Below are 70774 nucleotides of genomic sequence, written 5' to 3'. Positions count from 1 at the left end.
TATCTTCTGCCTTATTTACTGGAACCTCTTGCTTGGAGCTCAGAGTTGTCCTGTAACAAGTTCAAATGCTCTGAGCCTGCCAGGCTCTGAGGAAGCCCAGGGCACATGCAGAAGCCACGTGAAGGTACTCCTGATCAGTTTGTACTATTTTTCCAGATCTCCCAGCCCAGGGGATAGATTTGTGAGTGAAAATGCCTGTATTGATGCCAGCCCCAGCTGTTGAGTCTCCCCAGTTGAAGTCTCAGACAACAGGAAGGAGTGACAAGCCTTCCCTGCTGTGCCCATTATTATGAATCTGTGAGCATATGAAAATGGTTAAGACACCAACTTGGGGGATAATTTGTCCCACAGCAATACTAATTTTAACTGTAGCTCACTCCAATGCCTCCCAAATATTATCTTCACACCTGAAAGTACCAGAAAATCTGAAAGTACAGTTTATGTTTTCTTATCTTCTGTAAAGTCACCGTAACACTGAATTAGGATATGCTGGACCATTGCTCCTAGGGGAAAATACAGGGCTAGGTTCCTGTGAGCCTTAGGTCCTAACATTTTTGTCAGCTAATCAATACATAACCTTGTTTTGTGTGTTTCTGTTTAAGGACCTCTTATTCAATAGGTACTGTACTTATTTAATAGATTCATTAACATTGAAGTCACAGACAACACTGTAACACATGTCTGCATGAAGCTTATCTATCTCATGTATTTTCTCCTTAGGGCACATCACCATCTTCCTGGGCTTAGGTACACTAGACAGTGCACTGTGCTTGGGGCCATTTTAAACAGTGAATCACCAACACAAAGCACAAAAATATGTAAACCATGGCACTAAATAGACCACAAAAAGAACATTTCTTTATAGTATGAGAGGAGAAACAAGAAGGTGGAGTGTCAGCCTGACCCACCTCAGGTGGGAATGTGTGTGTCCCATGACTCAAATTTTTCTTCAGTCTGCACATGTGTGGGAATGACTGGGAAAGCACTGGGGAGTATCCGTTTGTGGGTTACAAATACATTTCATAGAGTAGGCAAATTCTAAATACGGAATCTTCAAATAATAAGGATTGACTGTATCAGTAAGTTTGGGGCTTGAAGTCCTGATTAATAATTGGAGGAAGTGAGGCACTGAGCAGGTAAAGCATGTCCCAGGAGCCTTGCGCTTCTCATTTGTAAAGTGTGGGTGTCAGTGCCTGCCACGTTGGGTTTGCAGAGGAAAGGGGTAGTAACAATAACAACAACTATTATTCACGGAGGGCTACATGCTGAACATTATACATACCTGATACCATTGACTCTCAACAATTCTGTGAGATGGAGCCTATCATTAGGCCCACTTTACAGATGAGGAAACTCAGACCCAGCCAGGTTAAGGGACTTTGCCCAAGATCTTACAAACCAGAATACACAAAGCTGGGTCTCAAAGCCATTGCTGTCTGAATCCCATGCCCATTTTCTTCCCCACCTTGCTCCAGACTGTTCATGAGCCCGTGTTGGTAAGATCCTGACAAAGAGCAGGCCCATAGAAAGTGGGCACTTTGCTGATTATTCTAAACTGGTATCTGGGACTTTGGAGCAGTTCTGCAAAGGGACTGTGGAGGCAGGGCCCTGGGACAGGGTTGGGGCCAGAGTAGGAACCACTGGGGAAGGAGTGAGCCTGGGTGGTAGGAAGGCAGGGAGGGAGCTAGGAAGATCTTGAGTCAGACCCCATGGTCCCCTCCCACAGAGGGTTAAAGCAGCCCAGCCTCCTTCCGGCTGAGCGGAAATCAGATTCTGAGAGCTGAGCAGGGCTCCAGAGGGATGTTTTTCTTCTCCATTTGTCTGCCGTGGCTGGCCCATAAAATCCACCGGAACTCCATGCTGAACTGAGGAATTCCTGCTGAACAGGGACATGGAGAATGCAGGCAGTGGGGAGCCCTTATCAGGGCAGAGACCACCCCCATCCTCAGGGTCCCACCTCTGGGTCAGGTGATCCCCCACAGGATTCCTTGGATTGGGGCATGTACAAGGAAGAAGTGACCCCCCACCGAAGTGAACTTGGTGGGTGAGGAGCGAGAGCAGACAGAGAAGGGCAGGCTGTGCCAGGACAATAGGGGCTGATTCAGGTCCTATGCTGGGTGGCATTGGGCAAGTCCCTGCCTGTTTCCTCATCTTAGCACCCAGGGAGGCTGAGCGAGATGGCCACCATCTGTAATTTCCTAGTCAGAGTTGACAGTTTGAGGTTGCTTTTATCTAGCAGGCACCTTGCATGCATTTCCTCTCCTGAAGGCAGTGTAGTTATTATCACTCCGATAATACAACAAACCAAGGCTCAGAGAGGTGGCCTGCCCAATGTCTCCCACTAGATGGGGCAGGGCAGGATTCAAACCCAGACAGTGCCAAAACCCACCTCTCACGCATTCACTCTTCTGCTCCCAGTGGGAATGTTCCTAATTCTCCTTATCTTGGGATGCCCTCTCCTATTTCTCTTGGCTGACCCCTTCACTCTTTAAGACTCAGTTCATGTATGACCTCCTCCAGGAAGCCTGCCTTGACTAGCCAAGCTGGGTGGGGGCTTTTCTTTGGCTGCGCACACTCCTGGGAGGTGACTGTTTTGGTCACTTTGGCCCTGGGCTCTGAGAGACCAGGCCCCTTCTAATTCCTCCCTGTGTCTCCTGCTCCAGCCCACAAACATATGTTCCAATTTACCTCAAAGATCCTAAGTGCTGTGGCAGTTTTAGAACATGGCCCCATTGGCAGGTAGAGTCTATGTCCTTTCCACCTGAGTCTGGGTGGGCTCGTGACTGCTTCAACTAATAGCGCATGGCAGAGGTAACTGTATGTGGCTTCTAAGGCTGGGTCATAAGAGGTGATGCAGCTTCATCTTGTTCCCTGGAGCACCTGTTCCTGGAGCCCTGAGCTGTCCCATAACAAGTCCACATGTTCTGAGACCGCCCTACTGCGAGGAAGCCCAGGCCTTGTGGAGGGGCCATGTGTAGGTGCCCCTGCTGGCAGTCCTAGTCTTCAAGTCATCCCAGCCCAGAGGCCTCCAGATTCCAGCCCTCAGGTGTTGGCTCATATCCTGCCTTCGAGTCTTCCCAACTGAGGCTCAAGATACCATGGTGAGACAAGCCTTCCTTTCCACGCCTGGTCTGAGTTCATGAGCATAGTAAATAGTTGTTGCATCAAGCCACTGAATTTTGGGACAGTTTGGTATGTAGCAATAGTAACTGGAACAGGGCTACCACCCTGGGCAAGTTTCCTTCAGTTCTTGCCAGGATTATTACAACAGTCTCCTCACTGGGCTCCCTGGCTACTCTGTTCCTCCTCTGCAATGTGTTTTTGACATGGCAGCCAGAGAAGTCCTATGATACACAAATCAGACCTTGTCTCTCTTCTGTTTAGCATCCTCCCTTGGCTCCCAGCTCACTCAGGGCAAAAATCAAAACCTTACAATGACCCACAGGTCCTATGATACACCCCCTCTCCCACTCTATCACCCCTCTGCCTATTTCTACCCTCTCCCCTCCCTGACACCTCTCTAGCCACACCGGTCTCTTTGCTACTCCTCAAACACCAGACACTCTGCCTCAGGACCCTTGCATTTGCCATGGACAGTGCTCCACTGCCTGGAAAATTCTTCTTTGCAGTGTTGTCTCATTCACTCCCTCATCTTGTTCATGTCCCTTCTCATTAAGAAGGTTCATGTCATGATGTCACCTTCTTAAAGAGCCCTGCCCCATTTAATACCTTCCCTAATCCCAAACCACTTGTCTGGCTCTATTTTTTTTTTTTTGCCATGGTTCTTAAAATCACCTAACATGCTGTATATTTAGTGTGTTTGCTGTTTACTGCCTCTTCCACACTCTGGAATATCAACACTACAGGGCAGGGATCACTGTTTATTCTTGAATGTATGCCCAGTGTCTAAAATAGTACATGACACTCAGTGGTGGTTTGCTGAATGAATGAATGAGCTGCAGAAGCCCAGACTGAGGAAGCAAAGGAGGGTCAAGAAAGGACAGGAGTGGAGAGGCTGGGTTGAGCCAGTGTGGCCAGGGCTGGAGGACATTCCTTGGAAGTGACAGCTTGCTGCCCCTCTGGGGAGACCTGAGGTTGGGAGATCACAAGGGCAAGGTTTTGAAGATGCAAATGATGCAAATGTGGGGCGACTCCCAAGGCCTCTCTCCTTCCTGGTCTGGTGTGTCTCTGGCCCTGCCAGTAAACAGGATTTCAGGGCAACTGCCTGGGAATCCTGACTGGTGCCCCAGAGGCCCTGACTTGCTTCTTCCGCGCTATAAATCGGGACCCTTCCAGCTGTGACATCCTGGATGCTGCTGGGGGAGGTGAGGCGGGGCAGATTTGTTGCAAAGAGCTGTGTGTAGCCTTGAGCAGGGCACAGCACCTCAAGTTTCTTGTTCGCAAAATGGGAATGTTAGGAGCACGGACCTCAAGATGCAACTGTGAAGTTGAATGAGACAATGACATAAAAGTCCTTGGTAAATGGAGGTGCTCCATGGACCCAGTAGGGTAGAGGGGAGCAGGGAACCAGTCCCAGCTCTGCCACTGAGCTCAGTCTCTTCACCTGCAAAATGGCATTAATGTGAGTTGCTAACTTCCAAGTGTTGTTGAGAGATTCAAAATGCAAAGGAAATTCTTCGTGCTCAATAAACATGCAATAGTTGCTTTCCATTATTAGCAGTAATTATTCTAATAATGGCAGAGGATAAATGTTATTGAGAAGCCATCTGGAAGCCTAGGAGCCATTGTACACACGCCTGAGGGGACCACAGACACATCGTGGCACAGCTTCATCCCTGCGCCTTGTGTGTACATTTCAGCCTGGTTGTAGAGATGATCCCCCACGCACAAGGCCGCCTCTGCTCACCACCCCCAGCAAGGTTATACCTGTGAGCACACTGCTTCCTGAAAATGTGCCATAAGAGTAAATATCTAGCCTGCGAATGGGGTGTGGGGAATTCAAATCCCCTCCGCCCCCAGCTGTGAAATCTTAGAATTAGTTGCTCTGTGCCTTGGTTTCCTCCTCTGAGAAAGGCAAATAATAATAATACTGACCTCTTAACAATCGCCACGAGGACTGAGTGAGCTAACACATGCCCAGGGCCTGGCACTCTATCTGGCACTTAGCAAGCAGCAAGCACAGCATTTGGAATAGTGTTATTATCTCCATTCCTCCCATGGGCAAACTGAGGCTTGCCAGGAGAAAGAACTTTGTCAAAGTGATCACTTGTGTTTATTGGCCCTGAGTTGGGATCAGTTTTGTTATACCATCAGAAACTCTAACCAGTGAACTCATTGCTTGTGAGATATCCCTTTTTTTGCCTTCATGATTTTTTTACTTAAGTGGGAGTCCATTGCCAATAACTTTAGAAAAATGGATAAGAGAAAAACTTGACATTGAGAAAACCTCATCTTTGAACTTCTTTCCAGAAAGCTGGGGAAACACTTAGTCCCGATGTTAAAAGGCCTCTGCCTTGTGCTCATGATCCAGAGAGGAGACAAACAATGAACAAGTACACCACTTGATATACCACAGGTTGGGGAAGAAATGTTATAAAGAAACCAAAGCAGGGTAAGAAGAGCCTGAGGCAGGCGGGATGGTATTTAATTTGAGGCACAGATGGAGTAGAGACGAGCTGTGGAGACACGTAGGGAAAGAGCATTTTAGGCAGAGGGAACATTAAGTGCAAATTCCCCAAGATGGTGATGAGCCTGGTGGGTTTGAACTCCTGCCAGGAGCCCAAGGTTGGGCATAGAAGGGGAAGGCAGAGCAAGCAAGGTGAGAGAGGTCATGGGGTCAGATGCGTGGGTTTTCAGAGCCATTGCAAGAATGTTTTATTCTGAGTAATGTGGGAGATTGTTAGAGGCTTCTCAGCAGAGGAGGGACAGGACCTGACCTAGGGTTTTAGGGGCTCCATCTGACTGTATGTGCAGAATGACTATGGGACCAGGGCAGAAACTGGGAGCCCAAGGAGGAGGGTGGTTTGTTACCAGGGTGGTGTGGGTAGAGGTGGTAAGATGTGCTTAGGTTCTGGATCTGTTAGGAAGGGATGGAACTCAGGGAATAGAGGAGGGCTGGCAAAATTGCAAATACACATACCCTTTGACCTGGCCTATCTGTCTCTGGGACTTCATCCTACATTTATCCTTGTACATGTGTGAAATGACCTATGTGCAAGATGCTTATTGCTGTGCAAAGGAGGAACTGAACAGGCTGGGTGAAGCCACATGTGGGTGGGGATATGGAGCACTGGGGCTTAGGTGCTGGAGCTGCCATCTGGGAGTTAAATATATACTGGAGTGTGTAAAAAATGACCACCAATTCTTTGACATTCCTCCCATTGAGAGGTGAGGTCTATGCACCTGCTCTCTGAATCTGGGCTGACCTGTGACTACTTTGGCCAATAACTATGACAGAAGTGATGTTATGACAGTTTCTAGGCCCAGATCTTAAAAGACTAGCAGCTCTTCTACTTCCTTTTCTTGGAACGACTGCTTGGGGAGAAGCCAGATGCCATGAAAGAAGTCCAAGCACCTTGAGACTGCCATGCTGTAAGGAAGTCCAGCTAGCCACAGAGAGGCGTCCTCTAGGATGACCCCCATGTGAGAGAGAAAGAGACAGAAAGAGAAAAAGAGAGGGAGAGAGAGAGAGAGAGACCAGGTACATCCATGCTGTAGACATGAGTGAAGAAACCAGCCATCTTGGAAGGGAACCTCCAGCATCAGCTGTCTCAGCAGGCACCACATGGTTCAGAGATGAGTCACCCAGCCAAGCCCTTCCTGAAGTCAGGAACCAAACAAATGTTTCTTTAAGCCTCTAAGTTGAAGGTGATTTGTTATGGCGCAGAAGATACTCAGAATATACATATCCCATGACAAAACTGTGCTTCTATTTGTCCAGATTAAATTCTCATTCCAGCCCAGACAAGGACATGGCAGTGCTGCTGTGGTAGCAGAGACTTTGAGACCACCAAGCTGCCTGTTACTGGGGTGGTAAAGAGGAAATCATGGTGTTTGAAAACCAAAGAGTCCTAGTCAGCAGTTAGAAACCATGGGTCAAGTCACAATCCAGACTGATATTAAATAGGGAATGAGCACTAGAGTAAAAATAAATTAAAAATGCATATACAGAAAGGAACAATACATATACAAGTATATTCCACAAGAAGACTTACACATCAAGGAACTCACATGGAATCCATAAGAATGGGTCTATGGAGGTGCAGAAAATGGGAAAAGGAAATAGGATAGAAGGGAATAAAGAGAAAAATAAAACAAAAGTTGGGGGGGGTACTATGCAGGCATCAACAATGATAATCTGCCATGGACTGAGGTGTGTTTTTTAAAAACTCAACTTTACGTTTGAAGAAAGTAATAATAAAGGTAAACAAAATGAATGTCTATAATTAGGGGGTTGGTTGAATAAATTACAGTGCACCCACATGATGGAGAATGATAAAGTCATGAAAAAGAAGGGGGAAGCTTACTATGTACCAATATGTGAAAATCTCCAAAGTATATTGATAAGGGGTAAAAAAGGATGTAGAACGGTGCGTATAATAGGCTTCCATTTGGCTGGGGATAATAAAAGTGTCTGCATTTGCATATATATTTATAAACAAGGGCTATATCTGTGGAAGAATATCCCAGAGACCAAAACAAGTGGATGCTTCTGGGGACAAGAGCCAGGTATTAGGGGACAGGAGCAGATGGGAGATTTCGGAAGAGTAGGCACTCAGGAGCTGTGTTTGAAGAAGGAATTGCCAACACTGGGACCATCTCCTCCAGGCCAGGTGTGTGCCAGGTGCTGGGCTTGGAGGGGAAGCAGAGCCCACCCTGCCCTGCTCAAGGTCCTGACCCTGCCTATGACATAACTTCGGCCAACAAGACCCTTCATGGTTCGGCCACTGCCCACCCCTGCACCCTCACTGGCTGCCTCCCCGGCCTCCACCCACCACTCACTCATCGCTGCTCTCCTTCCCCACACATCCCCCAAGAGCCCTGTGCTTTTAAACAAAGAAATACAGAGGCTAATCCAATGACACCCCGTGCTCTCACCACCCAATTTAAGAAAACTATTCAAACACAATTGAGGATGTAGTAGTTTTAATATACATCCAAAAATTCTTTGACACTCTTTCCTTCAAAAGGTGGCACCTAATTCCCTCCACCTTTGAGTGGGCGGGCTTAGTGACTCTTCTTGATGAAGGGAATGTGATAGAAGTGATGTGTGAGGCTAGATCATAAAAAAGGATACAGCTTCTGTCCAGATGTCTGTCTATCTGTCTGTCAGTGCTTTTGGAACCCAGTCACCATGCTGTGATGGAATCCAGGTCACAGGGAGAGGCCCATGGGGAGAGGAACTGAGTCCCTCTCCTACACGCCACCACACCCCTGCTCCTAGCCAACAACCGGCACCAATTTGCCAGCTATGCACATGAGCTCCTTTGGCAGAAGATTCTCCAGCCCAAGTCAAGCCTTCCGATGATTGTAGCTCCAGGTGACAAATGAATGTTACCTCCTGAGGACCAGAACCACCCAGCTAAGCCACTCCCAAAGTCCTGACCCTTAAAAACCATGAGATATAATAAATGACTATTGCTTCAAAACACCATGTTGTGTGGTTAGTTGTTAGAACAGGTAGCTAACACAGAAGGTTCTTGGTATCCCTTCCCAGTAATAGTGCTTCTCTATACACCAAAGAAATCTTGATATTTGTTATTTCCATAAATGTTTTAATTCTTACTATACATGCAGAAATCTTTACATAATATGTAGGACCATATTTCATTCTCAAAAGTGTACAGAAATGTCCATGATCTAATACATATGTTTTTTACTTGTAATATGTATCCTATTTCACTTGCTTTTTATCTTCCACAGCCTGCTTTGGAGATCCGTCTGTGCTAAGGCAGGCAGCTGCAGCTCCTTTTCACTGCTGTATGGTATTCTATTAGTTTAATATACTAAATTAACATTTTAGTAGGCATATGGAGTGTCTAAGTGCTTGGCATATGTGGTCAAATTTCATTGTCATAACCCCTGTGACAGCACCTGGAATTACATATGCCTATTAAATGGTAGCTATGCCAATGGCCTATATCTATCTATACTTGACTTTGTTTCAAAATAATTTCAGACTTAGAGAAAGTTTGCAAGAATGTTACAAAGAATTCCTGAATACCCTTCACCCAGATTCCTCAAATGCTTTACCCCCTTTGCTTTAATTATCATTCTATCTCTGAATACATTTTTGTCTGAACTGTTAGGAGTAAATTGTAGACATAATGCCTCCTTACGTCTAAATTATTCCACGTATATTTTCTGGAAACAAGAAACATTCTCATATACAACCATAACACAGATACAAAAATCAGAACATTAACATTGATAGAACACAATTGTCTACATTATGGACTTATTGAAATGTTGCCGATTGTTCCAATAATGTCCCTTATAGCAAACAAACTAAACTTTTTTTTTCCTGATCCAGTATCCAGTCCAGGATGCCTGTTGCATTTCTTTTGTATGTCTCTTCAGTCTCCTTTAATCTGGAACAGTTCCTCAATTTTTCTTTGACTTTTATGACCTTGACATTTTTTGAGGTGTAGAGGCCAGTTGCTTTGTAAACTGTCTTTCTCTCTTTGGATTTTCCTGATATTTCATTATGATTAGATTCAGAACAGGCTCTTTTGGCAACAGTACCACAGAATAGCTGAGTTCTTCTCAGTTCATCCTCTCAGGGAGCACCTGTAGTTGGTTTTCCCCATTTCTAGTAACACCCAATCTAATAACCTGATTGATATGGGGTCTGCCTGTTTTCTCCACTATAAAGTTACTATTTTTCTCTTTGTAATTAATAAATATCTGTGATGAGATACACTGAAACTATATAAGTATCTGCTTCTCTTCATACTTTGTATGCACATACTTCCTAGCAGGATGATATATTTTGTATTAAATGTAATTATTATTTGAGCAGTGAATATGTGAGCATGGACCAATAATTCAATAGTACAATAGAGTGGAAGGCAAGTCTCCCTTTTAAACCCTCCCCAGCCACTGAGGTCCTCCTCCAGAGCCATCTTTATTCCTGCTTTCTTGTGTCCTTCCAGATGGTTCTATGCACAGGCAGGCTAATACACAGATGTATCCTCTTTTAGAGTTATATGTACACAGAAAGGAGCTGAGTATACACATTGCTCTGTATCTTGCTCCATTTCACTTAACATTTTGGAGACTGTTTTCTATTTGCATATAAAGGGAGATCTCTTGCTGAATTTAGAACCTTGTGTCCACCTGAGGTGTATTCCCTTCATGTTCACAAATAAGGAAATTGAGGCCCAGAGTGGGGAAGGGACAGGTCCCCAAAGTTAGAAAGCAAAGCAGACCTGGAAACTAGTCTGGGACCCCTGTACAAGGGAGTCAACAGGTCTCACCATTGGGGAACCAGGCCTTCCAGGGCCCTGCCCCAGTGAAATGCCAGACCCAGGCTCATGTCCCTTTCCCAGCATGGCTTCTCCCCACTGCCCCCGACCCCCAGTGTCCCCTTCCTAGCTCTCGTTAGGGACTTCCCCCCAGCTCCCTGCTGGGCCAGACCTTGGGAGCCCCATTGATCCTCTGACAGCCCAAGACAGATCGTTAGGGAGTGTGTATTCAGGTGCAGGCCGAGCACATGGAGGCCAGATGAGAACGGGTTGGGGGGGCCAGGGGCCCTCTTGGGTGGGGGTAGAGGACCGAGGAAGGCAAGGAGAGAGGAGCCCACAGACACCTGCTTCCCCTCCCCCTCCCTCACCATTTCCCCTTCTTGGGGCTTCTGCTCACCCGGCCTCCTCTCCTGGTGGGGTGGGAGCAGAGATCACCCCTGCCTGCCCCTCCATCCCTGGCCTGGGAGGCCTTAAGGTGTAATAGAGAAGCTGGGATAGAGAGCACCTTGCTTGATCGGGACGCAGCAGCCCACCCCTCCTGTGAGAGTCAGGTAGCCCGGGGGTCCTCCTGAACCTTGGCTTTCCTGGGGCAATGAAGAGGGAACAGGCTCCACAGGGGTCCAGCAGGCAGCGAGGCTTGGCCAGTCAATGTCTCCACAGTCCTTTATTGGCCTCTTAAAACTTCCACTGCTCTGTCCCTCTCTGGTGCCATCTTCCCGGACACCCCCCAACCCTCCCCCCACCTCTGGGAGAACATGGCAGCTGGGTTTGGGCTTGTTGACTTGAAGGGGCTCCTGGAAGGAGCCTGGGGTTGCTGAGCCAGGCACTGGAAGGTGCCCGGGGCAACCACAGCGACTCTGGCTCTGAGCCTCGGGGTATGGGTGCGCACTCCCTCACTGGGTGGCCTTGGAGCTCACCCTGCAGGTTTTCCTTTGTCCTTTGCAGAAATCTGCCCTCCTGTGGCTTCCACAAGGCAGTGGGATCCCCAAAATGGAGGTGGTGAGGGGCTCAGGGGAAATGTGGGGGCTCATGGGGGAGACAGATTGGGGTGGAAGTAGGCTCAGAGAGGTAGGCAGGGGAGTGAGGCTCAGTGAGGGAGGAGGGGGTTCAAAGGAGACATGAGCAAAGAGGGAGGAACAAGGGTTCAGTGAAACAGGGAGCTGCTGAGCTGACAGGGTCTCAGAGAGGCTGGGGGCACAGAGAGGAAGCTGGCAGAATGGAGGGAAGAAGGGCTCAGGTGGGGGATTGTAGACTCCGAGAGGACAATGTGGGACAGGGACAGAGGGGAAGGTGCACACAGTCTACTGGGGCTCAGGCAGGCAGAGGCTGTGCCTGTGGGGGGCGGCCCTGAACAAAGCCCCAGGGAGCAGCCTGGGCCCCTCAGCTCCTTCCCAGCTGACAGCCCCTGAGCTAATTATCACTAATGAGCAGCTGGGCCCAGTTTCCTAGGATTTGCATTCACAGCGGGAATGAGCGCAGGAGCACCTCCCGGGCTGGCAGCCAGTGCTAGCCTTCCAGGGGGCGGCAATTCAGGGAGTCAGGTAAGGGCTCAGGGAAGGCTTCCCTGGCCTTGTTCTGCCTTCTCCGCAGATTAGGAGATTGTTGGAGGGCAATGGTGACTGGAGGCAAGGGTCGGCATCAATTATCTGTCCTAGGCCAGGGCCAGGGATGTGGATTTTGGGGAGGAGACAGGGGTTGTCATGAATCCTGGGATATAAGGCTTAGAGCTCCTTAGATGGTGTGGTTAGCTGCCCATTGCAGAGAAGAGGGAATAGGCCAGAGAGGGGTAGTGTGTTGCTCAGGGTCACACAGTATGACAGAAACTTTGACAGTCACACACTGTCCAGGGCACTTTACTAAATCCTCACTACCGACCCCATGAGGTGACTTTCTGTTATTAACCCCATTTTACAGATGAGGAGATGGAGGCACAGAGCAGTCACACAGCCAGGAAGCCCCACAGCTGGGATTTGAACCCAGTCGTCCCGCTGGTGCCTGCAGGGCTGGTAGGGCTGAGGGGCTGGCAGACCTGGGCTTCCCCTGGCCATGGGGGCTGACAGTGCCTCTCTCCCCCTCATTCCCCTCTCCGTGGGGAGGCCAGTATGTTTGGTGCCCCAGCAGGGTTGGGAGGTGAGACTTAAGTATAAATAAATAAACAGGGAGCAGATGGTGGGAGGGGGGTTGCAGAGAGGGGCAGGCCCAGTGCCTCCTGCTTCTCCCTGGGAAAACAGTATTGGGCTGGAGCAAATGGATTCCAGACTCAGGGCCTAGGAGTCCCCTGCCCAGGCCTGTTCTCCCGACTGCTGGTCTGGGACCTAGCTCAGCCCTTGGGAGAAACGGTGGCCTGGGACTCTGAGTCCTAGACTCTGCCAATCTCTCATTTCCCTCTCTTCTTCCTGTGTGGCCTTGAGCAAGTCACTTTCCCTCTCTGTAAATCTATTTCCCCGTTTGTCAAATGAGTGGAAAGAGAATGAGGAGGAGGAGACGGTCAAGTTTCTGTTCAAGTGCCACCTCTTCAGGGAAGTTTTCTTGATTGCTCTAGGCAGACTTTGTTAGAGCAACAGCCTAGAGTATTAAGGAGAATATGGATATTTGTGTCTTTCATTTATTACACCTCATTCAACAGATATTTGCTTAGAGAGTGCTTGGCACAGTGCCACTCTCAAGGCTGACAAAGTTCCCAGAATGCAGAATTCTTTGTAGCTGCAGCAGCTGGTCCAGGGTAGCTATTAATAAACACCTGTCATGTGAAAGAATGAATGAGTGAGTGCATGGATGAGAGGGGAGATGAAGAGCTGCCATGTTTCCCAAATGTGCAAACTGCATCACAGGGTGGGGGTGGAAGTGGATAAAGGATGATGGGAGTGAACAGCAACAGGTATTAAATAACAAATCCACAGTGAGAAAGTCACTGTTTTTGCAGTACCTCCCAGTCCTTCCAGTAGGCCAAGGAGAAAGTCTCCAAGGATATGGTTACACTTGTGTCATACCTGTGGATCAGTTGCTGCCTTTCTTTCTCTTTCTTTAACCTGGAGGAAGCTGGCCTTTGGCCCAGAGCTTCTGCAGTCAAAGGTATCCCACTAGAATTTGAAAATATTGTTTTGTTTCCATTTTATTCATTTTGATCAGTTACTTTATGTGATAAGGGATCCTGATTTTTCATTTATGTTTGGATATTGCTAGTGGGAGTGCAAACTGGTGCTGGAGAAACTCTGGAGGAGGGTTTGGCACTTTCTGGTAAAGTGATTGTCTGGGACCAGGGTGGCAATGGGGACCTGACAGGAAAGGGGTACAAGGGAACTTATAGCAGTGTTGGTAATGTGTCTTGATTGAGGTAGGGGTTAAGTGGGAGAGAATGTTTGTCAAAATGTGTTACACTTTAAATGGATGCATTTTGTTGTACGTAAATTATGCCTCAATAAAGCTGTCTAAGAACATAGTTAAATTTAAGTCATCTCCCAAGGCCAACTTAAGATATTATGTACATAAGATACATGTACTTAAGATATTAAGTACAGTTGCCCTGTGTGTGTAGCCAAGGTCACGAAGGTTGTCCATCACACAGTAAACTGGGAAACACAGATACAATGAATAAATAGATAGATAGGAGATGGAATGAATGAATGAATGAATGGGTAAATGAGTAAGTGAATGAATATCTACCCCATCTATAGTTACGAATCCATTCTACACAGCCCCAACCTATCAGGAGGTCCTGATCAGGGGTTGTCCTATCTCAACTTGCAAAGCTCCTCTGGTAAGGCACTTACTACTTCATGACATAGCCCTTTCCATGGTTTGAACATTAGGACTGTGTGAAGGACGTTTCCTCATGTAAGTCAATCTTCCTGGTGACCCCGGCCCTTTGTGATTCTGCTGATGCACTTGCTCCCCTAGACCCAAATGCCTCTCTCCTAGTCTGCTCTTCTCAGGGCTCTTAGTCCCAGATGCTTGGCTACTATGCCCACCAGGTTCCACTTGCACAGAGCTACCATCATGGTGGGGCAGCAGGACAAAGAATAAGTACTCAGACAAATAAACAAAACAATTACAGACTACAAAGGGAAAAACAGGGTGAGAACAGTGGGGAGCCCCGGGGCTGGTGAAGAAGCAGGGGAGCCTCTCTAAGCTGAGTCCTGAAGGGTATGAAGGAGCCAGAAGGACCAGAGGAAGGGCATTCCGGGTAGAAAGCAAGAGCAAGTGCAGAGGCTCAGAAAGCATGGGAACTCAGGCAGCCAGCCTGGCTGGAGGAGGTTAGCAGGGGAAGCGGCAGGCCATTCAGGGCAGTGATGGTGAGGAGCCTGGAAATGGTTTCTGAATTCCATCCACTTTTACGCAAGGGGTGATGTGATATGACTTACACTCAGTGAATAGTTACTGAATTAAAATTAACTGAAGGCCCTTCTAGTCTGAAGAGTTCAGCACTTCCAAAGTGATAGTGATATGCCTTCAAGAGACAGAGTTGTATGGCGGTCAAGTGAGTGGCCTTCAGTCTGGGCCTGACCAGGCTTGAATCTTGGCTCCACCTCACCCCTCCTGTGTGACTATGGGGGACCTCATCTCTCCAAGCTTCAGTTTCCTCATCTGCAAAGTGGAGTAATAAATGTGCCCACCTCATGGGATTGTTGTGAGGATTAAATGACTTCATATTTGGGAAGCAGTTAAGTAACATCATGAGTGCTTTCTGTTTGTTAAGTAACAAGAAAAGATGAGGATGCAGAGAGCGAGATGATGAATCCTTTCCCAGTCTCTCCCAGTCGTGACTCGTACAAGGATGGAGTTCTGGGGTGGTTGTGGTGGCTATCTCAAACACTTCCTACAAAGGAGAAAAGTGTTGGCCATATCTGGAGGGTGTTAGTAACAGTGTTATGTTTACAGTGTTTATATTGACAGCTTCATTTATTAATGTCACATGCTACTGATTTTCCATTTAATCTGGCTATCAAATTTCCTTAAAATTAAAAAAAATTTAAGTAAAACAAAAGCAAATAGATATAATGATTCAAATACAATGGTCCCTGAAGGTGATACCAAGCCCTCCTGTCCCAAATAGTGAAGGAAGTCTTGACAGGATTTTAAGAAATATTTTTCTAACCTTACCCCCTCACTGTGCTCTTGGGGAACCACAGGCCCTACTGTGTGTCCTCTGCTTGACTGAGTCTCCCAGGGCACCAGAGGCAGAGTGGGATTCACTCCAAGAACTCTGTCCCCATTCTGGCCTGCAGTGAAGGTTCTGGAAAGGGCTAGTGGATTCTAGGGGTCACCAGTGTCCTCCCTCTGTCTCTCATCCTTCAGGTCCAGTTTCATCTACTGGAAAATTCTGGGGCTCCATCTTCAAGTTACATCCAGATTGTGATCATTTGTCTCCACCCTGGTCTAATCCACTAACCCTCACCTGGGGCCCTGAGGACAGCAGCGGCCCTCCCCTTCACTCCCTTCCCACCCCTGCTTCACCCAGCAGCAGGAGCCAGACCAGGTCCGTCCTCTGCTCAAAGCCCCATGTGGCTCCCAGCTCACCTAAGAAAAAAGCCAAAGTCCTCCCCACCTACAAGGCGCCTCCCAAGCTGACAGCGCCCACCTCTCCCACCTTGTCACCTGCTCAGCCCAGCCCCTGTTTCATCCAGGCTGCCCCCACCATACTGGCTCCTTGTCCTTTCTTGGACACTCCCAGCAGGTTCCCACCTCAGGACTTTTGCATGTGCTTTTCCTTCTGTTTGGAACACGCTTCCTTCTGACATCCACAGGGCTTCTTTCCTCTCTGTTCAAGTCAACGACCCCTCACTAGAGAGTTCCAACCACCTTAACAAAATTGGTATCTCCCATCTCATTCTTTCTCTTTCTCATTCCCCTGCTCTTCTTTCTTAGCACTCATCACTACCTGATACTGCATTTACATTTTACACGTTTCGTGTGTGCATTTCTTGCCTGTCTCCATTGAGTGGACTTCAAGACTGGAGTTTCCATCTGTTTTGTACTCTTGACAGTCCCAGCATCTGGGACAGTGCTTGGTGCACAGTAGGTGTCTGGTATATACTTCCAATTTGTAGAGTGAAGGTCCCGGGAAGTGAGGGAAGGGTGGGGCCAGTCTCTCCCAGCCCTGCCCAGCCCCCTCTGTGACCCCTTGATCCCCTCTCTGGGCATGGCTTCCCTCTCTTCCTGCCCTTACCCCCTCAACTCTCAAAGGCAGGACGTGACATTGAAGCTTGTCTTTCAGGGGGAAGGTTTTCCAGCTGTTGGCAGACCCCCTTCCTATTCCTTCCTCTCCTACAATCCTGCTGGGAGCCACGGCCACAGAGCTGTACCCTCCACGGAAGTCCTTACAGGACAGAGGGCCTCACCAGCAGACCATGCTTGGCATGCAGGCAAGCCAGGGGCCTGCTCCCAGCCTGTGTCCTCATCTGGAAAAAGGTAAGACTAATGAGAGTGCATGGCCCTTGGTGAGACTATTTTACAGACATGGAAACTGAGGCTCAGGGAAATGAATTTGTCTCCAGGACAGCTGGAGCCATGTTTTTTCCTCTGTGAAAGGTGGATAATGACTCCTCCCTCCTCAGCGTGTTGTGAGGATTCAGTGAGTTAAAGAGTCTTTAAGCACTTAGTGGTGTCTGGCACACAGTAGGTGCTCAAGAAATGTTGGCCGCTATTGCTGTTGTTCTGAGAGCTGAACGTACCAATGTCCCTCAGCCAGTAGGTGGCAGATCCAAGGCTCGAGCCCAGGTCTGTCTGAATGTAAAGTGACCCGCCTCACAACCACAAACTAATAACAGTCATGGCAACAATAATGACAGTAATTGTAACACCATCACCACCACAGCGGTATAGTTCCCAGCCCGCGCGGTGGCCCCAAGGGTTAGAGCATGCGGTTATCAGGTGGCAGCACCCGGCCGGCACCCCCCGCCGGGCCCGCTCCGGCTCCCTCCGCAGGGACCGGCTGGTGGCCCGCACAGCCTCCCACGGGGCGCCCCCAACCCCACGCCCGGGGGGCCAAGCGGGAGCCCCCGGGGGACGCGAGCGCGGCTCCCGGGCTCTGGAAGGAGCTGCGCGGCCTGGAAGACATTACACGGCTGTCGGCCGGGGGGCGTCGCTCGGAGTTCCGGAGGGGGTCCCCGCGGCGGACGCGCCGGGTGAGGGGACGGCCCCGCCACAAAGCGCGCTTTGTTCTGCGCTCCCCCCGGCGCTGGAACCAATGGATTGGCGGCAGCTGAGGTCATCTGTCAGGCAGCGCCGGGGGTCAGGCCCGGGGAAGGGGCCGCGGATGGGCCGGCGGATGAGCCGGCGGGGGTCCGTGTGTGCGGGCGATTACCCAGGCTGCGCCGGCTGGGGGCTCCGGGGCAGGTCACGGCGCCTTCTCGGGCCTCAGGGTGCCCATCTGTTTGGCAGGGAAGATAATTTCTGCCCTATCCACCTGTCGGGACTACTGTATCAACTATGGCAGCGGCAACGATGACGACCACGATAATGACGACAGCGGTGATGATGATGCCGGCAGCCTTCTGCAATGAGCGCTCCCTACCTTCCTGCTCTACAGAAGTGCTAGAGTCGGGATTTGAACCCCAAGGCTCGGCGGGAGCCTACAAGCAAATGTGGTTTGTAACGCATGCGTATGGAAGGCAGGCATGGACTCCTTGTAGCCCCCTTTTGGCCCAGGGGAGTCAGGACCTCTCTCTGGTTCCCTGCTTTGACCCTGAATGCCAGACTTGGCCTGCTTTTTGCCAGGGCTGACGGGTAGAGCTGCTGAGACCTGAGCCCAGGGGCCCCTGGAGCCCATCCTCCCAGCCGCCTGATCCAGGACAGAGCAGGGCTGGACTACCCCTCACCCCAAGGGTGTTTTTTGACCAGAGGCACATCAGAGTTTGAACACTTTCCTCTACCCCATAAAACTAGATTCCAGTTATTCATTCATTCACATCCACATCTATGTGTGCCTCAGCATTTCCATCCATACAATGAGATAATCAGGATTCAAAATATTCAGTAAATGGTCCCCTTGGGGGATGAGGCCATCAAGCCCAGTGAGCGAGCCCCAGAAATTGCCAAAAATATTTGTGAGTGTTCTGGGAGAAAGGGCTCATGGCTTTCTTTGGATTCTCAACCATGTTCGACCCAAAAAAGGCTAAGAAGCTCTGGTTGGAGTGCAGGGAAGGAAAGCAGCTCCCCAAACTATGCTGGAGGGAAATGTGCTTGGAACACTCTGGTGAGTGATTTGCTAGTCCTTCAGAAATAGGAAATTGAGCTATGTATGGGCCAGGCAGTCCCACTCCTAGGTGTATACAGTTGAAAAAGCACAGAGAGTAAAGGTGGGTGGTGTTCAACAAAGAACAGCAAATAACTGTAAACCCTAAATGGCCACTAATAGGAGAATAGCTAATACATGGTGACATTCAGACCCTGAAATGCCATGTAGCAATTTAAAGAATGAGTTAGACCTCCACAGAATTTATTCATTCAACAGATATTTATTGAACACCTTCTATGAATCAGGTGCCGTTTCTGGCAATGGGCCTACGGTGATAAACAAGACAGATCAAATCTTGCCTCTAGAACTTATTCTAGTAGGTGAGACAAACATAAACAGACACAGAAAATAATTTCAGGGAGTCTGATAAATGCCCTGAAGGAAATAAACCTGAGTAAGGTGATAATGATGCAGGAGGGGACTGTTTTAGACAGTATGGTCAGGGAAGACCCTTCTGAAGAAGTGACGGGAATGAGGGAGATGCTCAGAAAAAAGCAGACACTAATTGGGGTGGGGCACATTGCAGGAATAATGTGGTCTGAAAAATAATGTAAAAAAGAAAAACGTTCTCCACTTACACGCATGCCCAGTGCTGCAAAGTTAGAGAAAGCTCTGGAAGGGTATACACCAAATTAATTAAGGTAATTGCCCCAAGAGTAGGGAGAGTAAAGGGACAACCAGGACTAGGACTTACGGTGGACTTCATCCTTGACTCTAATATTTTAATATTTAATTATTTAGGATTTGATATCTTAATATTCAAAAGGTGAATATACTCACATACAACTTGTGAAATTAAAAAAATAATTTTATGGTGATGGGGGTCAGTTCCACAGCAATGAGGGGCATAAAGGGCCCCTACACACTGCCTTTCACTAGACCAAGCTCCTGGGTGGCAGTGGTTTGTCTGAGGAGGGAACACACAGTTGGACCGGGGAGCCCAGAAGAAGCATGTGACTCAGCCTGGAAGATCTGGAGGCTTTGTGGAGGGGGCACCACCTTTGCTGAGCTTGAGAACATCTGGTGCAGCACCCCCAGAGCAGACTAGGAGTCAGGCCTGGAGAGGCTGTGATGTGGGCAAGGTCACAGAGCAGGAGTGCATAGGATAAGTACAACTTAAAACTCCAAACTCCCAGCCACGTCTTCTTCTCACCCCTGGACCTCTGGCTTTTCCGGGAAACTGACAGGCTTCCCTCACAGCCAGGCCCCTCCACCCACCCTCTTCCCACACTTGCTGTAGTTGCTAGAGGCCAGGCACACTTGGGCCGACCAAAGCGCAGTGTCACCTGCTGGCTTGAGAGGGAATCACAGTTCTCAGCACCCACCCAGCAGGTTTCCTTCCACCTCAAAACCCAGCTCCTCTGCCTTAAGAATGACCAGACTCGTCCATTCCAAGTCTGTTCTGTACTGCCCCCACCCCCAGTGCGTAGTAGAGCCCCCTAGTGCTACCTGCCTGGGTCTTATCTAAGAAGGAAAAGCCTTTTCAGGAAGGGGCGGCCTGTCTGTCACCCTAGCCCAGTGGGTGCAGGAGGCGATTACTCATGTGAGACAATGGCACAGTTTACAAAGAATGTCCTCGGTTTCCTGACCTTGCTACAAACCTTAGGGGTAGACAGTCCATTTGACAGCTTGGGAAAAGCGCCCAGGGAAGGGCTTATCCAATGCCATAAGGTGAATGGTTATACAAGATAGTCCCAGAACAGTCTCCTGGGACCCAGCCCAATGCAGGTGGAGGGGGTGTCACCATATTTGAAAATAAGTGACAGTATAGATCAGTGGTTCTCACCTTTTGGTCCTTAAATAGCAGCAGTTATTCCCCTAGGACTTTATTGGAAGAGCAAATCCTCAGGCTCTATTCCAGACATACTGTCAGAAACTCTAGGGGTGGGGCCCAGAAATCTGTTTTTAGTGCACCCATTGGAGAGCCTGAATGAACCATCAGTCTAAAGCAATCACCCCCCCCATTTTTATTAAATAAACTTTTATTTGGGAGTAACTTTTGATTTACAGAAAAGCTGCACTGATTGTACAGAGTGTTCCCAGGCTCTGTCTGACCCAGCCTCCCCAACGTCAGGATTTTACATCTTACATGGTCCCTTTGTCCAACTAAGAGACTGGTATTGGTATGTTATGGAGTTAACATATATTAACTAACATCCAGACCTTATGCAGAGTTCCAGTTTTTCCACTAATGTCTTTTTTTTGGTCCCAAAATATCACATTGCATTTAGGACTATATTGCTTTTAAATGCTATTTGTCACCTGAGTCATCTTTCCCTGGGACAGAAAATGAGTGGGAAGGCTGTTGTCTTCACTAATGAGCTCAGAAAACTGAGGCTTGAAAGCACCAAGTGACCAAGTGCCCTGCATAGGGCAGTGAGAGCAAGGCCTGCCTCACTCTGCACCCTGTCCTCACCTCTTCTCTTTCCCTCCAGGACTTTTGGTTTTCAGAAGCCCCCTTGAAATGTCCCATCTGGCCTACCTCCATCCAACCAGGACAGACAATGAGAGATGCCCTTACTAGAGTGGTCCCGGTCCTGGGAGAGATCTACCCCCTGCCCCATCACTTTTTCCCCAAGATTTGAGAGCCAGGACAATGTCTTAGTGACTTCAGCCTGGCAGAGCAAGGCCCTGTGCAAAAGTGAGAAACAGAGGAACACTGTTGTTTGCCTATGCAAAATCATCTGTGATAGATGGAAAATGCCACAGATCCAATGCAGTTTCTCCCATTAAGAGGTCTAGTCTGTTTCCCCACTTTTTGAATCTGGGCCAGCCTGACAATTAGCTCTGACCAATAGAACTTAGCAGAAGTGACACTGTACTAAGTCTGGGCCTAGACCTCAAGAAGTCCTGCAGCTTCCACTCTCACTCTCTTGGAACCCCAAGGCCATGATTAAGCCTGAGTTAACCTGCTGGAGAGGCCACATGGAGAACCAAGTCACCCAGCCAAAAGCCTGCCAACTACCACACAAGTGAGTAAGGCTGTTCTAGACCACCCAGCTCGATTTCAGCTGCCAAACTTTAGGATGGTTTGTTACACAGCAAAGGCTAACTGAGAGACAAGTCCTCATTTCTCTCTTGGTAATGGGATTCCAATTTTACTTCAGGAGGCAATATGCAAGTCCCAGGAGATTGGCATTCAATTGTGCCAATTCTGCCCCCTGCTGTCTTAGGAGTGGAAATGGTAGCTGGTTTAGGCCAAGGAGACCTAAGTGGAAATATGCAGGGGTATAAAACCGGAAACAGGCCTCTGAAAAAGGTTTGACTTTATGATAGAAGTTGACAGGAAGAGCTGGCTGGCCCTTCCTCCTCCCCCACGCCTTTCTTCCTTGAGCACAGCCATGATTCCTGGAGGTATAGCAGCCATTTTGTGACCATGAAGTACAAAGCAGTGAGGAAAACAACAAAAGGATCATAAAGATATTAGCCCTACCTTTGCTGAGTTGCTGAACCCATCAATACCGTTAGTCACCTGTCTCCAAAATCATGCTATGTGGAAAGACAAACTTCTCTTTGTTTAAGCCCATGTAACCTAGGTCTTCCTTTACTTGCAGCTGAGCATATTCCACATAATAGAATATATAAAGATTAAAATGCAGAAGGATCCTTGTCCTTGGGAATCTGGAGCCAGCAGCACGTGGATCTCCAAACCCATCTCCTTTCTCATTTAACCCTCTCAATAATCCGTCTAGAGCAAACACAGGACCCAATTTTCACAGCTTGGGGACTGGGGCTCCCACACTGCTTAGCTGTGAATCCAAGGTCTTGTAGCTACTGAAAAGGGTGCTTAGAGCCAGACCTCCCCCAGGCACAAAAAGAACGCACCCCTGCTACTTCTGAGTGGACTAGCTCACTGGAGGCCAGGTGTGTCTTCTGGGCTGTTGGAAGTGGTGACAGGTGCCAAGGAGGCTGCTACTGTAAGTCTGGTGTGGAAGCGCCCAGGTACACCCTTAGGTCTGAGAGCGTAGACTGGACAAGCTTGGCAGGGATGGTCTCTTGCTGCAGCTGCTGGTAGGCTGCATAGCGGTGGCAGCCCCCAAAGGAGTAGAAGTAGTCACCACCCTGGGCCCCTTTGATCCAGAGGACGTCGATGGGGGGAACGCTGTCTGGATCCTCCTGGAGAGAAGAGGGCACAGGGTGAATAAGCATGGCACAATGGTCGACAGTTTGCAAAGCCAACTTTGTTGACCAGTGTTGAACTCCTACAGGCTGCTCACACCGGCTCAGGCTGCTGAGAGACAACTGTTAAATATTCTCAAGTTCTGTCAGCTGGTTGGCATCGCCTTGGCAGCTTGTAAATCAGCCCTGGTGAGAGTATCTATATCAAGAAAATGGCAGATGCCACAGATCAAGGCTTTTCCCCCCCATGAAGGCCAGGTTGTTAAAGATTTACCAATTTATTATTATACCACATGCATATTTTATACCCGGTACTATTCAAGACCCTGGGAATAAAGTACAGGCATAGCCCTTGCCTCCAAGGGGCTTCAGTCTAGAAGGGCAGGTGGAATGAAGAAGTGAATGTTAGAGTAATAAACGCTATGAAGAGCATAACACAGGTTGACATGACAAGGATGAAGGTCCACAAAGCCTCTCTGAGGTGACAGTGGAGCCAAGACCTGAACATGAAGGGGCCCACACAGGAAGACAGAGAGGTGGGATAGTTCAGAGTAAGAGCCCAACTTCCTCGGCTCAAATCTCAGTGCTGCTAGTTAACTGCTATGTGACCCTGGGAAATCAATCTCTCTGTGCCTCAGTTGTTTCATCTATCAAATGGGAATGAAGATGACAGACCCACCTCATAGAATGTTGGGTTAAATGAGTTAATTTATGTAAAGCACTTTGAACAATGCTTGGCAAATGGAAAGAGCTCAATAACATGTGCTGCGTACTACCTGAGGAAAGAGCATTTCCAGGCAGAAGGAACAGCAAATGCAAAACGCCTGAGGCTAGAACAAGTTCACTATATTGGAGGCATGCCAAGGCGGCCAGAGTGTGATCAGAGTGGACTCAAGGGGTCAAGAGCAGAAGAGGGCAGAAAGGTCAGACGGAGCCAGACTGTGCAGGTTAGTTTCTAAGGGCAGTGGTTAGGCCCTGGAGTGTTTTAAACAGGGGAGGGTGATGTGATCTGATGAACGTTCTAGAAAGTTGTCATGGGAGACTAGGCTTGGTGGGGTGGACAAAGGTGAAAGCAGGGAAGACAGAGGCGAGGCCTCAGCAGGTATTTAGAAGAAGACACTGGCTTGGATGAGGGTGTGGAGAGGTCACGGAGAGGTAGACAGGTTAGGGACACGTTTAGGGGGCAGATCCAAGGGGACTGGCAGGAGAAGTGGATGTGAAGAGAAGAAAGTTTACTTCTTAGTAGTAGATTTAAGTTTCCTTCCTGTAGGGGCCTGAGCAGCCAGGTAGAGAGAGGTCCTCTAAGCAGGGAAACCCTGGGGTGGGGCTACAGCATCCTGGGGAGACCACATTAAGTATGGGCTGCCTAGAGGCCCTCCCCCACTGGCCCACAGGTTCTCTCTTACTATACTGCTTTGATGGACTCATTTACCTATTCCAGAAATGATTACTAAGTAGTAAAGCCCAGTAGTTACAAAGTTGGGGGCTTGGGAACCCAGCAAACCTGAATTTGAACCTTGGTTCCTCTGCAGAGAAGCTGGGGGATCCTGAGCAAGTAGCCTCACCTCTCTGAGCATAGTTCTCATCTATTAAATGGGAATAGACATGCTATGGGGCTGCTGCTGAAGAGTCAAGGAGCTGATGTATGTGAGGCATGGAGCACAGGCTGCCTGAGCGGCTGTGTTGAGTGGCCCTGAGGGCATGATGGTGGGTGGGCAATATAATGGCCTCCAAAGATAACAGCCCCACATCCTAATTCCTGGAGTCTGTGAATATGTTACCTTACATGTCATGCAGTTAAGGCTCTTGAGATGGGGAGATTGTCCTGAGTTACCCAGACAGGCCAAATGCAATCACCAGAGTCCTTAAAAATAGAAAAGAGGTAGAAGAGAAGAAGGTCAGATGTTGCTGGCTTTGAAGATGGAAGAGGCCATGAGACCAGGAATGCAGATGGCCTCTGGAGGTTGGGAAAGGCAAGGAAATGGATTTTCCCCTAGAGCCTCCTGTAAAGAATGTAGCCCTTCTGATACCTTGATTTTAGCCCAGTGAGACCCATTCTGGACTTCTGAACTACAGGACTATAACATAAAAAACTTTTATTGTTTTAAGTCACTGTGTTTCTGGTAATTTGTTATAGTAGCCATAGAAAACTAATACATATGGTAAACACAGGCAGGCTGGGTAGGGTTCTAGTATGGAAGATGGGTGTCTACACAGGACATTAAAACCAGTGGGATCAGAGCTAAGCTGGTGGGCATGCAGGTGGCTGGGGGTCCTCAGGAGGCTCTAACTCAGGGAAGACAGACACTGAGACAAGACCAAGAAGTTAGAGACAACAAAGAAGAGATGGAAGAGTTCTCCCGACAGGGGGAAAAGCCTGTGCAAAGGCCCAGGGGTGGGAGGGAACGTGGCTAGCTCCTCCATGAGCAGCCAGGCACCCCCCTAGTGTTGAGGAAACAGCCAAGATCTGACAAAGTCTGTGCTCTTGAGTTCACATGAGGTAAGGAAGATAAAACAGAAACACAAGTATAACATAACTCAGGTGGACAACATAAGTTCTCATGGAGAAGTGCCTCAGGCTAAGGGGAGGTCTTGAGAGGTCAGAGCTCTGTTAGGAAGGGTCAATGGGGAGGTGCAGCCCTGAATCAAGTGAGGGGGCAGGCACTGTAGCCATCTGCGGAGGCAGTTCCAGGTAGTGGAAACACAACAAACTCTGGGACTGAAAGACATTGTGGGGAGCTGTAGGGGTGTGAGGTGGAGCCTCATGTGGTTATCTTCCAAAAGTCCAGGGCAAGGGGACACGGTAACATGCAACATGCCTAACCTGACACATATTCCCTCCCTCCCCCAAAACTCCTGCTGCCATCACTCCTGCATTCTCGAACATCCTCCTTCAGGGATGAGCTAACCCCTGTCCTCTCCCAGTTCCAGTTCAAACAAGGCCCTGCCAGCAGACATTACATGCCCAGTGCCACCACCACTGACTTTCATGGCCAGAAGTGACAGCACAGCTTATCTGCATTTATTGTGGTGGCCATGCTGCTGGGCACTGGGGCCAGGCTGTGCCACTTTCTAAGTGCCTGACCTTAGTTGCTTAAGTCCTCCGGTGCCTCGGTTTCCTCATCTGTGAAAAAGAAACAGTGGTTGGGGTGAAGAAGCTAAGGCACTTAAAATAGCTCTGGGGCGCTGTGAGTGCTACCTTTGTAAGAGTTAGTAATCGTTACTTCAATTATCTTGTCTAATCCGCTCCTTGCTCAAGAAGGAAACGGGCCCAGGGAAGCCTAGCCACTTGCTCAAGGTCACACAGTATATGCTGAGATCGGCAGAGCCTGGAACGAACGTCTCGCGTGTGCCACTTCCCTCCCCTGGAATCCTCCCCAGGCCGGCCTCCCCAGGCCTCACCCGGATAGTGTCCACAAGGCTCTGCACCTTGGCCGGGTCTAGCACAGACGGCAGCGGCCGGATGAGCACTCTCAGCGGCACGTTGTGTACTGCGGCGATGCAGCCCGAGTGGATGCTGCCGCCCTGCGCGCCGCTGCTTGGCCGGGATCCCTCGGGCGCCCCCCGGCCCGCCCCGGCCAGCGCTCCTCCGGCGCGTAGCCCCATCTCACCGCCGCCGCCGCCGCCGCCGCCGCGGGACGCACCGCCTCTCCGGGCTTTAACCTGGGCTGGGCCGTACCATCCGCGCGGGCGGTTGGGGGTGGTGGAGGGCAGGGCAGGACGGCGTTTCTCCCCTGCCTCCGCAATGGTTCGGTCGATCCCAACCCCGCGCTCAGCGGCACTACTCCGGCTTCGCTCGCTGGGCGCTGCGGGACCGGCGCGGAGCTCCGGCTCTCCGCCGGGGGGCGCCTCTCAGTCTCCCCTCCGCTGTGCGGCTTCCCGGGAGTGGAAGCGCCCGGGCCGGCTGACTCAGGGTGAGTCTGCAGGTCGTGCGGCGGGATGGGCACGGGTGACGCACAATCTGGGGTGACTTAGGCTGCGGGAGGCGGGGGGGTAGGGGTGGGTGGGTGGAACTACCGGACCTGCGGAGCGAGGATGAGTCGGCAAAACCCTCAGTGCTTGGCTGCCCTGACCGTCAGAGCCCTAACCATAATAGCCATGGAAACTATGAATCTTGCTGTGTCAGGCACTGTGCTAGTCACTTTGCATTTACAACAAGTTATTTAAACCTCAGAATAATCCTGCAAGGTAGGTCTGATTATTATTCCCATTTTACAGACAAGGAAACTGAGGCACAGTGAGGTTTATGTGATTTGCCCAAGGTCATGGAGCTAGTAAGGGACTGAATCAAGATTCAAATCCAGGCAGTCACTCCAGAGTACATATACTCTCTACTCTACTCCTGGCTGTCTCTGGCCAGCAAAAGTAACCATTACAGGAAGCTTTCTGGAATTGTGCTGACAGTGCATGGGTACTGCCCTCAAGTTCCACACTGGCCTATCACATTCTCACAGAACCCCTAGATGTAGGTGTGATTATTGAACTACTTGTCTAAGATAAGGCAGCTGAAAATGAAAGGTCATCTGAGCCCAGAGTCCTGGACCACTTAACCACCAACACCTGCTTACAGATGTGGGCACCCAGGCTGCAGGGGGTGGTGGTGATGACTTAGGTCCAGACACATTGACTGCCAGCCCCACTCTCCAACATTCAAAGTCCTCTGTCCCCTTAGGCACCCAGAGTCTTCTGGGGCCAGGGCAGATAGGCAGAGGCTCCTGGTTTAAACTGCAGGTGTTTATCAGCATCTATGACAACATCAGGGCTTTGGCACAGTTTGGCCAGGTTCCAGTTTCCTCTGTCCACTGCCTAGCTGTGTGGTCTCAGGCAAGTTGCTTAGTTTCTGTGAGCCTCAGTGCTCTCTTCTGTAAAATGGGTTGTAGGGAGATTGGGAGGACACTTGGAGATAACGGTTGATGGAGGGCAGGGAGAGGGGTAAATCAGCACTTACATAGGCGGTAACCAAGGAAGGTGACTGGTTTCAGCATGAATACCCAGAGTACTGAGGAGCAGGCCATGTTGAGAGCATCAGGAAATGCTCCCTGGAGGAGAAGCACTCAAACTGGAAAATAGCTTGGCCCTGAAGACAGAGAAGGAAGAAGCAAGTGGTGGTTAAGGGTGTAGGCTCAGGAGTCACTTGAATGGTATGGATTGGAATTCTGACTCCATCACCTACCAAGCTGTGTGACCTGGGGGCCACAGGGGGGTACTCAACTTCTCTTGCCTCAGTTTCTTCTCTGAATTGTCATGGAGAGTAAACAACAACACATTAAGTGCTTAGAAAAGTACCTGGCACATATAAAGTGATGAATAACAGGTAGTATGAAGGACATTCTAGCTTCAGGAGCAGCTTGAGCAAAAGCAGGGAGGTGAGACAGTATCAGACGAGTTGAAGACAGGCCTATCTGGTTTGATTTTCCTCCTCTTCACCCTGGTTGGTACTTGCATGGGGAATACATAGTCACTCTCTCAGCTGGAGAAAACCAGAGAAAGTACCCGCTGTGGGGTAGGGGTGGGGAGGCTGTCATAAGGGCCAGTTAATGACACTTTCTGAACCCTGTGCAAAATGGGGTAATGGGGTAATACTGCCCATCACTCAAAGTTGTCACGAGTGTGAATTGAGAGATGCACATAGTAAGTGCTCTGCGCTTCATATAACACCCTGTTTTGCCACTGAAGATCATTCATGTTGGATTTTTAGTTTTTCAGAAACCTCAGAAGCTGAGGCTGTTATGAATTTGACTTGAGCCTTTCCCTTTCAGCAGTTCCAAAATATAGCCCCCTCTGAGCACCTAAATCATAGTTTGTTTCAGGAAGTAGAACTGACATCCAAACCTCAGCCGCAGAATTATTGAGATTTAGAGAATTTCATCAAAAGGGAAGTTGTCACTTCTAGAACAACTTCCTCATTATAAGAAGTAAGAAGTGGCCGGATAGCAGTTTCTGAAATGGAAAAATGGAAATTTGACCTGAATCTCTCATCATGGTATGCCCAGTGAGGCCCCTGCTCCTGGTATCAAATTCTGTATCTTAAGATAACTATGGTTCAATTCAAAGTGGCTTAAACATTAAGATGATTTGTTTTTTTCACATAATAAGAATCTGGAAGTGTTTTTAAGGTTGGTAAAGAGGTAGTTGTACAATGTCATTGAAGACCTAGGTTCTTTCCATCTTTCTGTACCATCATGTGCTCTGGTTTTTACCCTCGGGCTTGTCCCTCATGATCCCAAGATGGCTGCTGTGGCTACAAGCATTACATCACTGTACAACAACTTTCAGAGGTGGAAATTAGAACATTCCTTTTGTGCCTCATTTTTTAAGAGTGAAGAAACCTTTACCCACCATCTGCTACTCCTCCACCCTCCTGCCCAGAAGCCTTTTACTCACAACTCATTGGCAAGGATTATATCACATGTCTGTGCCTAAACAAGTCCTTGGCAAGGGCAATGGAATAACCATGATTGGTTTTGCTTAACTGGCACTCACCTAGGTACTCAAGAGGGTTTCCCTCCCTTGAAGTTCATGACCCCTAATCTCTGAACAGAGCTGGCAAGGCCCGGTAGCTGCAGCCCAGTTTTCCTGTGTGGAACCTCCTCACCCCACTCTCAGGACTGTGTGGTTGGGAAAGCAGACACCATAGGATCGGGGAGTGGTGGATGGAGGGAGGAGGACCTGCCCAGACCTGCCCAATCAGCTACTCCATTTATATTGGCCTGTTTGTCCCTCACTAATGAGATGGAGACATAAGGCTCTTGTTGGGATTAAGATGAAGTTCCTTGCACTAGGGCTAAATTAAGCCAAGACCTGGGAGCTGCAGAAATTCTGATATTGATACAATGATCCTTTTGTTTTAGTTTGGAGTCTCCCAAAAGTAGACCCTGAGACAAGGGCTTGTGTGGAGGTGGTTTATTTGGGAGATGTTCTGGTTATACCACTGCAGAACAAACCACTCCAAACTTCAATGGCAGAAAATGACCTTTTTTTTTTAATCATCGTGGATTCTGTGGGTCAGAAATTCAGACAGGGCATAGTGGGGACTGCTTGTCTCTTCTCTGCAATGTCTTGGCTATTAGCAGGAGGTGACTCAACAACTACGAGTGACTTGATGGCTGGAGTGGGGATCATCTGAAGGTGACTTCACTTACACATCTGGCAGATTATACTACTTGTTAGCCAGAACACCTACAAGTGGCCTCTCCATGTGGTCTCGGCCTCCTCATAGCATGGTTGGTTTCTAAGAGTTAGTGTCCCAAGAGAACCTGGCAGAGAAGCTTCATGGCCTTTTACAGTCTAGCCTTGGAAGTCACATAACATTTCTGCAATGTTCTATTTGCGGGAGCTGTTGCAAGCCCCGCCCAAGTTCAAGGGAAGAGAACAGAGACTCTGCCTCTTTATGGGAGGAAAGGCAAGGTTCTGCAAGGGCGTGTGAGTGAGAGGTATTGTTGTTACTATCAGTGGAAGACGCATCTACCATAGGAGGTGATCCCAGAAAGTACTGGGGAAGGGAGAAATGCCAGTAAAGGGTATGCTGGTGGGTAGGTTATCCTGGTAGGCAACTGGGCTTCTTTCGCTCCTGCTGGGGACTCTCTGGAGAAGCATCAGGAATCAGAATTGTCCCTCTGAGGAACCGGGGCTGGGTATTTATTCACTGAACCCTGTTATTCATTGGCTGAGGGTTGCCTGAGGTTGTTAAATCTCTGCCATTTCTGCGCCGCTCTGTACTCAAACTGAGCAAGCATCAGAGGACCCAGAAGATGAAGCTAGCTGCCTGCTTATGGTAACCTCAGAGATGGCCTGAGGGACTAAGGGGCAAGACATCAATAAACTCCTTTTCATTCCAAACCAGCCGAAATCCATGTCTGCTGTATGCAGTCAAAGGCCCTGACTACCTGCACTCCCCATCCTTCTCCTGGACTCCCTGCTTCTCTCCTTCTCTTCCCTTTTTGACAAAAAAATCTGGTACATCAGTCACTGTAGTCCTTCAGGAATACCTGTAGTCCTTCAGGTGTACAAAGGGCTTTCTTGACTGTTTGGGAAGACAAAAGGATTCTTGGGCCACAATAGGAATATGAAATTTTACATTTCCCTACTGCTAAAATGTTCTTGTCCATTTCTACAGCTTGGCTTACAGGATTCTCCATGTTGCTTGGTCCCACTCTCTCTTTCTCTTTTCCTCCCATCGCCTCTTTGTCTCCTCTACCAACTTCTAAGTTCCTGTTCTTATTTTAGGCAGGAAGTTTGCCTCTGTGTTCTGCAGCTTTAATGCCCACTGAACATCTCCTTGGGGTCTTGAGGTAGCTTTGCTCAAGCTTAAACTGCTTCTCCTCATAGTTGCAAGATGACTGCCAGAGCCAACTGGGTCAACCTCCTTTGTTCATGTCTTAATCTGCTCAGGCTGCTGTAACAAAATGGGTGGCTTAAACAACATTTATTTCTTACAGTTCTGGGGCTGGAAGTCTTGAGATCAGGGTGCTGGCAAATTTGATATCTGGTGAGGACCCATTTCCTGGTTCACAGACTGTTGTCTTCTTGCTGTATCCTCACATGGTAGAAGGGGCAGAGAACTCTCTGGGGTCTTTTCTTATGAGGGCACTAATTGTGCTCATGAGGGCTCCATCCTCATGACTCAATCACCTCTGAAAACCCCACCTCCTGATCCATCACACTGGGGATTCGGTTTCAATATGTGAATTTTAGGGGGATACAAACATTCAGGCCATAGCAGTTCACACCCAGGAGAAGAGAGAGAAAACCTCTTCCTAAGCACTGATGGCATGAAAGGTTTTCTCTTTAGGCTGACTGGGCTATCTTGAGTCATATGATCTTTCAAGATGAATAATGTTCTACAGAAACATACCATGTGCTGAGCTGCTTAAGCACGGATGCTGGAACCTGTCACCCACTGGGATGGCTTTGATTGGTTTGGAGGAGACTAATCAGCCACACCCCTGGGGTCAGCCTCCTCTGAGCCATCTGGATGGGTTAAGTGATGGGTGGATGTCCGAACAAACGTGAGGTTTGTTAACAAGGAAAAGATGGTGTGAAGGCCTGAGTGTCAGTGTCATATTCCCTTGGCCCACCTTTGACTTCAGCCGAAGTTATGGTGGAGGTTCTGTGCAAGCCAGGACTCACCTCCCACTGCCAGCTTCCTAGCCCAGGCTCCCTGGGTCCTCCATATTTTCCATCCCTGCAGAGGTCTGTCTGCAAGCACATCCCTGAGGTGTTGGGATGTTCACCCATGGAGACAGGAGCTGGTGAGTAAAAGCCAGTCTTCTATTGCCACAGGTGGACAATTGTGAGAGGCGTTCCAGACCATTTGGACCTTTCCAGCCCCTTCTCAGAGACCAGTAGTACCCAGCACTGTTGCAGCTGTGACCTGAGTAATGTAACCTGTCTCATTCTTCTTGCCCACCCCTTCCTGCTTCCTGAGATTACCTCCCAAATAAACTACTTGCACTCAGGTCTCAGACTTTGCTATTGGGGAGCCAAAACTAAGGCAAAGGGGGGAACTTCAGGGGTCATACTCATGAGTTCTGCCTGTTGCTGGGTTAAAATTGCATCTTACTAGATGTATGACCTTGGGCCAGTCACCTGTCTGTGCTTCAGTTTCCTAACCTGAAAAATGGCTATAATAATGGCCCCTAATTCATAGGGTTGTTGGAAGAATGAGAAGAGATGATAAAGTCCTTAGAACAGTGCTTGACATTATAAGTGCTCAATAAATGTGAGCTTTTTTAAATTACATTTTAAATTAATAATAGATCTGGTAAGTTTTTCTGTGTTTGCACTTCCACACTATTCTCAGTGTGTTAGCCAATATTCTTGTTTGCAAGTGAAGAAAGCCAGTGTGAATTAGCTTAATGAAAATGGCAACACTTGGCTACTCACTTGACTGTGGGATGAAGCCAGGTTTCAGGGAAAAGTGGATTCAGAAACTTTTTCTCTGTCTCTCACTTGGCAGAGGGATTACCTCCACATGACAGGAGTGTGGCTGTCAATGGGGATTACGTTTGGCTTTTAGAGAGACTTGATGAGACAGGCTTCAAACACACAGAAGTGTATCCTTTCAGGATGTAGTAGAAAGTAGAAGGATGGGGTAGCTACTCTGTGGTCACTTGGAGCGCAGGCCCTTTCGATCTGCCTACTTTATCATTTTAGAGTAGAGTTCATTCTCAGAGTTACCTTCTAGTTTATGTTTGTTGATGAAGTGCCAGCCTGAAAGAAGGTAGAAAAATGAATATGACCCCCTTTCCTTTTTAAGAGGATGTCTCAGAAGTTCCATATAACGCTTTCCTCATCATTAGTCTTGCATGTTATTAGCTAGAACTTGGTCACTTGGCCACCCCGGGCTGCAAGGGCAATTGGGGTATGTAGTCTTTATCAGTGTGGCTATGTGCTCAGCTAAAATTGGAGTTCTCCTACTAAGGAAGGAGAGAATGAATATTGGTAAGTAGCTAATACCCTGAGCCACAGTTCTCAAGTTACAAGTCTTATGACACAAAGAGAGAGAGAGAGAGGAAATTTCCAAATTCTAGTCAAATGCCCTCATTTGAACTAATCAGCTATGGCCAGAAGGGACAGAAAGTTATTTTTAAAAAAGCACAAACCATTATTATTGATCATGGCTTAAATGTATGTAGTTTATTAAAAAATAATTACTAGCCATCTGCTATTGGCTAGGCACTGTGCTAGCTCTAGGGGAATTAGTGATGAAAAAAAGACACTTCAGTCTCTGTCCATGAAGCTTATAGTCCAGTTGAGGCGATAGATAATGACCAAATAATCACACTGATTAATGGAAGAGTGTATATTGGTAGTATGTGCTGCAAATGAACAGCATGTGGCCCCTGCGGAAGTAACCACCCAGGTGGGAGACGAAGGATGAAAAGGCATTAAGTAGTGAAGAGTGGTGGTGATGGCAGTGCATATGGAATATGTTACCAGAAAATAGCTTATGCAAAGTCCCTGTGGCAGGAGGGCACAAAATTGCTAAAAAGAGGCAGCTGGAATACAGAGCAAAGGGATATATAGTTGCAGATTAAGCTGGAGTGGTGGAAAGAGCCAGACCAGGTAAGGCTTCAAAAGTTACCCTAAGTAATTCCACCCCCAACAACCCCCACCCCCAACACAAAGTGGGAAGTCATTAAGCAGGGAAGAGGGATAGTAGCGACATGATCCGATCTGCTTTTCTAAAAAGATCCCTGTGGCTGCTGTGGAGAGAGGAAGGGAGGTTGGCGGGGTGGGGAGTGGGGGACACAGAATGGATCCAGGAGACCAGTGAGAAAGTTGATCTGGTTGTCCAGGTAAGAGATGATGGTAACTACGGTCTAGGGTGGAGACAGAGAAGATGGAGAGGAAAAATCAATAAAACCTGGTGAACAATTGGATGGTAGGGTTGGGGAGACAGAGGCGGGAGAGAGAATTTCTGGGTTTTGTGGCTGCAAGACTGGATGGGCATTGGTACCATTCATGGAGGTGAGAAACCCTGGTAGAGAACTACATCATGGCTTCAGACTAAGGGTCTATGGTGCTCTTGGGATATCCAAGTGGAGGTGGCCTTCAGGAAGATGTGGACTTGCAGCTCAGGGAGGTCAGAATTGAAAATGTAAATTTGTGAGTCATATACATGTGGGTGGAAATTGAAGCCATGGGTGTAATAAGATTGTTTCATGGGAGGGTAGTGAGAAGAGGAGAGAGTCTGGGAGAGAACCTTGAGGAACACATACATACAAGAAAGTTCCTTGCTTGGGTATAGAAGGTGAGTCTGAAAAGTTACTAGGAGCAGCCAGACAGGTAAGAGGAGAACCAGAGAGATATGCTGTGGAGGTCTTCCTTTGGGAGAATTATGAAAAGCCAACTGGCTCAATATGCCAGTTGAGGTGCTCTGGGCTGCAGGAAACAGAGACCTGATTCAACTAACTTAAACAATAAAGACACTCATGTCATACACCATGAAGTCCAGAGGCAGCATATTGAATGAGTTTCAGGGTGATTTTTTCAGTGGCTCCCTGACATCATCCAGGATGTGGGCTTTTCCATCTCTTTGCCATCCAGGGTGTGGGCTTCATGTTAAGGCTGGTTTCCTTCATTGCCACAAGATGACACCCTTCCATGTGCATGTTTATGGGGAAAAGACTTGGCTTTCTTCTTAAAAGAGAGGAAGAAGCAAAGTTTCCTGCAAGCTTCCAGCAAACCTCTCCTTAAGTCTCACTGTCCAGAATTGAGTCATATACCCATTTCTCAAGCAATGGGGGATGAGATTACTCTTCAACCAGTCAAGATCATCCCTTAAGCTGATGTGCAGTCCCCAAATTGTGTGGTTGCCAATCAAGGAGGGGGTGGGGAAGGATGGAGGACAGACCACTAAAACTGGGCTGGATATAGTCAATGGACACTGAGCATCCATTCCCATCTCCCTCTAGGGTGCCTTCTCAATTGCATGTGGGAGAGTTAAAAACCTCATTTCTCAGACTTCCCTGCAGCAAGGATAATGACAGTTAATTAGGGTCTGCCATTTAGATGCACTTCTGTGGAATTTGGGTGGCAGAAGTGGGCAGCGGCCATTTTCTTTATTGCCTTTTCTCTTGCTACTGGCAAGATGTTTATGGAAGCTCTAAGTTTTGTTCTGATGTCAAGCCACCAGCATAGTGGGAGACAGGAGATAGTTATAGAGGCAGTGGCAGGGGTCTCTTGATCCTTGGGTTGCACTTACAGTGCTGTGTTCTTGAACTCAATAGTTCCAGTGAGCCTCTTGACTCCCTCCTGTCTGGCTGTGGAAGAGCCAGCAGCTTCCCTGGTGGGCCAGTTCTGTGGTGGTCTAGGGATCCTGCTGTGGACTCATCCCTTCAGCACATCCAGCAGTTTTGTCATCAGCCAATGTCCTCCTTTAAGGGGATTTAATACAGAGAACTAGATGTTTATAAAATGCTGATCTAGAGTGGGTTCTGTTCTCTGGACCTGAGGATGCAATTGACGTAATAGCCTGTCAGGAGCAGTATGTAGCCACAGGGGACTGCATGGGTGGCTAGGGATGATGGCAACAGGAGCCTGGGCCTCTCCAAACACCAGTGGAGATTTTGTGGGGGGTTCCCAAATTGCTATCATTGCCAGAAACACATAGGACAGTGCTCAGGACACAGAGATATGTGAAAGGAAAGGCCAACAGGCAAGGGTAAGGATCTAAAAGTAAAGTGCACCGCCTACAAAAGGAGGAAACCTGAAAGGGTTCCCTGGCAAGGGGGTTGATTTGGTTGTCCAACATTTGCCTGAACATTTTTGGTGACAGCTAGCTCACTGGCTGTAGGGGCAGCTCACTGGGACAACTCTGCCTGCTGAGCCAAAATCAACCTTTTTGCATGCATGCTCTTGCTGCATGTGTGACCAACAGGGCAGATCAGAAACCTGGCTAAAGCAACAAGGAATGTGGAGAAAGAATACAGGGGTTGTAAACTGGCTGTCAAGGGACAAATCTGGCTCACAGTTGTATTTAGCAGGTATAGTTAATTTGAATTGCAATTCTTTAAGGTGAGGTACACTCTTTAGGTCTAAGGTGTGACACTCTTAGTCACAGGATCCACCATTCCCTAATGTCTTGGGGTGATTTATGTTATTGCTTTGGTTCTGGAACACTTGTGATTCCACTGTTTGAGGAGTATTTAGGACTGAGGATGCCTGGGACCTTGTGGATGTCAAGGGGCCCCCGGAGCTGTGTGACCTCTAGTGGCAGCTAGAGGCTGGTCAGGCCACAGGGAGGAAAACGGAGTGAAAAAAAATCTGGCTGCCTCTCAGATGCCTTCCCCCTCACCCCCCATCACAAAGTCTAGAGGCACTGGTGAGTGGCCAAAGTCCCTTTAATATCCCTGAATTGCGTTACAAGTAATACTGCTGGAGGTGAGGAAGGGTTGGGGGTCTGGGGCAGGAGATGGGGGAGGAGGAGAGAGGAGGAGCGCCAAGCGCCCATACAAAATACGGCCAAAAGTCTTAGCATGCATGGAAAATTATTGCTGTCGGAAGTTCCTATTTACAGGGTCAACACCCTCCATAATTGCTTCTGCGACCCCTCTCCCTCCCCCCATCCCTGCCGCCACACTTCCCTGGGGGGCCTGGAGCTGAGAAGCCCTAGAGAAGTGCCCCTGCTTCAGGGGCCCCTCCAGTCTCCACCCTTCTTTGTGGCTAGGGGAAAAGGAGGGGGGTCAGAGAGTCCAGGACTCCTGCTCCCCGAGCTGGGCGCCTAGTGATGGGGCAGAGGCTGTGCTTAAAGCAGAGGGGACCAGGGCCTGTGAGCGTGGAGGCGTGTGCTTTGTCCTCACCTGGGCATGCAAACACGCGGTGGGGGAGGTAGTGGCGGCCAACGAGGGGGTGGCTGGCAGCCCTGGCCCCTCAGCCCAGGAGAGTTGCATAGAAGTGGCCGGGAGGCAGAGCTCCTCCCGGGTAGCGGAGCAGGCCGGAGGCCCCAGCGGGGTCCGGGGCTCAGTCGGTCCCTGGAACCTGGGGTCCTTCAAGAAGAGGAATAGGAAACAAATCGAGGAGGCTCCTCCCACCGGTCTCCTTGGAGTGGGAGTGGAAGGTTCAGGAGTGTGGGGACCTGCCCCGGGCCTGGACCTCCTGACATCCTCCCACCCTCCTGCTGAGGGTCAGCATTCTCGTGCAGCCTTCCCCAGACAGTTCAGGCCCTGATGGGGGTGAGGCCACTCCCCACTCCCCAAAAAGGTGTGTGTGGGGGGGTGGGGGGAGTGGGGATAGCGCTTTGTGGCCTTTGCTGTCCCTCTCCTTGCCTGACTCCCTGACCTCCCAGTCCAGCTGGGGAAGCCAGACCATACCTGGGTGAGACCAAGAGATTAAATAGAATAATAAATAGATAAACAAATAAATACACAAATAAATAACTAGGGAGGCCCAGACGGGTGGGAGGAAGGGCATTTGTGAGGTACCCCAGGCCTCCCCCCAACAAATAAAGAGGGGTACCTTTAGTCCTGGGGGTCAGGGAAAGTGCTCAGAGAATCTGGGGGAGGGCAGCTCCAGGTTAGAAGTCCGGCGAGGGGCTGTCCTGGGCGGGCACGCTACATTAGGGGGCAGGGCCTGAGCTGTCCTTCAAGTCTGCCCCTGGCCAGGTGAACTCAAAGGGGTGGGAGCTGCAAGAGGGATGAGAGTTCTGGAGAGAAAGGGGAGTGGGGGTGCATGCAAAGGCCCCGGAGATCCAAAAGGGTGGGAACTGTGTTTGAGTGTGGAGTTGGTGGTGGTGTGTGAATGGCCGGACCTACAGCCGGGATATGTGGGGAAACAAGGACAGACTGGGGACTCCAAGCATGAAGATTAGATCCCTAGGCGAACACACATACGAGGAGACAGCAGAGAGGTCAGAGGAGTAATCTGGGGTCGGAATGTAGTCTGGGGGCTGCAGGGCCTGCGTCCTGGTGTGGATAGGGAAACCAAGGTAGGTGTGAGAGTCAAAGCTGGGCTTGGGCCTTCTTTGTCCAATAGAGGAAAGGTCAGAGAAACTCATCTGAGAAGTGAGACGGAAGGTCTGGAAGAAAGGGAGAGGGACATGATCTAAGTGGGAGAAAATTCCGGCTCTGGGGTCCCGGAGAGGTGCGGACCTGGTGCCTGAGTTGGGAGACTTGAGGGCGTGGAAAGGGGGTCACGGTCCTAATCTTGGTGGCTCAAAGGAGATGTGGGTCAGGGTGCGCTGGGGAAGACAGTGCTGGAAATGAATTGTAGGTTTGGGGGCTGGAGAGAAAAGTTCCGGACTAGGAGAGGTTCCCAACGAAGGGTGTGGGCCGGGAAACGCAGCTGGGGGATGGAGAGGGAGCAGAGGGCAAAGGGGGCGGGCCGGCGCGGCGGGAGTCTCAGCTGGCAGGGCCGGCTGGGGCCGGCGGGGGCGGCTCGGCCCCCTTGACGCAGGCGGCCTCGCAGTGCTTGTGGAGGTAGGACTTAAGCGCGAAGCTCTTGTCGCACTGGCGGCAGCGATAGTGCTTGAAGGCCGAGTGCGTCTGCATGTGCGCGCGCAGGTTGGAGCGGTCGGCGAAGGCCTTGCCGCAATGCGCGCAGCCGAACGGCTTCTCGCCGGTGTGCGAGCGCATGTGGCCCTGCAGCAGCCAGGGCCGCGAGAAGGCCTTGCCGCACACGCCGCACTTGTGGCGCAGGTTGTGCGTAAGCACGTGCATAGCCAGCGCGGGCATGGACACATACGCCTTGCCGCATGTCGGGCACTTGCGCGCCAACTGGCTGTCCAGGCTGCGGTGCGTCTGCTTGTGGCGGCTCAGGTTCGACGACGTGGCGTACGTCTTGCCGCATTCGGCGCAGGCGTGCCGGTGCCCGCCTCCCGCCGGCGCCCCCGCGCGCCCCGCACGTCCCCCAGCGCTCCCGGGGTCCCCCGCGCCCTCCGCGTCGCCACTGCCCCCTCCGCGTCGCCGCCGCGAGCGCCCGTCAGAGATGAAGAAGGCGTCCATGGAGTAACTGTCGGTCACGGCCGCCTCCCCGCGAAAGTAGCGAGCTGACAGGCTTGACTGTGGGCTCTCGGGGTCGCTGTACTCCTCCGGCGCCGCCTGCGGGTACGCGGGCTCGGCCGGCGCCAGCTCCAGGCCCGGCTTCTGGTCCGCATCGTAGCTGCTGGGGGGCAGGCAGTGCGGGGCGTAACCTGGAAGGGGAGAGAAGGTAGCGAGGAGGAATGTGAGGTGTCGAGAAGGATGGCTCCCCCCTCGGGCTGATCACTCCCCCTGTCCATTGGCTTGGCGTCTCCATGGCCGCTCTGGGAAAATGATGCCTGCCTGTAGGCCAGTGGTCGCTGTCACGCACCTCTGCTCTTGGTGTCAGGCTGTTTGGGTCAAATACTTCTTCCATGGGCCACAGTAAAAATTACCCTCAGCGCCCCCTTCCCAGACGGTGCCTCTATTGGCTTCGTGTTCACTGTCTTAAGTGCTCACAACCACACAGTGAAGGTCTTATACCCACTTTACAGATAAACAGAGGCATATAGAATCTAAGCTCACAGCTAGTGAGTGATGGAGCCAGGATCAGATCTTGACAGGCTAACGCCAAAGCTCATGTTCTCTTTTAATCCAACAACATCCTGCATTCCAGGCCTATAACGTCTCTGAATCTGTTTCCTCATCTACAAAATGGATCTTATAATTGGACACCCCCACCCAGGGACTTTGGAAGGACTGAGTAAGGATGAAAAGAAATATGTATTAAGCACTTACTGTGAGCCAGACTCTGCCTTATGGATGTTAACTCATTTAATCATCACAGACTCTACCAAGTAGGTACTGTTATAAACCCCATTGTACATGTAAGGAAATTGAGAAAAGACAGAGAGCACAAAGTAATTGCTATATAAATGTTAACTATTATACTTTTTACTTGCTTGAAAAAGTAACTTCGCTGAAGATTATTTAATTGTCTGCCTCCCATACCAGATGATGAATTTACCAGGGCTGTATTTTTGTGCCCAACATGTGCCTGGCTCGAAAGAGGTGTGTGATGAATAGATGTTGCATAAATAAATCACAGTCCTGTTAGACCCACCACCCAAGGCTGCTGGAGGATTTAAAAGAGGTCAAGTGTGTGGCCTGTAATAGGTGCTTCAGGAAAGGGACTTCCTTATTCTTGCTCCCAAGCCTGCTTTGCCCACTGGTTTAATAAGAAGCCTTCTAGAGTCCCCCTATGAGAATTCACCTCTCCCTCCCTCCTTTCTAGAGTTGTACCAGAAATCCTGTCCACCTTGGGTCTGAGAGAGTGGTTGGTGAGTGGGCCGGGCCTCTCCCAAGGGATTCCACAGTGGCTTCCCAAGGCAGAGGCCACCCCAGTTTGTCTCTGCCTCCCAGAGCTTAGGATGGTCCTAGCACTCTCCCTGAGGAGCTAGAGTCTGGGCTGCCAGGAGAATTTCTGGCAAACAGGCAGAAACTTACATTCCTGTCACTAAATTATCAAGTGTTTCCATTGTCTTTTGATTCTGGAGAACAATTGAGGTTAGGCCCCTTTCCAAGGCTTCACAGCGGTGGAGTGGCAACGCAGGAGATTTGACCCTCCCCTTCTGACCCTGAGACTTGTCCGGGTTTCTAACCCTCAGTCTTCCCCACTCAAGTGAGCTGGTGGAAGAGGACTTGTAAGCAGGGAAATGGATTTGGAGCTTGCTTTCCCTGGAACAGCCTGCTGGATTCAGCCCTTGTGCCTTTGCCTCTCTCATCTGGCGTTTGGGACATCACAGGGTGAAGTCTGTGCACACTCTACCCTAACCCTGAAGGCAAAGGTGTGGCCTTATTTTTCCCTCTGTCTCTTCAGCTGCCCACATTGGACCTGTGCACACAGTAGTGATTAGGGATTGTGGGGGTGGATGTCTCAGCAGGGAGGGACTCCGGGTCAGATGCAGAGAAGGCAGTCAGTGGTAGTGGCAGTTTTTTAATGGGGGGGGGGAGCAGGGGAGAGGATTGCCCAGCTTCTCGTCACCCCATTCCTCCCCTCCTGTCTGCCTTTGGGCTGGAGGTTCCCCCACTTTTCACTCCAGGAATCAGGCCCATACTCAGGCCCCGAAACATTCAGGGAGTATTGTTTCAGACTGAGTTAAATACCTCTTGGGCACTCACAGACCCCCTCTTTCTCTTGCATTTCTTCCTATTGTAATTACTGATAATGATAATAATAGCTAACATTTATCGAACACTTACTGTGTACCAGGCTCTGTGCTAAGTGCTTCACTCACATCACTTCATTGAATCATCACAAAAAGACTTTTATTACAAAAATCCTCTGTATTAAGAGAACTGAGAGACACAATGGTGATGGGACTTGCTCAAGGGGTGGATCAAGGACTGGAACCCACTGCACAGCCCCCCTTGTTTTCCACATGCCGGGAGGTCCCTGAGGAAGGGGCTGTGGCTGGGATGTCCACCTCCTATCCCAGGGCCCCAGCTAGAGTGCCCTCCATAGGTGTTTGTGAATTGGTGATAAATGGATGCTAAAGACTTGCCAGGCTAGCCTCAATTTCCAGCCCAGCAGGGTCTGCTATAGTCATTCTGTCTCCCTGATCTCAGGACAACTTGATTCTTGACAGATTCTAGCTGGGTGACTTTGAGCAAGTCATGCATCTTCCATGCCTCAGATCCTCTCTCTGGATATGGGATGGTATAGAATCCATTTGGAAGGGGTCACTGATAATGTTACCAGTGCCTTGCCTGTTCTATTATTAAGGAAGGATGGCATCTTTGTTAGGAGCACAGCTTTGGTGCTCCACTCCTTGACTGAGTCCCAGCTGTGTAACCTTGGACAAACTACTTGACCTCTCTGTACCTCTGTTCACCCAGCTGTAAAGTGGGGGATAATAAAAGCACATAACTCCTGCAGTTGCAATAAGGAGTCCATGAGTAAACAGTAAGTGAAAAGAGAACAAACAATAACCAACATCCTAGAGCACTATGTGCCAGACACTGTTTTTCATGAATGCATGCCACTTTCATGACTTTAAGGCTGGTAACATTTTACAGAGGAAGAAACTAAAGCACAAGGTAATTAAGTAACATGCCCAGGGTTGCACAGCTAGTAACTTATAGCCAGGATTCCTACCCAGTGCCTGGTACATTGTAAACCCACAATTTGTGTTTGCTGTTCTAACAAGTAATAATAACAGTCTCTCTAGATGGGTTTCTGTGCCGAAATTTTCTTGGAATCTGTCCAGACACATCTTGCTGCTCCTCTGTTGGGCCTCTGTTTCCTCACCTAGGGTGTGTAATTTCTACCTCATGTTCTGGTGAGAGAACTTGTAGTGGGTGGTAGGTCCAGGCAGTCTCCTCACCCAAACCAGGCTCTCTGTCCACAGCGCCCTCTGGTGGCACTCTTCAGCACTGCAGCATCTTACTAAGTCGCTGGAGGACTTTATCATGAAATAGCGGCACCTCACACAAAGGCTGACCCTCTGCCTGGAGAAGGATGTGGAATTGCCTTTAGGACAGGCACTGTGGGCCAGATCTGATGCCCAGCAGCTGTGGAGTTTGGCATGGGTTATGGTGTGGGGATAGGGGCAGGGGGCCTGAGAGTTGGCGTGGTCATGTTAGAAGGCAGTGATTCAAACTTGCTTTGGGACCTTGGCTAGGTTGCTTAACCTCTCTGGACTCACTCTGTACAGAAGATTGACCAGGATGCCCTAAAGACCTTTTCTGCATAAAAACAGATCTATTTGAATAGAGCCCTTGTTGATGCCTGTCCCTCAACCCCCATCAACTTCACCTCATTCTCCTCATATCCACAGGCCTCTCCCTAGCTTTGTGATCTGTTTATCCTTTCTGTGCCATATTTGTATAAGGGAGCTCATAATAGCATTAAATAAATCAATGCATGTTAAGTGCTTAGGACAATGCATGGCATACAATAGCCTTTCAAGCTGTTGGTATAATTGTCATTATTATTATCCCTGTATTTCCTGGTGATGTCCTTTTAATCTACCAGAGAGTAGAAAGAGACATACATGGTTGCCTCAGGCTGCTGTGTGACCCTGGGCAAACCACCTCACCTCTTCAGACCTCAACCCTGGAGAACCCTTTAGGACACTGTAAGCTATGCTCTGACTCTGTGCATGGAACCCAGTTGGTTTTGGGTGACTTTCTCTGCCCCACAGGTGGCTATGGAAGACTGAGCTGCCTGTCCCTCAGCTGACACGGTGAGACAGGACTTTCTTGTTTGGGTCCTGATAGAGGCAGGAAAGGCCGGGGACCCAGAGAGGAGACCTGCCTTTTTCACAGACATCCTGCCCGTGTGACCTTCGGCAAGTCATTGCAGCCTCTCTGGGTTCAAATCCCCCATTTGAGGTATAGGAACCAGAGCAATCCCTGCTACATGGGGCTATGGAGGAGGCTCCGAAACACTTTGGAGATGGGGAAATGTCATGTACATGTCACCTGAGAATGACTTTTGGTTTTCTCTGCCCAAGAGTCTTGGTATTTTACACTGAGGGTCTAGAATCCATTAAAACAAAACAAAACAAAACAAAAATGCTACACCCAAAAAAATGGGAAAGGAATCTTAGGAGAATTGAGGTCCTGGTGCTGTGCAGACATTGCCTCATCCAACCATCTGACCCCTCGGGCTGAGGGTGGAGGGCTCTTGGGCAAGTACTGTTACTATACTCCTTGCTCCCAACTACCAAGGAGCCCTCGGTGTGCCAGGCCCTGCAGGAAGTCCAGAGGCTTAGAGAGAGGAGGGCTTGCCCAAGGTCACTGGAGGAGGGGTTAGGCTTGAAACCCTCCAAGCCTGCAGTTTTTTCAAAACACCTGAGAGGGAATGGAGACTTACTAGGGGAAGGATGGTTTTCAGTTAGTGGGGTTCCTTAAATACCACTTTGTTGGCCTGTGTCTGATGGGATGATGGGGTGTTGGGGGTGGGGAGGAGCTGTTGTTCTAGAAAACATTCCAGCCCCTTGTAAGTTTTTATAAATAATAATTAGTAAAAGTAACAACTAACACTTCTTGAGCGCTTACTGTATATAAGGCACCTGCTCAGTGCTTTATGCACATTAGCCTGTGTCTAAGGGAACAGTATGGTCACTTCCTTTGGTGCCCTAGTTCTGCAGAAGCTCAGGCCCAAAGAGGGCCCTTGACCCACCTCAGGTCACACAGCAAATTTGCAACAGAGTTAGGCTGGACTCCTGCCTCCTGGTCCCCGGCTACTTTTCGCAGTTTCTCCCATTCCCAGGGTCCCCAACTTCCTCCAGGAAATTTCCATCCCCAATACCACTTCTCTGTGTTGAGATGGGCAGAAAAAGAGAGGGACCCAGTGGTGGCCAGCTTCCCAGGTGGCCCACTTTCCCAAGGAGGGCCCAGCCCTGTTTAGTAGTGGGGGCTGGAGGGGCTGCTGCATGGGTATATTTAGAGCTGCTTCTTGCTGTGCCAGGGCCTCGGGCCTCGAGAATCAGCTCCAGCCAGCTGAGCAGAAAGCCAGGTCTGTCAGCAGCAAAGCAGGATAAAAATAGTTTCTCCTGTCTGCTCATAGATCTGGGCAAAGGGGCTGGTACCTCCCCTCCCCTTATTACAGCATCTTTGTTAGCGGCTCCCTGGGCACTGGACCAGAAATGACACCCAGCTCCTCCAAGGGCCTGGCAGCTGGCATACCTGCCCTCTGGGGAGGGGGTCCTTGAGTCCAGATAAGCAGTGAGATTAGGCCCAACATGACCAGAGCTGTGGGGTATGGGACTGATGCCCTCTGACCCAGGCCCAGGGAGCATCTAGAGGATTCCAGGGCCCTTCCCCACCATCCTCAAATTCTGAAATTCCCCAAATTCTGTTTTTTCCTGTGACCCAATTCCCAAGGCCCACAGCTCTGCAGGAATCAATTAGAAAGATTTTTCAAGGTTGTGTAGATAGGAATGGGTGGCTGAGGGTCTTCAGTTGCCCAGCACTGGTTAGTACAGCAGCCTCCTGCTCCCTCAGGGGAACCTCTGGTGGGCCCTTTCTGGGCCTTCTGCTGGAGACTGGGTGTCCTGCACAATGCACACCATCTCTGCAGCCCTCCTGCTTTCTGCCCACACTTTCTCTGTGCTGGAAGGGTACAGAGGGCCCATTCTAACCTCCCTTCCTACCGAAGGCTGGCAGTGGACATGACACTCCACTCCAGAGGAGACTAGAGCCGGATGGAGGCCAAGAGTTCTGGGGACCTCATCTCTCTCAGCAGTGTCTTGCCATGCCTTGCAGAGGGCCTCCAGGCTGTGGGGTGGATGAAGCACCTACCAGGAACGTGTGGATGAAGCACCTACCAGGGAGGTGTGACAGAGTCCCCCATTTATGTCCTTATGACTTTGGGCAAGTCCTGGGGCCTCTCTGTCCTTAGTTTTGCCTCTGTAGGTTAGAGGTAATCCTACCCTGTGCTTACTGCTCTTTGCCCAGTGTGTGTGTCGGCAGGGGGAGTCTTTGGGATGAATAAATTGCTGTGCTGACACAGGGACTTGATGTATTCTCCTGCCTTGCCTCAGGAACCACAAAGACTGTTCAGAGAGTTGGTGCTCAGCTTGGGCCCCTCATGTCTCCCTTGTGACTCAGTATTTAGTGGGGAACCATGGATTCTGGTTTCCATATCCCACAGGGACCCTGTTATTCCACTCTTCCACTGACCAATTCTTAGGAAAAAAAGATTTTTGGGTCCCTAGAAGGTCAGAGCTAAAAGAGATCACGTTCAACTGCTAGAATCCATGAAAGGGAAGCTGAGGCTGGGGTAGGATGAGACTAGGCCAAGACCATGGAGAAAGGTAATGGTGGGTCTAAGACTTAAATCCAGACAGCTTTGAGAATGGCCCTGGACATGACCTTAGACTAGAAATTGGACTTGGCTCTTGATCTGGGACCCTGACCGTTGACCTGGATCTGATCCTGGATGTTGAAACTTGAACTTGGACATGGATTTATTCTGAATCTCGGACTGGCCCCATAACCTGGTATACTGACCTTGCACCTAGACCTCAGGTCTGGTCCTAGACCTAAGGTTGGACATGGACGTTGGACCTGGACCTCAGATCTGGACCTGGACATTGGAACTGGACTTTAAACCTGTTTCTCTGCCATGTCTTTAACCTGGACCTTGGGCCTGGACCAAGACCAAGATACTAAGGAGGATGGTGATTAAAGAAGACCAAGATGGGCCTGCTGTGTGTCCTTGGGTATCTCTCCAGCCTTCTCTGGGCTGTCTTTGCCAAGGGATTAGTGAGGCCTTTTGCATCCCTGCTCCCCAGATGGACTATCTGAGGTGTGGGGTGAATGTGTTGGGTACTTTCAGGCAGGCTCCCAGGCCTGGCTGGGAGTGACTCCCCGGCACCATCAGAGGGAGTGAGAGGAAGTGGTTGGTGGTGTAATGTGGTCAACTAGATAAGCCCATGGGCAGAAGTGACAGTGTTTCCTCAGTCTGCTGGGGAGACTTAATGTAGCTGCAGAGGGCGGACAACTATGTTATTGGATTGGCATTGATCCCTCATCTGCCTGGGTGGAATGTACACTAAAGGAGTATGGGGGCAAGACCAGGGAGGGGGGTCAGGGGGAGGGGGACCTGGTCCCCAGCTGGGGTTCAGAGTTAGGGTGTGCGGCAAGTAGGCACTCCAGGATCAGTGAAGATGTCCTCGGCTGGGTCCACGGAGTCTGCTGCCTGCAGATGGATGGGCAGTAGCCTTTTCTGGAATGGTTAAAAGTCCCCAGCTCCTCCCAGGGTGGGGCCAGGCCTGTGAAGGAGTGGGCTCAGTGGAGTTGGAGGGTGGGGTTCTGAGAGGGTTAGGAGGATGTCCGTTGTCATCTCACTGAGAGACTGAATGTGTGCTCTGAATCACCCAGGGGAAAGGAGGGGAAAGTAAAGCTCCATGGAGGCAGGAAACAGTGGAGGAGCCAGCGGGGCAGGCATGGAGGAGGCATCGTATCGTGGAATTAGATCTGGTCTCCCTGCTTTTGGGAGCTCTGCAGAAAGACTTGGAGGTTTCCCCATTTGGGGAGCTTCTTCCCATTCCCTAATCAGGGGTTCTGAGGGTTCAGGGGCAGGGATCCTGGAGCTCAGACACACCTGCCACACCCTCTGCTCAGCCCATGAAGGCTGAAAATGAAGGGAAGAGATAGGGAAGCAAAGAAGAGCATTGCTCGTGTGTGTGTATGTGTGTGTGTGTGTAGGAGGAGTCCTCCAGGAATTCTCTAGCACTCCCAGCCATTCCCTGGACTGGGGGTACACCTCTTAATTTGGGGTACTGGGTCTTGAGCAGTTAGGAGCCTGTGGAACCCCTGGCTTACACATTCACAGTTCCCCCTCCCTGCACCACCCTCCTTTGAGATTCCCCTCTCACCAATCTCATCCTGACCCTGCAGCCTTTGCTGCAGGAATGGCTTGTAAGAGGATCTTTCTAATAACTGGAACTATCTCCAGCTCCAGGCCCTCCCCACTCCCCCTCCCGCCTCCCTTCTCCCTCCCTCCTTCCTTCCCTCACTCTCCTCAGCTTCCCCCCACCCTTCCTTTCTCCTTGTTTACCCAGCACACTTACACATGCTGGGAGAGAAAAACGTCGGCTCAGCAATTTTTCACACTTCCCTCAAACGCTCAGCAAGGTTATTTCCGGCAGAGTGGAGACAACAGACTACTAGAAGCTGGCAGGCTCTCTGAGGACCCCCAGCACCCCTACCCACCCGTGGAGTGAGGGAGCCTTTACTGCCAAGTCTGGCCACACCCCAGGGATGGGAGATACCCCTGAAAATAGGATAAAGCAGACCCTGTGTTTCTTGGCCAAACCCAGGCTGAAAGGGTCATCCCCTGGTCTCCAGCACTACCCATCTACTGCAGACACTGCCAAGGTGGTCAGGCCAGGATACCTGTCCTCACCATGAGGCAGCCTGCAGAGATTGAAGCCAAGGAAAATGCCTGGTCTCAGAAACTCTGCCATCTTCAGCCAGGCATTGGATATCCTACAGAAACCCTGACAATGGCCCCCTGCATTCTGTTAGACCCTCATCCAGGCATCTCTAGTGCTTTCCACCCAACATTTGATCTTCATAGAAGCTAATCTTATCAAAGTTGGAAAGATACTTAGTTCCATCTGAATTCTTTCACTCCTGGGGAGGCTGAGGACCAGAAAAGGGAAGGCACTTGCCCAAGGTCACTCAGCAGGTCAGAGATCAAGAGCCCAGGCCTCCCAGCATTCTGTCTGAGCCAGATATCAAACTATCCGGATAGCCTCAGGGAGCTGGTCTGGAGCCTTTTGGCAAAAGGACCAAATACAGGGGTGGTTCTAGGGTGTCAAACCTGGTGGAACCTCCACAGAAATTCTCCCGCTTGATGGCTTTGCCCTACCTCTGCCCTGACTCTACCCTTCACAAAGCATATTTGGACTAAATTCAAGGCAAGGCACTCTTGCCTTCCTCCTGAGAAACAGTCTGCAGTGTTGGCTATACATGAGGAATTCTCTGGGCGTCTCTGGGTTTCCTCAGCTAGCCCGGGGACAGCACCACGGGGGCCTCAGAGGATAGGAGCCCAGGGCTTTGTGTAAGTCCCCAAGGGATCCACATTCCAGTCTTGCAGGCTTTTCAGTTTCTACCCAAATCCCAGCACACATGCTCCCAAGCCCTGGCATGGCCCCAGGTCCACCCTCTGTCCTGCCAGCACTCAGACAAGCCCAGCCATATTCCTGGGCTTCTGTCCTTGACCCCAAAAGGCCCTGGGGTCAAGAAAAGAGAACAGTATAATAAGAGACATATGGGCAAAGAAAAGGGATATGTTCTCTTGGGGATCTGGGAGAGGCCAGGGGCCAAGGGGTTATAGCTATATCCATGATCACTCCCTAATTTCTTTGACCTTGATGAGGTCACAGAGGCCTTTACCCAGCCGCCTCTTGCTACCTGGCTTGGCAGAGTGATGGAATGTGGGTGAAGTGCTTGGAAATCCCTGAGGCAGGAGCCCCCGCCCTCCAAGGCCATTTCAGCTCGCCCCTCATCCTTAGCCCTTTCTTCTCTCCTTCTCCTCTCCTCTCCTCTTCTCCCTTACCCTTTGCCTTCCTCTTCCCTTCTCTCTCTCTCACCCCAAAGGTGATGCCACACATGATGTCAGATTTCTTACTGCCAAAGGGATGCCTCCTCTCCAGACTTCTGCCCTGGTGGGGGCTATCAGAGGGGAACCCTTTTGTGATCCCTTGATGGGAGACAGAGTCCGCAGAAGCAGTCTCTGATTCTTCTTTACACCCTCTGGAGATCCCCCCCTTCTGGGCCTGAATGACCTCTCTTGTCCCCCAAACCCTCGTGCCTGCAGGAACTTGCTCTGAGAAGAGATGGAGTGGGTTGGGGTAGGGACTTACAAGAGATAGCAGGGCTGGCTCCGGAAGAGGGTGAGAAGCTGGAATAGGGAGGGAGCGCAGCCCAGGGGACCAGGAGCCACTTCAGGGGATCCCCTTCTGGAAAGCCCCCATTCCTTGAAGTCCCCAGGACAGGCACAGCCTTTGGCAGGCATGTGGCTGAGGGTAACAAAAGAGTTGCTGAGAGAGAGGGCCTGAGAACACTTGTCCAGCATGGCCAGGGGGAGCAGGCTTGAAGGGAAGGAGGGCGCCCCCAACCAGACCTAGGGAGCCAACCCCATCTCCCCAAGGACTGGTAATCCAAGCCACTTACCTTCCCCATCAGGGGAGCATACTCAGGCAGCCAGCCTCCTTCCCTCATCAGGGACTGGGGACCCACACACTGCCTCTTGCATTAGTCCCCCAGCATTAGCCCTTCATGGGTGCCTCTCTCTCTCTTCATTCTTTCAGCAACCCTCACTCTAGCGCCGTTCTAGGGCCACAACTTTCAAAGTCCAGGCTGGCGCGTGGCTGTGGGATGCGCCGACCCTGCGACTTTCCCTTTGTACGGACCTATCTCCTGCCCCGCCCGCCGGGCCCTCGGGAAGCCCATGAGGTGCCACAGCCAGGGAAATCTCTCGGGGGTTCCCTACCTCGCGCACCCCTCCTCCAGGCCCGCTTTGGGGAGGGCCCGAACTCCCCTCCCCTCTTCCCCCCGACGGGGTTCTACTCACCGTTGTCCCCGGGCGGCCCCCGGGCGCCAGGCAGCACGTAGGCGGTCTCCAAGGGGTGGTAGGTGGGGGCCGGCACCCCGCTGCACTGGAAGCCGTCCCCTTTGATCTTCTTTACCAGGAAGGAGCGCGGCATGGTGCGACTGGCGGGGGGCTCGGCGGGGGCACTTGCGTGGGGCCCCGGTGGGGGGAGGCGGCCAGCCGGGCGCGATTGGCTGTCTGCGCGGGGTTTCAGCACCGGACAGCTCCCAGCGGGCGGGCGGGCGGGCGGCAGCGCGGAGCCGGCACCGGTGGCGGCGGCCCCGGCTCTGGCTCGGGCTCTGGCTCCCGCTCGGGCTTGGCGGCGGCGGCGCACAGACAGGCGGTCGCTGAAGCTGTGCTCAGCACTCCGGCTGCCGGCTTTATATGGGACGCAGGCTGGAGGAGATCAGGTGGTCCCCTAGCAATGGAACTGTTCAGCGCTCTAATCCATCAAATGTCCCCCAGGACAATCGCTCCGCACACGTTCCCCTGAACCGGCGGCGGTGGGGGCAGGCCAGGCGCAGGGAGCCCCGGGCAGGCAGGAGGGGAGAAAGTGAAGGCGAGAAAGGCACAGAGATACAGAGACTGAGAAAGAGGAGTTGGGGGTGGGGGTGGAGAGAGAAAGAGAGAAGAGGTGATACACAGAGAAAGACAGAGACATACAGAGAAAGAAACACACACACGCTGAAAGAGAGAGAAATAGAAGCAGAGACACCAATATAAGGACAAAAAGACACATGAGAGAAACAGAGAAGAAAGAGATGGAGAGAAGTAGGGACACACACTCACACACCCATGGGAGAAAAAGAGATCCAGACGCACAGAAAGAAAGCGCCCCAGAGATGCAAAGAAAGGGAAAGGAAAGTGCAAGAAAGAGGGAGAAGCCAAGGGGAGAGGAGGGAGGTGGTCCCAGCAGGCGGGGTTCAGGCACATGGGGACATAGGCAAGGGGATGCAAAGAAAAGAGTGTGAGCTTGCCAACGGAGACCCTCCTGGCTCCGGCCCTCTCCCCCAGTTCTGCAGTGGCCAGTGTGGACACTCAGCTGCAACTACAGGAAGTCATACCCCCACCCCAGCTTGGCCTCCCACTGAAGCCCCCTGTTGGGTTTGGGGTTCAACTTCTCCCAGAACTGGTCGGGGGAGCAAGTCCCCCATGCCGATGCCCAGCCCAGCTCAGCCAGTCCTGTTCCGGTGCCTTGCTCAGGCAGGCGCTGCAAGAGGAAGTGAAAATCGTCCAGTAATTAATTTCCCTGCTGCTGGGGGGGGTGGGGGTGGTTTTGACACATCCGAGGCTGTGTCTTTCCCTGAAGCGGGGAGCAGACAATAGAGACACGTGGACTAGAAAGGGAGAGGGGGGAAGGGAGGGGGAGCAGAGCTCCTGCTGGAACTCTTTGCAGGTCAGCTCCTTTGTCTCCGGGAGGATCCGAGTGGACCCCCCCCACCACAATCCAGCTGAAACCTGGGGAGCTCCATATCTTGGCAGGAGCAAGGAACTGCAGAACTCAACCCCCTGCCCAGAGGCTGCTTGGCAAAGTGCCATGGTAGTGGGCTGGCCTCAGCAGTTTGGGATGGCCAGTGCACCAGAGTCCCAGAGTCAGATTCTAGGAATGCCAAGATCTCCTTGGTAAACACCATTCTGTTTATGAGATGCCAGGCTGGTGAAGTGGGGATGTGCTTTTGGGACTGGTTCATCCAGTATCAGTTGGAAGACAAGACCTGGAGAGGGTATGGAGGTGGCTAAGGTCCCACAGTGAGTCAGCAGAAATTTCCAAAGATCCTCATGGCTTTTGGGCACCACTGAGTCAGAGGCTCACATAGTCTTTGAGGTGTGGCTTAGAAACCTCAGTGTAAAATTTGGGCCCCTGATCTTTCTAAGGCCTTGCATGATCTGAGGATCCTTCCCAACTTTCCAGCCCTATTGCCTCATATTTTGTCTGGGACTTTTTTTTAACCCCAGTCACTGTGAGTTGAGGTGACCACACCCCTTAACTCATGGCACACTGCTATATTCCCTACTCCGGCCAAACAAACCTACTTCAGGCTTGCTGCTCTCTTGCTTGTCTCTTGGCCTCCACACACCGTTTCCTCTGTTCAGATTGTCCTTCACCCACTTCATCCTAGCACACCCCTACTTGTTCTTAGGACTTAGCTCAGGAATCACTTCCTCTAGGAAGTGTCCTTGACTTCGTACATTGTGTACTAGGCCAGCTTGCCCATTAAGCCTGTAGGCTTTGTGAGGACAGGGCCTCTGTGCCGCGTTTGGCTCAGCACACTCTGACAGTGTGCGGTAGGGTATCCAAGCTCCCCTACTTACTAGCCATGGAAACATGGGCAAGTTATTTAACTGCTCTGTGCCTCAGTTTCCCCATTTATAAAATGGGAATAACAATTGTTGCCAGCTAAGGGGTTGGGAGCATTACAAGAGCTGCTTTATATAAAAGGCTTGGAATGGTGCCTGGCATATAGTAGGTGCTCAATACATGTGGGTTCTATATGTACAGTTGTGCCTGGAGCACCTAGGATACATTTATTACATGTTTGTGGGGTTCTGTGGAATATGGGGTGACTTAGGCAGTCCTTGTCCCTGCTCTCTTGGAGGTGACACTGAACATGGCAATACTAAAGTCAACAATATACTCTCATATAGTTGTTCAGCACTGTGAGGAACATAAGACTGCATGAGATGGTGGAGTGTGATGGTACAGAGACAGGGTGGCCAACAAGGGTCTCCTGGGAGAGGTGACCTCTGAGCCAAGACTTAGTGGTGAGATGGAGCCAGCCTTGGTGGGATCCAAGGGGAGAGTGTTCCAAGCAGAGGCTTCACATGTTCAAAGGCTCTGAGACAGGAATGAGCTTGGGCAGTAGAGAAAGTTGATGATAGTTATTCATGGTGTATCCATATTTTTGAGTTTGTGCTGGGCTCTGGGATCTCTGTGCTCTAGTAGTGCCTGGTCCAGTAGAGTGAGTAAGACAAGAGGGTAGCCATAAGCTCACCTCTGCCTGCCTGATGGTTTTACCATTCCAGCTTCCTCCAAAGAGATGGTAAGACTGAGCCCAAAGAGCTTCACAAGATATGGAAGGTCCATGGTGACTTAGTGACAGAGTTGGGACTGAACTCTATCTCACCAGGTCTCCTCACTGGGCAGGTTGCAGAGGTTATTCACCCCTGAATTGACAGACAGAGGCCCTACAAAAGTGACGTATCCAAGGTCCTACAACCCCCTAGTATCAGGTTGCAGATAAGATCCTAGTTCTCTGACCTCTGGCTAGAAGGTGGAATTGGCCCATTTAGCAGATGAGAAGAAACCTTTAGTCCAGAAGGTGGGTACAAAAATACCTGTGGGGCTGAAGAGGCCTTAAGCATGGATGAAATACATACAGTTGGCATGGTTTCATCAGCAGGACACTGATAAGGGCCTTCTGTCTCCCGAACCTCCCCTAACACTGGCTTACTGGTTTCAGAAAATCCAGTGTTACGAATTCATTTCTCCAAGTCACATCAAATAAGGAGGAAACTTATTCTCAGGAGGGTTTGCTGAAGCATCAGAAACTAAACTAAAAACCCCAAGCTGGAAAAAATGTGGAAGGAGTTGTGAAGAAGACAACTCTTCTTCTTGGATGGAATATTCTGCAGCCATTAAAAATTGTCATATGGGGAAAAGCTCATGGAATTATGTTAAGTGAGAGATACAGAATCCAGAAATCTCTCACAGCATGTTCACAACTATGAACCAAAATAAAAATAAACACGCACAGAAAAAAAAGGAATGTGGTAAGACTGTGGGTTTTTCCTCTTCTTTTTGTGTTTTCCAAAAAGACCATAAAATGTTTCAGTTCAACAAGCATTTATCTTGAGCACTTGCTAACTACTCCCTTACTTCTCTAAAGAGAAGAAATGATACAGTTTTGTAAAACATGTTAGGATATTCATTCTTCTGACTTTTGGGAATATAGTACTGCCAGTGGCCAATTTCCCCAGTAACAATAATGATTATTATTATATCAACAGCAACATTACTGAATAGCTCTGCATGCCTGACACTGTTCTAAACACTTGCTCTTCACAGAAACTGGCCTTGTCAAGGGCTTTAGAGAGTCAACCTGTTGTCAGTTCAAACTCATGCTCTGCCACATCCTAGCTGTGTGATTCTCTGTGCCTCTGTTTCTGCATCTGGTAAATGGGAATATTAACTGGGCTGTCTCAAGGTTGCAGTGATGATTAAATTATGATGTACCTGTAAAGTGTTCAGAGCAGTTCCTGGCACATAGTAACTTGATAATTGTTGACTATTTTTATTTACATGTTTTCATCATCTAAGCCTCACCATGGCCTCATGGGAGAAGGCTCTATCATTGGGATGTTCTACAGATGGGGGTGAAGTGACTGGCAGAGGAGTTGGGGTGGGGAGGGTCCCATATCTGTGTGCCCCACTGCCTGCCTCCCAGAAGCCCCAGGCTTGCAGTGTGGTCCAGCTGGCGGGGCTGCATGCTCGCCTTCCCACCCTACCTAGTCTGCTCTGATATCTCCCAGATTTCATCCTTACCCCGCCTATCAGGAGGGAGAGTAATTACTAGTGTCTGGTTGTGAATCTCAGTGCTGTGTGACCCCAGGGCTGGCAGAGCTCTCCTGAGCTGCACTCTGCACTTCTAAAGAGGGGACGGGACATCCTGTTTACAGGCATCACTGAACGGGATCAGGAACGAGCAGTGCTCCGGGTGTCAGGAGCCCGATTCACCCTTCTGGGCTCCAGCTTTCCCGTCTGTCAAATGGGCATGGGACGTGATGGTCCCTGAGCTGCTGTCCAGAGCCGATAATGGAATTCTGTATGAATTCCAAAGAGGAGAGTGGCCACAAATGCATCCACTCCACACTGATGGGGCTCTTTCTCTGGTAAGCTTCACTTACACTGCCCCGTGTCTCCGAGTGCGCTGCATCCGGGCCCTCCTCCTCTGAGCCAAAGGAAAGAGGGTGGGAGGAAGATGAAATGGAAAGATTTCACAGCTCTGTTCATCCAGAGTCACAGAGACGACTTGCCCAAGGGCACACAGTGGGTCCCCTAGAATTTGACACATACTGTGGTCTTTCTCTGATCAGGCTGGTCATCAGGAAGGCACATGTGAAAATAGAGATGGAAATGCAAGAGATGTACTGGGGACACCGGTGAAGAAGAGGAGCGCCTCCACCAGGGTGCAGGTCTGACAGCCACGAAGGGAAGTGTGGGAAGAAGGAAGACCGGGCCTGAGGAGCCTCAAGCATCAGTTCAGCTCGACGGAAGTCCGACTGACCGGCAAGGAGCTCCTGTGCAAAGGTTTCCTGGGGAGGTGTCCCATGCCAGGCTCTAGTTCTTTCTGTGCCCAGACATTGGCCAGGCTGTCCTGAAAGATCATGGCCTGGGCTCAAACTCTGTGGCACATTGAGAGAGGCTGCAGCTGGAGGCCCTCAGTGACTGCAGTCTGCAGGAGAGCCGAGTGCAGGCACCTCCCCTTCTCCACTTTACTCATTTAATAAATACTCACAGCTCTGGGCCACATGCCAGATACTGTGCTGTACACTTTCCAAATCTTACTTTACTTAATCCTCACACTTGCCTTTTGAGGCAGACAGGATTGAAAGCCCCATTTTACAGAGGTGGAAACTGAGCCCAGAGAGGTTAAGTAACTTGCCCAAGGTTTCACAGCTGGTAGGTGGTGAGCCATGGGTCCACCCAGCTTTGAAGGCTGTGCTCTGACCACTCGCCACGCTGCCTTCTCTCCAGTTGCAAAGGCCCTGGCGGTGATTTCTGGGAACCTATCCATTTTCATCCCTCATTGCCTCAGGAGCTCAGAGCCTCAACTGAATTCAGGAAGGGGTCAACAGGGACAGCCAGGGGTGTGTCAGGGTCTCAGACCCTGCTGAAGGTTGTACCCTGTGCCCTCTAAGCCTCATCCAAGGCCTTTGCAGACATGCTTCCTGCTGCCCTGAGCACTCTCCCTCCCTCTCTGCCTAGTTATCCCCTACTCCCATCACTCCCGTTTGACCCAAGGGTATAGCCCAGGACAGAGATGATACATGGTGGGGAGGAGCATGTTTTAGAGTCCTAGATGACAGTAATGCTAGCTGACATTTACTGAGTAGTACTTATGTGCCAGGAGCCAAATCCAACCCTTTATGTGGATTGCCTCATTTAGGCGTCCTAACAACCTGCTAGGTGGGGCCTACTGCTATCCCCACTTTACAGATGAGGAAACCAAGGATCAAAAGGCTAACTGCCTTGCCCAAGGAGACCCACCTAGGTGTCAGGATTCAAACCAGGCTATCTGGCTGCAAAGTCCTGATCTTAATCTATAGAGTCCCTCTCTCTACGAGGGCCAGAGGTGCCAATGCTGGGGTGGGGTAGAGGAGGGCCCTCCAAAGGGGATTTCCCTCCTCCTACCCCTCCCAGGGCTGAATGCTCCTTAAGTGGGGGCCCAGATATGCTCCATTCACTGCCATACACCACTATACAGTGCTGGGCAAATAATAAGTGCTCAATAAATACATCTCTTGAATGAATGAATAAACTGATAAATGAAAAACCTCCTTGTGAACCCTATTCACCTTGGTTCCCTTTGGTCTGAGCTCAGGTTGACTTTCAAACCTCAAGTTTCCTTCTGATTTGGGGGATAATTGAGTCTCTATCCTGACTATCACAGGCCTTGACATTCCCCTGTTACAGTGTCTTTCCTTTGAAGTTGGAGATGTTCCTGAACATGCTAACCCCTGTCCCTAACAAGGTCACACCTTAGGCAGATCTGTGAAACTTCTAGAAAGGACTGGTTGCTGGCTGATCACCAAGCTTCCTGCTGGGCCAGGGAACTTGGGACTGGCTCCAAGCATGGGTTGGGGTTGGAATGGCTAAGAGATCTCTACACAGAAAAGCCCACATTCAAGCAAGTGAGATGGTTTGGAATTTGGGCCTGGGTTATCCAGAGGCAAGTTTTAATCTCAGCTCGGCCTCTTCAAGCTGTGTTACTTTGAGCAAGTCACTTTGCCTCTCTGTGCCTCTATTTTACCTCTGTAACCTGAGGCAAATGACAGCACTAGATAGGTCTGTATGATCAGCCCTTGATAAATGGAAGCTCTACTTGGAACAGCCTTGGGATATCAACATCATCCCATCCCAACCCTCATCTGACAATTGGGGAAACCGAGACACAAACAGGGATGTGCCTTCTCAGGGATCAGGCTCTTGCTGCCACATTATGGCTGGCTCCCCCCCCCCCCCCCCCCCGCGGCCTCTCCTTCCTCCCTGTCTCTCCCACCAGCCGAGCCCAGAACCATCCCTGGCAGATGCGGAGGCGGCGGTTGGAGCTGCAGACTCGGCACTTCCGGGCTCCCAGGGCTCCTGGCACAGAGGAATCAACCCCTGTCAGCACCCCCACTCTGCCTCCTGCTCCCTGCCTCTCCTCACACACAGCTGGGACCCATCAGCTTCTGGAGGAAGCCAGGAGGTGGCCCAGGTGCACGGAAGCAGGGGGCTTTCAGTACTGACCTGTGCCTGACCCCAGACTTGGTGGGTGGACAGGCTCCTAAGGAGTCAGAACATCTACATGCCCCTGTGCACACCTTCTCAGCCTTCCCTCCATCTCACCCTAGCTGCAGAGGGGCAGGGGAGCAGAGGGGCTAAAAGTGTGGATGACCTGTGTTCAAATCCTGCCTCTGCTACTTATTAATGATTATCAACCCTGGGCGATTTACCTCTCCTCTTTGTACCTCAGTTTCTTCAGCTGTCAGATGGGGATGTTGATACTAATGCTATCTACCTTGCAGAGCAGGGAGAAATGAGTGAGGTGTTTAGGATGCCAGACAGCACACAGTTGGTATTCAGTAATGTCAGCCATTGTTAACTTCACGTCCACCACCTTCCAGTTGACCTCTTGGACCTGTCAGCCCCCAAATGAGCATCTCTCCTCTGGCTCCTGTGGCTCCAATGGTCAAGGCCCTACAGTGAAATCCTGCTGGGCTGTTGCACAGGAGGGGCTCATTAAAAGGGCTGCTTGGCTATGATACTCACGGACTCAGAGAACCCTCACAACCATTTTTGGAGGTAAACCATGTGATTATATCCATTTTATAAAGGAGGACACTGGGCACCAAGAGGTTAAGAAATTGTCTGAGGGAACATAGCCAGTAGCGGGTCTGCAGAGATTTACAGAGCACCTACTATGTGCCAGATGCTGTGCTAAGCACTGGGGACACCACAGTGAACAAGACAAGACCTGCTCTCATGCAGCTCACATCCTATTGTGCCAACAAATAAATAATAAACAAGTAGGTAGATGTGCCAGCTTCCTGTCTGCAAAGCACTAGGAAGACAAGTGACGGGGCAAAGACAGATGGGGTGCAGGCTGTTTTAGATGGAGGCAAGGAAGACCTCTGAGGAGTCCAGACTGCAGCAGGTGCTTGGTTGGGACACGGGGAATCCATTCTAACACTGCTGTGGCAGGTTCAGTCTGGAGTCCTCGAGACCCCAGGACTCGTGGCTCCTAAAGCTCAGTTGCCTGGGCCTGCTTCAAAGTGGCTAATGAGTCCCCCTGCCGCAGCTGGCCCACCTCCATGGAGCAGTTTAAAGGAACAGGGCAAATGACTTAGATTCTCTGTGCCTCACTTTTCTCATCTGTGAAACAGGCATTGATAAACACAGCACACACTCCAGAGAGCATAGACGACTCACAGAGACAATCCATGGAATGTGCTGAGCACAGAGCCGGGCACACCAGAAGCACCTCATCATTGGTGGCTGGAGTGGACGGGTGGCCTTCATGTCACCTGCCAGCTCCTTCCAGCTCCCTTGCCTTATGAGCCCCTCCTACTATTAGTGGTGTCCATACTGGCCATCCTGCTTCCTCTGCAGCCAGGGGCAGTCATGGCCCAGGATAGACCCATGCCATTTTGGCTGGAGAGTGTCAGCCCCTACACCAAGTGCCCCAAAGCAGCAGGGGAAAAGATCTGGGTGTCAGCATCCAGCGTTGGTGTCAGCAGTGGGAGCCCTGGCCTTGGGGCCTCATCATGCTGGCAGCGAAGTCTCCCTCAAGCCAGGGCTTTGACCTAATTTGGGGCTTTTTTTTTTTCTTTTCTGGATATGAAGTCTCCAATCCTGGATTTTTACCCTCTTGGATATTCAAGCATGTTTGCTGCTGTGGATCCTGAATGGTTCAGCCGCCCATGCCATTGTCTGGAAACTCCAGTAGTAATATTTTTCTCAGGTTGAGTGGAACCCCACAGACTCCATCCTTCTGGCCCAGGGTGGCCCCTTGGGGAAATGCAGATACCCAGTTCTTTTCACTGTCCCCGCTCCAAGGGCAGGGGCCTGGGGTTGTCCACATTTGTGCTCCCAGCTCCTAGCACACAAGGCTCAGAGGAAGCCTCAATACATGCTCAAGTTATGAACAAATGAGGCATAGGATATGGTTTCCACACATCTGCATATCCTGGTTGTTTCTCTGAACCATGTTCCAATTTTTGATGTTTTTCTGAAAGTGTAGGGCCTAGAACTGAACCCAGAACTCCCAGAAATATGTGAGCAGAGCTGAGCAGAAAGGGACTGTCACCTCACCTCACACTGTAATTATTGGGCTTAGAATAACGTAACCAGACATTTCATTAGCTTTTTGGTGACTGCTCTGATGACATACATTAAGCTACCATCAAGTGCTCTGTTTTTATGCCCTTCCCTGTACTGTTGCTAGACCTCATGTTACTACCCCCTTCCCTTAATCTCATTCTCCCAGTGGCATTGTCCCCTCCACTGCCCCCAGAAATGGCAAATTGATTACAGCTCAAGAGTCCACTTTAGTTGGTTGGTAGCAGTTGTCTGAAGCATGGTGTTGAGATTGATTCTGGAACTGAGCTGGGGCTCAATGGGAAAGACTGCTGTCATTGATGAGGATGTCTGCCAAGATACAGAAAGGGAAGTGCTAGTGTGTTCATGATACACTTGTCATTCCCTATCATAGGTGCTCCTAACCTGGGGTCCATAGAAAGAGGATGGCCACAGGAGGGCAACCATTAACTTGAATAAGAAATCTTCTCTACGAAATGTGTCATTCCTTCAGTGAGGAATGCAGGCAATGGACCACAATGGTATTAGCAGGACCTGTGATTGTCACTAACAGAAATCACAGATATTTTCTTATCACATTACAGATGTTCCAGATATCCTGAAGTATCATTTACACTCATCATAACTTAGAGATCACAACAGTTATTTGCTAAATCTTGTGTTATGATAACATGTATTTGGTAATACAAATCAGTTTTTAATATTTTGTTAATTGTGTCCATAGAGTGGTTTCCTTTGTAATACTATGTATTTTATTTTATTAATTTAAAAACATATTCTGAGGAAGGGTCTGCATAGGTTTCACCAGATATCAAAGGTTTCATGTCTCTGAGGTTTGGGGAGCTCTCTCCCTGCTGCCTTTCTAAGTCCCCTCCCTTATCCTGGCTCTGGGAAGAGAGCAGGGGGATGAGATGAAGGCCTCCAGACCAGGGAAGTCAGCCCCTGTGCCAGCTGCCCTGAGGTGACGGACCAGCAGAAGCCTTTAAGTTGATGGAGAAGAGGTGGTGCAGGCTACTTCTAAGCCAAAGCTGGACTATCTTGTGCCAGAGATGGAAGTTAGCATTTCCCAAGATGATACAAAGGAAGAGTGAGCCTGACCTCCTAGAGGTTGGGGGAAGTTTTAACTTCAGAGTGGTCCCAGATCATCCACTCCTACAAGCTCAGAGGCCTGGGACCAACTGCAAGTAGCCTGTAGTATGGGAGGCAGGAGCCTATGACACAGGGAAAAGGAGGCCCACATCCTCCATGCAGCACCTGCAGCTTACCAACCATCACTTCACTCATCCAATCACTCACGTTTACTCGGTGCCTAGCAATGTGCCAGGACCTGGGCTGGGTGCTAGGCAGAGAAAGAGTTAAAAGGAGAGTCCTTCCTTCAAAAGACACAGCAAACAGACAATGACAACATAAAGGCTTGATGCTTTGATAGGAGAAAGTACATAAGGTCCCTAACCCAGTCCAGAGGGATCAGGGAAGGCACTCCAGAGGAGGTGACCTCTCAGATGGGTAGGAACTTACCAGCCCTTGCGTGCTCAGGAAGAGTGTTCAGGAAGCAGGAAGGGCAGCATGTGCAAAGGAGCTGGGGAAGAAAGAGGACATGGGGCTTGTGAAGCGTTCAGTGTGGGTGGTGGAGCTGGTGCGAGACAGCTAGAGGGGTCCCGCAGGAAGCCTGGAAGCCATGTTTGGACAGTTCCCTGGCTGTGGCGAGGGAGGGGTGCAGGTCCCTGCTGCCCCATCTGTCAGTGGCACCGAGCTGTGACTTCAGTGGCCTGAGGAAGTTCAAGGTCACAGTCTGGAATGGGGGAGGTAGAGACTATCTCACCAGGGCTGGCAAAGGCCAACTGGAAATCTGGGGCCAATGCCTGCCCCTCACCACAGCCGCCATGAGGGTCCTTCTGCTCCGAAGGCCTGAGTGGGCCCTGTTCCTTTATTGATGGGCTGTGTGAGCAATTTGCTCCTTGCTGGCCGGCTGGCTGGGTATGCGATGCGGGGATTACTCACGCCCCAGTTGTGGTTCGGCCTCTGCAGGCTGTGGGGTAATGAGTGAGGTAATTAAGTGTAAAAGACAGGAGCGGGCAGGGGAGGGCTGAGGGGGGCGAGCAGTCACTGGTTCTTTTCAGGAGCAGGGGAGTGAGATAATGTAGGATAATAGCCAGCCAGGCCCTGCCCAGGCAGCCCAGCCTGTGCAGAGAGGTGCCCCCCAAACGGCCAAGACAATTCAGCCTTTTCAGGGAAAGTGGGGGGGCTTGGGCAGGGCCTGGCTCCAGGGGACAGCTGTATGGAAATGACAGCTCCTCTCCTTGGTCCTGTCCTGAGTTGGACGAGGGTGGGGAGCAGGCACTTTGGCTGGGGATGAGGATGAGAAGAAGTAGATAGTGCATGAGGAGCAGGAAGGGGTCCATGTGGGGCTGGGACTGAGCTGTGTGTAGGGAAGGAAGAGCTGTGCAGTAGGTGGGCTTAGTGGCTCCAGAGTCTGACTCACTAGGTGGGAACTGTGGCTTGTCTATGGGCTAGCTGTGTGACATCAACCTACCTGTGCTCCTTCTCTGGGCCCCAGGGCTCTCATCTGTAAAGTGGGGCTGTCAAAACAGTCCCTGCCTCACAGCAGAGTTCAGTCAATTGGCAAGGTGCTGCATTGGTCATTCATTCATTTACTGAATACATACTTATTGACTGCATACTGTATTCTAATGGTTCCCAGTTCTGGGAAAATAGCAGCAAATAGAACAGAGTCCCTTTCCTCTTGGAGCTGACATTATAAGAGCTGACAACATATAAACATAGGAGGTCACACTGATGATCCCACTTCTGAAAATTTATTCTCTGAATGTGTTTGGACACATGTGAAATGATGCATTCAAGGTTATTTATGGCAGTCTTGTTGGGCCTAACAAAATCTTAGATGCAATCTAAATGACTGTTACACATAAACTGATTAAATAAATGGGAGAGCCAGAGGAATACTATACAGCCCTAAAAAGGTGAGATCACCTTTTATGTATGGATCCAGAAAGATCTCCAAGATGTATTGATGAATAAAAGGAATCTGAGGAATACTTTGTATAAAAGAGAAGGAAATAAAAATATTTTTATATTAGCTTGTATATATAAAAATTAATGATACTTGTTACCTGTGGAAAGGAGAAGGACTGGCATGAGAGACAGGGGTGGGAGCTTTTCACTGTGTACTTGTCTACAGTTTTTATTTTTGCACCAAGTAAATGTATAACTAGCTCAAAGAAATTCAGCTTCCTCTTTCCTCCTTCCTTCCCTTTCCCAATATTTGTTGGAGATGGTGGGTGGGTTTGGGACCAAGCAGGGAAGGCAGCTGATGAGGCTGTGGCTCAGTGGGAGGGGGGATTGAACAAATAAGTACATATACTGAGGATAATGAGCACCAGGTTTCTCACTGTCGGAGAAGGGGATTACAAATATGGAAACACCAAAGGCTGGAATGAACCCTGTGGTGTTGGAATGGAGCTGGAGGGATCAGTGACACCTCATGGCTTTTGACATATACAGATAGATAAGCAGATGCAAATGTGTGCGTGTGTGTGTGTGTATTTTGCATACATATAATGCATGTATTTCCCAGCTCTGTCCACAAAGAGAACCCAGGAGTACTAGTACCCATGTAACAGTGAGCATTCTAGCACCCAGATCTTGGTTTCTAAATGTAGGACCTCCACTGAAAGGAACCAGGGTTCCTTGAGAAAAAGGCTCATTTGAGGGCTTGGCAGGGTAAGTACACAGTGTGCCTGGAACATCTACTTGTGTTATAAAGTAAACAGAAGTGCTCAAGTAATGCTGGGGACATGTCAAAGAGCATAGGAACTACTGGCCAAATGTGGGACAATTTGAGCATCAAAATAAATAATGACAGTAATAGGTTATAACCCAGTGGATAAAAATAGGACTCTATGAATCCATACTGATATCATACATGCATACATATACACATACACATAGAGGAAGAGAAAGCTCATTCTTACAGTAGGCTATCCAGTAATAAATGTAGAAGGAAGGATGGAAATATTGTGCTAATAACTGATTCTGGCAAGAATCATTACTGGATAAAAAAAATGAAAACAATTGTGTGAAAATTTGTTGGGAACAAGATATTTGCATAGTTTTAAAGTATCTCCCCATGAGATAATGCATGAATTACAAAGGGAACAAGAGTGATGTTATAGTGGAGAAACAGGGCGGGCAGTACCTTACTCAAGTGATCAAAGGTAATAGCACGTGTTAAAGGACCAACTGGCACGTGCCTCCTGGTAGGATGAGCAGAGAAGAGCACAAAGTCATTTCTGTGAGGTTCCTGCCAAAGATGCAAAACCCACATCTAGTCATGAGGAGCCACTGGATAAAGTACAATTGAGGAAATTTCCACAAAATAACTGGCCTGTAATCTTGGTAGGTGTCAAGAGAATGAAAGACAAGGACAAACCAAGGGACTGTTTCTGATGAAAGGAGACAAAAGGGTAAGACAACTAAATACAGTAATGAGTACTTCTGGATGGATCTTTTTGCTTATTATAAAAGACATTATTGTTGGGACAATTGACAGTATTTGACTGTCACCTAGAGAGTAGATGGTAGTAATGTATCAATGTCAATGTTCTAATTTTGAACAATTTTATTGTGGTTATAGAGGAGAATTTCCTTGTTTGTAGGAAATACAGACTAAAGAATTTGGGAGTAATGTGAAACTGGGTCAGCAGCTTACTATCAAATGGTTCAGAAAAAAATCTTTCTTTACAAAGACAGAATGATAAACCTGTTTAAATGTCAATGTTGGGGATTCTGGGTGAAGGATATATGGGAATTCTTTATACAATGTTTGTAATTCTTCTGTAAGTTTAAAATTATTTCAAAATAAAAAGTTAAAAAAGCTATTCAGATGAAACTGAATATAATATAACTAAACCATATAATATCAGGTAGTGATAAGTGATACATAGAAAAATTAAGTGGGCAGGGGGATAGCAAATGAAAGGAGGGTGCTATACTAGATAGTATGGTCCTGCAGACCTCTCTGGGAAGGGACATTTGAGCAGAGACCTGGATGAAGGGAGGGAGGGAGCTCTGTGAATATTTGGGGGGAATGCTGTCTAGGCTGAGGATTCCATCAGAGAAAAAGCCCAGACTGGAGCCAACTTGGCATGAGTATTAGTTTTTATTACCATGTAACAAATTACCACAAACTCAGTGGCTTAGAACAACATGCATTTAGCTTGTAGTTCTCTTAAGTCATAAGGCCAGCAGTCACCTGTGCTGTATAGCATCACCTAATCACAGGAGTCAGCTCCGTCATGTTCACAGTCCAGGGGACTATACTGGACATGTCTACCTGGTGGGGATGGGGGAACGTTCTGGGTTCCTACCCAGAATTTTGCCTACCACAGTGGGGGTTTGAAGAACAAGGAAGCCAGGAGTGAGAAGAGTGGCCAAGGCGGGAGGTTTAGGACAGAGTGGAGCGTCTTAGGTGGAGAAACACATATATGCTGAATAGTCCAATGGGAGAGACTGAAGCCAAGGATGTGACCTGTGCATTTTGGCTCCTGAGGAAGGAGAGGGTCATGCCAATTCCCCATAGATTCACTGGAATTAAAGAGCAATCCTGGGCTAAGACCCAATAAATGATTTAAGTCAAAGGAACGCATACCTAAGAATAGCCCTTGCAGGATCAGTGGACCGCTGGGCACAGGTGATGTATAGATCTGCTCCATACTTTTGGCTCTGCAGGCACCATTCAAGAAGCCATCAAGAGTCCATGCAAAAGTCTGAAACCTAAAGAAGTTGGCTGGAAAAGAATATACATAGAAACCTTACCAAAGTGGAAAGCAATATGATTTAATTATGCAAAAAGTAGCATTATGTCAACTGGTGATCAGCAATTGATTCAACTCTCATAATAGTTATATATGTTATATTTAATGTGACTGCATTTGTTTCCATTTTTAATTATAATTTTCATTTATTTTTCCATAGTCTCACATGCAGTGTACAAAACAAAATGATACAAAAGGGGATGCAACTAAAGATCTCTTTCCTACCCCTGGCCCAGGCCAATTTCCTGTGTTCAGTATTTTATGCACATACAAATGGATATGTATATACACACTTTACTCCTCCCCTTTTGCACATGGTCACTGCTCTGCCTGATTTTTTCCCCTTGGCAATGTGTCTTAGAGATGCTTCCAATTGGCTCATTGGAGCTGCCCATTCTTTGGTATAGCAGCAGAGCAGTCTATTATTTGGGTGAACTGTCAAGAATGAACTAGCTTTATCTGCAACCCTGCTACCCCTTCTCCTAACACCCTGAGCACTCTGTCTCTCTCTGGCCCCTGAAACAGTCACTTAAACTCTAGCTCAATCTACTACTTCCACTCAGATGATGAGCAAGGGCTCTGTCTTGCCCAGTAGCTGCCCAACAGGGTTGGGTCATACCACCCAGAAGTCTGGGAGAGTTAAAGCCCCAGCCCTGGGGAAAACCTTGTCCAAAGAAAGTCAGAAGACATGTGTCTTGTCTGAGGGTTTCAGACCTGGGAAAGTTCACTATGAATTTAGTGAGACTGAGAAATGACAGTGGGAGGTTCTTGGGGTAAAAGGGTTTATACCCAGCTTTATTCTCATGGCAGTAGGCCCAGCACTAGAATCATGTCTGCATCCAGCAGTCTACAGGTAATCCACCTCCATCTCTGCCTCTGCCCAGAGCACTGGGTGGAGCTCTTTATATAGTGACTCAGTCAATAATAGCTCATTGCCTATGGTTGTGGAAGCATTAGCCTAGCAGTAGGCCAGATAGATCATCAAGTAGTTTAAGGTCAGGTGAGGAACCTGGCCACAGGAACTTCCATTTTCCCCACACCGGGGCAGAAGGGAGAGGAATTTACCAGATGCTCAAGGGCAGGTGGCTGAGGGAAGGGCTCAGTCCTGCCAGTCGGAACTTTGTTGCCCACGTCTCCACATCTAAATTTCTCTGGAATGTCTCCAGGAATGGGATTTTTGGACTGTAGAGTAAGTGTAAAGTAATGCCATCTTGTTTTCCAAAGTAGTCATACAAACTGACCCTCGGTATTACCAGTGTCAAGGAGTCCTCCTTGTTCCACTTAAGTGATCATATTTGGATTTGTCTAGCTTTCGAAGTTTTGCTAATCTAGTAGACATGAAATGAGATTTGATTTTGGATTTCCCTAATTACTAAGAGTTTAAGCTTCTTTTCATATGTTTACTGGCTTTCATGTTTTCTATTCTCTATGTCTGTTCAAATCTTTAGCCTGTTTTTCTTTTTGATGGCTTCTCTTCGTCTTATTGATTGGTAGGAGCTCTTTATATATTATGGGCACTAATATTTTCAGTCAGATTTTTATAAACATTTCCCAGCTTATGGTTTATTTTTTCCCTTTTTTCTGGTAAACTTTGAACAAAGTCTTAATTCTAATGTAGATCAATTAATTCGTATTTGCCTTTATGGTGTGGATTTTTTGTTTCTTATTTAATAAATCCTCTCCAACGCAAATCCACTTCACTTTGTGAAGTCTCAGGCAACCAGGAGATCACCCCACCACTTTACAGAGGGAAACTGAGACATACAGAAACAGCAATTTGCCTGTGGTCATAGGGTAAGTAAATGGGGCAGGAGGACTTGGCTTCCAGTGGGGGTTTTGGGATTTGTAGAGGAGTATGTCAGGACATGGACCTCTGGGACACTCACAGCTCCTTCATGATAACAATAATAACAACAACTATTAGCATTTGTTGAGTGCTTACTGTGTACTGGCTGTCTGTTAAGCAACTTTGGATGTCTTGATGAATGCTTTACACTAACCCTATGGCAGTGATCCATCATTATCTCCCAGAGTACTGAGGGAGGAGTTATTGATTCATGGTGTCTGCTCTTGTAGAAACTTGAATTGTAAAAGGGAGAGGGGAGACAGAAAATAATCATGGAAGACATAAATGAATGAGATAATTTCATATAACAATAAATGCCATAAAGAATACCAACAGGGCAATATGATATGATTTCTGGGGTTGGGGAAGGGACTGCTCCATATGAGGCCATCAGGGGAGGCTTCTCTGAGGAGGCAACATTAGAGCTGGAGCCAGGAATGTACTGGATTTGAACTCAGGCTGTTCGACAGCCCTGCTTGTGACCCAGAGCTTCCCCATCTCTGTCTGATATGGACCACAGAGTGCTCTAGCCAGAGATATCTTGCTCACTTGTTAAGAATCCTGGAGACATGTTTATGGGTTGGAATGTCTGGGACCAAGGAATGGAAGGAGAATAAGATATCTGAGCCTTACCCATGGGGCTGCCTTGTCTAGTTGCAGGGGCTCTGTGTTCTCCACCTAAATGGAGTGCTGCAACACTTGGAGGTCTCTGTAGGTGATTCTCCTGGCCAGAGGGGAAACCAAGTCCCAAAGAGGAGATGGGCCCTGCTAAAACCCGTGGCTTATAGTTGTGCAAATTATGCTGAGCTCAGGAATGCCCAGCTGGAGTCTAAGTGGCTGCCTCACATGCATCCTGCTCTGGCGCTGCTTTGCACCTGGAAGAACAGGCGCCTGTTTCTAATTCACACAATGGAACGGAAAGCTATGGACTAGTGGCAACCCTGAGCCCAGAGGGTGGTGGTAGAAATTAGCCCCAGTCTGCTTCCGGCTTTGTCCCTGCCAGTCCAGGAGGGCAGGAGGATGGAGGATCACTGTTTGAGGACTGAGGCCCTCCCTGATGGAGCAGGGAACGCCTTGGAAGGCCCGTTACAGACCTTAGTGAAGGGGAAGGGCTAGGGCTCCCTGGGGTCTTGGTGGAGCTGATAGGCTGAGGAGTGGGCTGGGCCATTCCCACCCCAGAAACGCCTTATCTTTTTTGGGCCAGTGTCAGCACACGTCCCCCCACCTGCAGCACAGGCTATAGCTGCCAGCCTTAGACTGGGGACCAGCACATTTGCATTTATACTGGGGGCTTCTGGTTCCAGAGCCTACGGGGAGGCGGGTGGCCACTGTGGTCAGCTGAGTGATGAACAGGAGGGGAGGGGCCTCGAGCCCTGTCCTGCCAGGGGCACAGGAAGTGGCTGGTGGGCTGGGCCCACCTGGCTGAGGAACAGTGGCACAGAAGGTTCTCTGGGCACAAGGCCGGCCCTGACAGCCTGCCGGTCCACACTCCCAGCCGCTTGCCAACATCAGCTGGGAGTTGGCTCTGCCCTGTGGGCCTGGGAGAAAGGTCAGAGGCTCGTGCCAACAAGGGCCCAGGCAAGGCTGCAGCGTGCCTGTGACTGAGTGCGACTGTCATCCTGTCTTACCTTCCTTCAACCATGAAGTTGTCTTGGTCAAAAAAAATAGGGCTCAGAGGGGCTTACGTCCAAGGTGACTGGCTCATGATCCAGTGCCCCATGAAGCAGCTTCCCAGTGACACTCAGGATGCTAGTGTGCTCCGGGAGATACCCTCTGACTTTGGGACAGCAAGGCATTGACAGCCCGATAATATCGGATTTATGGAGAGTTGAAGAAGGTCATCACAGACTTAGGACACTGTTCGGACTGGTTTTGTGATGGCTTAGAAGTCATGTTCCATTTCATGGTGAAGTCCAAGGTCATGACCAAGTTCAGACCAGGTTTCCCACTGCCTTTGGGGAATGCGGTTTCTCTCTTTGAGACTGCATAATGGGGAATGAATGGAATGAAAAAGGAAGGAAGGAAGGAAAGGAAGAGGAAGGGAGGGAAGCCTGGAAGAAGGGACAGAAGGAAAGAAGGAAGAAAGAGACGAAGGGATGGATGGAAGTAAGGAGGTTAGGAGGGAAAAGGAATCATCAAGAACAGAAGAAAAGCCGAGGCCAGAGTTTACCAGGGAGAGTTGTCCCAAGTCCCTGCAGGTGTTCTTCAAGTGGGAGACCAAGGAACGGCCTGGTGGGGGCTCCAGGGAGCATAGGGGAGGTCCACATTGTGATCCTGGGGCTCAGCTCTGGTGATTCGGGCTTTATCTTCGTGGCTGAGTGCTTTGCTGCCTCCGGAGGGGAGCTCTGCCTTGCTGTTTGAGTTCTCTAAACTCCCTCCCTTCCCTACCCCTCCAGACGGAGGTCTTGGCCCCATTCCCCAAGCCTGTGACTGTGGGGTTGCAGCTGACAAGCCTCCTGGTCCTGGCTCTCCGTCCAGCCATACAAGCCCTCCCTGTCTGTCACCAAACAGTCAGGACAGTCTGTTCCACCTGGCGGGATGGCTATTGCCCAGCTTAGTCTTGGGAAGTGAGGACCAGCACTGACTACCCACTGCCTGGGTTCAAATCCTAGCTGTGCAACTTTGGGCAAGACCCTTTGCCTCTCTGAGCCCCCAGCTCCTCATCAATCAATGGGCATAGTGGTAGGATCTGCCTCTTGAATTGCTATGTGGATAATATAAGATCATGCATGGAAAGTGCTTGGCTCAGTGCCTGGCATCTAGTAAGCACTCAAGACATATTAGCTCTTATTATCCAAGCTCTATCAGTTCCTGCCTGGCCTAGTGGGAATGTCAGATTCTAGCGACCTGTCTTGGTGCCTCCTCCATTAACCACTTTATGCTAGTGTCACCGGATATGACTGTTTCAACACATATAGGGTTGAACCCTGTTAGTATACTACTGCTACTTCTGTCAGCTCACAGTTAATGAGTATGCATGAACCAGGCATTATTCAAACCATTTTAAAACATGGCTCCAAATCCCTTGACACTGCTCTTGTCAAAGGGTGGGGTTTGTGTTCCATCCTGTGATTGCTTCCAGGAATAAAATGTGGCAGAAATGATACTGTGTTACTCTGAGGAGAGGTTAGAAGTGTGTCCCACTTCTGCTTGGGTCTCAGAGGACCTCATCCTTGGAACCCAGTTGCCATGCTGTGAGGAAGCCCAGGACCCATGGAG

At 49.7% G+C, this 70774-nt stretch overlaps 2 protein-coding genes across 2 annotated transcripts; both read right to left on the bottom strand.

Annotated features, from left to right (window-relative positions):
* Nucleotides 1-20627: 20627 nt before the first annotated feature.
* Nucleotides 20628-26431, bottom strand: SRXN1 (sulfiredoxin 1). Its single transcript, XM_036924800.2, has 2 exons — nucleotides 26185-26431; nucleotides 20628-22779 (listed from the first exon to the last, which is right to left on the bottom strand). The coding sequence occupies exons 1-2, from the start codon at nucleotides 26386-26388 to the stop codon at nucleotides 22576-22578; spliced, it is 408 nt and encodes a 135-aa protein (XP_036780695.1). The 5' UTR covers nucleotides 26389-26431; the 3' UTR covers nucleotides 20628-22575.
* Nucleotides 26432-36384: 9953 nt separating this feature from the next.
* SCRT2 (scratch family transcriptional repressor 2) lies at nucleotides 36385-50509 on the bottom strand. The gene is made up of 2 exons (XM_036924799.2): nucleotides 50278-50509; nucleotides 36385-39415 (listed from the first exon to the last, which is right to left on the bottom strand). Exons 1-2 carry the CDS (start codon nucleotides 50408-50410, stop codon nucleotides 38625-38627), a joined length of 924 nt encoding a protein of 307 aa, XP_036780694.1. The 5' UTR covers nucleotides 50411-50509; the 3' UTR covers nucleotides 36385-38624.
* Nucleotides 50510-70774: the final 20265 nt, after the last annotated feature.

The sequence above is a fragment of the Manis pentadactyla genome, chromosome 5 (genome assembly GCF_030020395.1).
Source record: "Manis pentadactyla isolate mManPen7 chromosome 5, mManPen7.hap1, whole genome shotgun sequence".
Taxonomy (NCBI): Eukaryota; Metazoa; Chordata; class Mammalia; order Pholidota; family Manidae; genus Manis; species Manis pentadactyla.
Note: the sequence above shows the minus strand (reverse complement) of the source record. Positions and strands in the feature narration are given on the sequence as shown.

Coding starts and splice junctions, on each gene's coding strand:
- SRXN1 (XM_036924800.2), bottom strand. CDS start 26,388: ATGGGGCTACGCGCCGGAGGAGCGCTGGCCGGGGCGGGCCGGGGGGCG. Junction 22,780..26,184: donor GCCTTGTGGACACTATCCGG/GTGAGGCCTGGG, acceptor TCTTCTCTCCAG/GAGGATCCAGACAGCGTTCC.
- SCRT2 (XM_036924799.2), bottom strand. CDS start 50,410: ATGCCGCGCTCCTTCCTGGTAAAGAAGATCAAAGGGGACGGCTTCCAG. Junction 39,416..50,277: donor GGGGCCGCCCGGGGACAACG/GTGAGTAGAACC, acceptor CTCCCCTTCCAG/GTTACGCCCCGCACTGCCTG.